The sequence below is a fragment of the Lytechinus pictus genome, chromosome 12, assembly GCF_037042905.1.
Source record: "Lytechinus pictus isolate F3 Inbred chromosome 12, Lp3.0, whole genome shotgun sequence".
Taxonomy (NCBI): domain Eukaryota; kingdom Metazoa; phylum Echinodermata; class Echinoidea; order Temnopleuroida; family Toxopneustidae; genus Lytechinus; species Lytechinus pictus.
In genome coordinates this window covers 18,009,801-18,081,889 of record NC_087256.1, presented here as the reverse complement: position 1 = coordinate 18,081,889, position 72,089 = coordinate 18,009,801, and the positions used below count along the sequence as shown (strand labels likewise).

Here is a 72,089-nt window from a genome sequence, read left to right as displayed (position 1 = left end):
AGACCTTTTACAGGGACAAATATACAGTAGTGAGTACACGTACATGTAGAGTACAGGATGAACAGTTTACAAAGATCAACAAATGTTGAATTTGATGAGTTTTTCATAATATTTAGAGTAGTTGATTTTAGTTGTTTCTTTCAGAAATTTTAATAGATACATCAAACATGATGTATATATGAGCACCAAAATGTACCCCCTACCAAAAATATGCAATACCTAGGAGTTCTATCTAAAGGCACATATATACGTAGTTGAGTATTCGGGTTTTAAAAAGTTACACTGTACATCAAACAAAAGAATCTGTGAAAAAATACACATACAGAAGTATCTAATGTATTAAAGCTTATAATTTAAAAAAAATAAACATACAGAAGTGTCTACTGCATTAAAGCTTATAATTTTTACCCTTAAATTCAACTCAATTCCATTTCCCCATAACTTTTCAAAAGCAATATCACATTAAAGATCAGAGTGAGACTTTCAAATGCTTTTCAAACTATTGCCAAATGAACTACATGTACGTTCAATCTGTCTAGACCCTGACAGATCGACACACCCTCTCCCTATGGGGGCATTAAGAGACAAATATTCAGGCAAAACCAGTAAAAATATAGTATGTCAACAAATATATGACATTTTTGTGTGATTGACTGTATGGAAAAAAGGGTCATACTAAACTCTACCATAAAATCACAATTTATCTGGCAGTCCGATGTATAAAATCAGCAAAGATTATATTGTCCAGTTTCTCCATCTACAATAGACCTACAAAACATGTATAGAATTTGATTCTTCCAAGGATATACATGTATATGTATAGAATATTTTTTTTTTCAACTCTCTCAAGATATGGAGGAAATAATTTCATTTTATGCTTGAAGATCAGTCAAGATCGTGTTACTTACGAACAAATATGAGTACAATGCAGGTGCATAAATACATTGTAGAGAGAAATTATTTGCTTGCAGAATTCACATGAGATGAAGAAAGTTGCGGGGTGTCGTGTCACTCGTGTGGCCTTTCTTTCTTTCTTTCATTTTTTTTTTGGGGGGGAGGGGGTACAGTTCTAGTTTTTCCCACCTTACTGGCATAAGGTATGTATTAAAGTATGATAAATTGTACAGTCAAACCTGTGTATGGTGGCCATCAAAAGGAAACGGCAAATGTGGCCACTATAGACAGGTTGGCGGCCATCTTGAATTACCATGACAGTAATGTATTGTATATACTGTGCAATGTACTGGACATACAGTATGTGTTTATAATAACTTCCACTTTTTTATATAATATTGCAATCATGAATCTATTTCAATCGACCAATAACGGTATTGTATAATCTCAGTAAGATTGGTGTTTAGATGCAGCTGCAAGCGCAAAGACAAGCCATTCAATTACTGTTAAGACTAGTCAAAAGTTTCGGGGAGCTCATTTGTCATGGCCACTAACGAGGGTCTGCTATTGATAGAGGGACGCAAAATGAGTGGCCACTGGCCACGTTAGACAGGTGGCCACAACACATGATTTTCCTGTGGGGGAATATAAAGTGGCCACTATAAAGCAGGTAGCCACTATAGACAGGTGGCCACTAATACAGGTTCGACTGTATTTGTATCAAGATTTACAATGTATTGTTTTAAATATGTACTTCAGTACTTGTAGCAGGCATCGGTGGGGGGGGGGGCATGTGCCCCTTCTTTTTTGAGGACCCCCTTTATCTTCTTGTCATTTTTTTTGTTTAAAAAGCACCCCCCCCCCCCCCCCCGGATAACCTCTGGATCCGCCCTTGTGCACCAGCTCCATTAAAGGACTTTATACATGTACCAGATGTATAATCCAACAAGTCTTGTTTTATCCGACAGTTACAGTTACCTGCTTCTCAATGTACATGTAGAAAGTATTTCTTCCATGCCTGAAGTCACTGTATTTGTTTGTTTCAGATTTTCAGTTCAGTTTCATTTATTTCACATCTCTCATTAAAAAAACCAATTTAAATAACTGATACATGTACATGTACATGTGTATCTGAAATAAATTTTCCCAAGTACATGTACATGTAAACCCATTAAAGGCACAATGCTTTCCTACAAGGATATTATGTTTAAGGCATGACTGAGAGAAATCAACACTGCACATCTAAAACATGTAAATAACAGAGCATTAATTAATTTACAACACGATCACAAAATCTACAGGTACAGATGAAGCCATCATGATTGCAAAACCCATTTGTGTCATATGTTCAATGATGTCTTCACCGAGCCTCATCTACATGATCCCTGGAGCCCGGAGTGTGAATAAATTTCTGGGTAGCGGAAAACAGTGAGTTACCTTCCAGCCAGGACAGGATGACCGATTGCCTCAGATTGTAAGAGGCGGTATAGTGTGCAATCTGCCATTACAGAATGGTGTCTTGACCCGATGATTGGAAACTGGAAAGCATGTTACATACATGTACATCATGTATGCACACACTGAATCTGAATACATGTACATGTATGGCATTGGCAAGCATTACATACTATGTACCTGTCATAAATGATTTTTTTCATTTTTAATTTCCTTCCATAATTCAGGGCTTAAATTATTCCAAGGCTATGATCTAGAATCCCTATTGAATGGGCTAAATGCCCCTCTCATTTGGCGATTTGTAATACCTTTTTCCATACCATAGATTTGTGCTGTATGCACCAAGATAGATAGTGGATTTTCCCTCAAATTAAAAATTCAAGGCATGAAGCTACGGATGTATTTTCAATTATACTCTCTAAATTTGGAATGTAATGAAATGTCAAATTCATAACATAAACGATTGCATAATAGGCAGAGCTCTAGAAATCCTGCATTTTTTCATTGTAAGTTACTTACTTTTTATCCATACTTTATTTTTTTCAAAATGTTGTGTATGACACTGTGTAAAAATTTCATTTGCTGCCAATTTGAGGAGTGAAAGTGGATAAATTTACAGTAGTTTAGTATTTGTACATACATGTATCTCTATGGCAAGTATTCACAGAAGATTACATGTAGTTAAACCATCATTGGTGAATTGCACCAAGATTTAGACCATTGTCTAAAATTTACCCAGTCTAATTCAAAAATATATTTGCATGTACCTCAGGCTATAAACTAAACCTCCTTTGTGAATACCGGCCTATGGGTTTACTACATGTAACTATTACTGGGCAAAATGTCACAGAACAATATGGCACTAACTGCCTGCCATAGAGTCCTTGCTTTGACCAATGCTACGACTGCAAGGCAGACAGAATACAGTACGTTGAATGTATTTTACATGTAACCCTGCTTCTCTAGGTTGGAACTTGTCAAATTACAAACAACATTAAACATGGCATTGACTGCCTGCCATAGTCATTTCTAGTGAGCAGACTATTTGTGAGGTTGTAAGCTAGTCAGGATAACCCTCCCAGATGAACACGTCATCCGTCTTGTACTCTGTGATGGAATTCATTATTGATTTGAAACCACAGTGCCCGTCTGGAGTGGAGTGAATTGAGCACTTAACTTGCCACATTTTATTTAGTATTTCCAACAGATGTGCAAGTAAAAATGTATGCTTTGGTGTGCCTTCTGTCTGGTGTGAACAAAAATAACAAGTAAATATGTTTGTTTTGGAGGAATATTCATACTCTATGAAAAGTCAAATGGGTCAAAAGGACCAACTGAAAGAATTTACATTTATTCAAAAATTGTGTACACCTTCATACAGGGGGTGAAAATATAATACAGTACACATCAACTGTTCTTTACCAAATAATGCACATATACATGTAACTCCTTGGCACTACCATTTGGTTTTGTCATATATTGTAAATGTATATAAGTGTACTATATTTTTTTGTTCAATTTCATTTCTTTCACATATTTAAATACAAGAGTTGCCAAAGCTGTTGTTTAAAATACTTTTTCTCACATTTGTAAATTTCTCCCATACAGTACATGTAGGCCTACTATATCTAAGCAATAGCTTTGATCCAGCTGAGGCATGGCGGCTTGTCATTGTTCAAAACCCACCTACACCCGACAAAGGAAATTACAATTGGTAATTTTTGGTATAGTGTTGAAAATCTGTTTATCTGACGGTCATCGGATCGGGGGTCGCCTAACCACTCACCCGTCTCTGTGGTCTAGTGGTTAAGGCACCGGCGTTCAAAGCTGGAGGCATGGGTTCACTTCCTGTATACTAGCATTTTATATATTGATGATCATCAAAATCATCATCATCATCATAACCACGATGATCATGATGATTATCATTGTCATGAATCACTAGTCACGATGACCATAATCACGATATGACATGATAATGTAGATGATTGCCATAACCATACAAGTGGAATGCCTCTGGCCGTCTCACCTGCATCACGCGATTCAATATAGCAGCAGTGCTGATTTTGAAAACTACTATAACTCGCACAAGATGTTCAGTGATACTTGGTTACTCTTATTTCCACGTTTTATGAACTAGACCAATACACTTATAGAGATATGATGGCAATTCAACAAATACCCCCAACGTGGCCAAAGTTCTTTGACCTTACATGACCTTTGACCTTGATCATGTGACCTGAAACTCGCACAGGATGTTCAGTGATACTTGATTACTATTATGTCCAAGTTTTATGAACTAGACCAACACACTTTCAAATTTATGGCTGTAATTCAACAAATACCCCAATTTGGCCAAAGTTCATTGACCCTAAATGACCTTTGACCTTGATCATGTGACCTGAAACTTGCACAGGATGTTCAGTAATACTTGATTACTATTATGTCCAAGTTTCATGAATCAGATCCATAAACTTTCAAAGTTATGATGGTAATTCAACAGATACCCCCAATTCGGCCAAAGTTCATTGACCCTAAATGACCTTTGACCTTGGTCATGTGACGTGAAACTCATGCAGGATGTTCAGTGATACTTGATTAACCTTATGTATAAGTTTCATGAACTAGGTCCATATATTTTCTAAGTTATGATGACATTTCAAAAACTTAACCTTAGGTTAAGATTTTGATGTTGATTCCCCCAACATGGTCTAAGTTCATTGACCCTAAATGACCTTTGACCTTGGTCATGTGACATGAAACTCAGGCAGGATGTTCAGTAATACTTGATTAACCTTATGGCCAAGTTTCATGAACTAGGTCCATATACTTTCTAAGTTATGCTGTCATTTCAAAAACTTAACCTCAGGTTAAGATTTGGTGTTGACGCCGCCGCCGCCGTCGCCGTCGGAAAAGCGGCGCCTATAGTCTCACTCTGCTATGCAGGTGAGACAATAAATGAAGATCATCTTCATCAATCATTATGCTGGTAATGTAGGAGATGGGATGGTACCGGGAATTAGAGAGGCAGGATGGGAGGAGAGAGTACAGAGTGTCTTATTCCGTAGGTATCACACACGTGATAAAGATATTGATGGACTTATGATATAGAGAGAGATAGAGAGAGGAAGACCGATAACTTGATATATAGCTTAATAGGGGGACAGATACATGTAAACAGATAGATGGATACATGTAGATCCCATCATCCAAACATACAAATGGATAGATGGACAGATAGATAGAAATAGATAGGTGAATTGATATACACTGATAGATAGATACATGTAGATAGATACATACATACATACATACATACATACATGTACATGTAGATAGATACATATAGATAGATAGATACATAGAAAGATAGGCTTGAACCCGTGCACCCATAAAGTACAGAATAAAAGTAAATTCAATGAATTGTCACACAGAAAGAATAAAACACAGATTTTCAATTTTTTTGTTTTGATACCTAAAAAGAAAATCTCTGTCCCTAGAGAAGCAGCTACATGTACAGTGTGAAAGTTTTTTTTAATTATTTTTCATCAGGATTTCCTATTCTCTATTGCTTAGATTTCACAAATTAATATTTACATGTTGATCACTGCCTTGAAGAGCTTGACTCAGCTTGTGGGATCACATTTGTTTTCCATTTTGATTTATCTGTAAACAGACAATCTCTGTCCCTAGAGAGGCAGCTTTGCACTTTTTTATTCATCTGGATTTCCCTTTATTTGATTACAAATTACTAGTTACATATTTTGAACATTGCCTGGAAGTGTTCTTGGGAACAAATACAATATTTCATTCAAATAGATTTGGACATAAAACATCCGAAACATTCTCAATCTTTTTCATTTTCTTTCAAACTTTGACCATCCAAGTTCTACCAGTTTTCTGCTTTAAATAATGAATAAGAGTTTATTATGAGGTGGGTTGACTTCGTTTAAAATAAATTTCTGAAACTCTATAGACCCCATTCTTTTTTTTGGGATCTCCCATCCATATTTGATTAATGTTGAAAAAATATAAGTACATGGATTCACATGGCTTCAATATATTATTCTTTTCATTCGTTCATTCATTCACATTTTAATCATTCCTGTTCTTTCTACTTCTCTTCTGCTTCTCTCCCCTCTCCTCTCTCCATCCTCCTCTGCATATTGCTCCGTCATGCTTTCTCTGCTTCTTTTTCTTTCCTTCACCTTTTATTATAATTCTTCTCTTTTTTAAAGGTCAAGTCCACCCCAGTAAAATGTTGATTTGAATAAATAGGGAAAAATCAAACAAACATAATGCTGAAAATTTCATCAAAATCGGATGTAAAATAAAAAAGTTATGACATTTTGAAGTTTCGCTTATTTTTCACAAAACAGTGATATCCAAAACTCAGCGACATGCAAATGGGTCAGCTGATGATGTCGATCACTCACTATTTCTTTTGTTTTTTATTATTTGAATCATACAATATTTCATTTTTTTAAATATTTGACGATAAGGACCACCTTGACTGAACCATATAGCATTAAACAATGCTAATTCCACATGTTCAGGGAGGAATTAATCGTTGTTTCCCTTGACAATATAGAGAAAATTAGAATATTTCATATTTCACATAATAAAATACAAAAGAAATAGTGAGTGGATGACGTCATCAGTCTCCTCATTTGCATACCAGGATGTGCATATAACTGTTTTGTGAAATTAAGCGAAACTTTAAAATATCATAACTTTCTTATTTTACATCCGATTTTGATGAAATTTTCAGTGTTATGTTTGTTGGATTTTTCTCTTATTATTCAAATCACCTTTTTGTTGGGGTGGACTTGTCCTTTAATGTAAAAACTGTTGTTTTCTCCATGTTACCTTTCTTTGTTGCTTTCCGTAATCCATAGGCCTACCCTCTCTGTGATCAGAGTCAGACTGTGTCAGACATGTTATCTTTTTTGGTGCACAAATGATTTAATTGGATAATAATCTTTCTAAATCCTCTGTAACCCCTTTAGCACTGAGCTAGAAACTCAACATGCATATGGCAAGAGATACAATACCCTGACACAACAATGACAACATACAAGTTTGTATATGAGTCTTTTTTAAACCATCCAATAAATTATGAGACTATATACATGTAATATATATTTCGAAGTGCCTGCACCTGAATTTTCTTTTAAATTTGATTTCCACCGAAAATAAATTATTCATACATGTAAGTAAAAAGTAAACATAAAAACAAAATGGAAAACTGCATAATTTATAAAGCCAAGAGGCCTTGTACTAGTGCAATTCCCATATTAGAACAAATGCATCTTACTGTATAAAGTGAAGAAAAATAACTATAAAAAAAAATACAACATTAATTTACAATCTAGAGAAAAATTAAGAACTCGAAAATTCAAGAATAATTTGTTAATTACTTTAATATCTGGTTATAAATATTCACTCATTCAATGAACAAGGTTATGATCACAACACCAGATGTGAGATGTTCAGATTAAAAAAAAAGAGCTTCTCCTCCTTACCTAGTGAGAAATCCTCCAAGGCCTCTTTTCTTTGGTTTGGCTCCTGAGCCTATAACTGATGCTCCAGTAGGATGTCCCATCTCTCCATGCTCCAAGTTCACTTCCTCAAAACCTACATCCTCTTCCCCTAAAACAAGACCGTCTGCAATGGCCTCATTCAGATCATCTGTTGCTATGGAGATATTGGATGAGAAATCAGTGCTAAGACTTGTTGCAGTACTAGTCCTACTCCTTGTAGGTGTATCGTTTTTATCATCAGGCACTACAGACGCCATCACTGGCCCTTTAACAGACACAACATTTCCTGTTTCAGATATACCTTCACGCGACCCTGAGATGGCACTGGATCCGGCCTCGACCGGAGTCGATGAGACAGAGAGCGTCCTTTGACTCGACCACGATGATGAGGATTGCGAGGCTTGCTGTGAGCTTGGACTTGGAGTCAAATCAGTAAGGTTCTCAATGAAGAAATGTGGCCTTGGAGTCAGCTCAGAACTTGCATCCTCCCATTCTTCAGAGCTGGTGACGTCAAGGGTTGCAGGAGATGTACTTTCCTCTAATTCCATTGTAGGGAAACGTTGTTTGGGACTGCTTCTTTCACTCTCCACACAAGCAGTACTATCGTGTTTATCATCCTCCACTGTCGCATTTGAGTTGTGCAAACCAGATGAAGACCTAGATATGTGAACTTGTAAGTCACTTTTTGATTCCGATACATTTCCTGCACACTCTTCATCTTGGGGCGGATTACTATTTGTTAGAGTCATTTCTCCAACATGGCTTATTTGCATATTTGTAACTTCCTGATTTCTTTCACCTCCAGGGCACGATTGTTTTAAATCTCTATCTCCATTGCTCTGTTGGTTAACTATCACTTCTGTTTCTATTCCTCTACTGTGGTTAAACATGGAGATTGTGGTTCCATGATCTGGGTCTGTTGAAGCAACGCTTTGATTTCCACTACTACTAGTAGTACTACATGTAGTTCTTGTGTCGATACTTTCATTCTGTAATGTCCTTGATCTTGAGGATGAAATATTCTGATCGTCAGAGTTTGAAGGTATCATACTTGAGCTCGACTCAACGACAACCGAATCTGTATTCATAATTGATCCACTTCCAATATGATTATTTATTGCATTGCCATTTTTCCTTTTTGTGGACAATAATTCTTTGGATAAAATATCGCACGCTCTACCACCACTGGCACTGACAACATTTGAGGACACTTCTTGTTCATAATTCACTGCTAAATTATCTAATTCAACCCTTCCCTCCCCAATATCCCCTGGTATATGGTGCTCTGCGTTGACAACACCCATTTCCTCGCTTGCCGACAGCGGCCAGTTCCCGGCGGTTATCACACCGCCGTCCCGCTCGAGTGCCGCTGCAGCGAACGTTTTCTCATCGCTCCCCTTCTCACTTCGAAGATTTAGATGTTCTAGATTTTGATTTTTTCCTCGGTGTCCTGGTTGCTGATCCTCTCCATTATTCAACAACGAATCATCTGGATTTGGTTGAGTCACAAATGCACTGTTCATGATTTTAAAGATGATTCTTTAGCGACTTCCGTGTTCCATTGTGGCTTCTTCGCTTCGAATTGGTGCCGGTGATAATCGTGTTCATTATTTCATTCATTCATTCATCCGTATTGTGTGCGGAGTCCATTGAGAGAATCAAGAGAGCGACCCGCAAATATCAACACTGACTTTTGCAATGGTAATTTCATGCCTTAACAGGCATTAGGTCATCTTGAAAATAATAATCCACGATAGCCATGTTCCTGATTAATCCATCACATATTTACACATTCACTAAACAGTCTGATAATGAGAGGAAATTGCTGTCATTTTGCACAGCTTTTCTTCGGTACCGGGGGCGTATCCGAGTGAATCCAACTTTATAAATACTCAGTTCAAAGGTCAGCTGCCAATCATTTTGTTCATATAGACTTGCTTTCTGTCAAATTTTCAAATTGTTTTATTTCAATTACCGCTTGCTCTGAATTTGAGATAATTTTGACATAATTATACTTTTTCATTTATTAAATTGTATTCTATTTATATATTTTTTTCATTTATAATAATTTTTTCCTTTATTTCTATCCACTTTGCAAACACCAAGTATAAAAATGAACTGAAATTAGACTAAATCTTTCCATCGAAGCTCTATCAAAGTTCATCTAACTCGGCCTGACAATATTCGGCCACAATTATTTTCGCAATCTTTCATGGCATTAAACAGTACCCTCACAAAATAAACATGCAATTATAATGAGAGCAGCAGACCGCAGCCCGGGCAGACAGAAAGCTAAGTTGGTTATACCTACAAAATGATAATTCATATTTGGAAAAATAAATTTATTTACAGATGGTAGGCGCTACAACATTAGTGTAATTTTGAGGAGCCGCCAACATGATGCAATGGGCAAAATTTCTAAAAATCTACGAGAAGGCAAAGCAAAATTTTGAACTTTTTCAAGATTAAGTCCACCCCAGGAAAATGCTGACTCGAATAAATAGAAAAAATCAAACTAGTTTAGTGCTGAAAATTTCATCAAAATCGGATATAAAATAAGAAAGTTATGACAATTTAAAGTTTCGCTTATTTTTCACAAAACAGTGATATGCACAACTAGGTGAGTCGGTCGATGATGTCCATCACTCACTATTTCTTTTGTTTTTTATTGTTTGAATTATACAATATTGCATTTTTTATAGATTTGACAATAAGAACCAACTTGACTGAACCATATAGACTATAGTATTAAGCAATGCTAATTCCACATGTTCCGGAAAGAATTAATTGTTGTATCACTTGACAGTGAGGAGAAAATTAGAATATTTCATATTTCATATAATAAAATACAAAAGAAATAGTGAGTGGGTGACGTCATAGTCTCCTCATTTACATACCAGCCAGGATGTGCATATAACTGTTTCAGAGTGAAATTAAGCGAAACTTTAAAATGTCATAATAATATTTTCTTATTTTACATCCGATTTTGATGAAATTTTCAATGTTATGCTTGTTGTATTTTTGTCCTTTAAGCATGTTAAGAGTATACATATCTCACTATAGTCATCTAATGCGACGGTGCCAAATGCCTGCTTATTTTGTTAGAATTACATCTAAACACACGAAGCACTTTTTGTAATCATGATTATCACATGCATCTCTCTAATCAAATATTGCGAGCGCGAAGCGCGAGCTGAATATTTAGGAAATTTTTAGACCTGAAGAGGGGCATTCTAAGGCTTGTTTGTAGGAATTCACTAAGACCATACGTAATTCACTAACCGAATGAAGCGAGCACGAAGCGTGAGCTGAAAATTTTGGATATTCAGATTATAAAAGGGGAACGTAGGAATGATTTTAGGAATTCATAAAGAGCAGGCATATATTACTAATCGAATAATGCGAACGTAAGCACGGACAGGAAATGTTTTCTATTAAGACCTTAAAATGGGGCAATCACTTTAAGTAGTCATGAAAAAGAAGCATATGTCACATGATAACTCGAAGTGCGAGGAAATATATCGTGGTGTATATTGACTTGAAAACGGGAGGTTTTAGTACAACACGATTACATATATCGTTTAACAGACAATGTGAGCACAAAGAACTAGACTCTGAGCAAATTCTGTTTCATAAAGTTATGAAAAAAATGTTTCTTATGGCATAATTATTATTATTATAATTATAATGAACAATAATTTTTTCTTTCCCGCTACGTTTCTCTCCCTTTCTTCATTTTTTTCTCCTTTTCCCTGTTTTTTTTTGCCAGCCGATGAGGGGGGGGGGGGTACACGTGCCCCATGTCCCCCCGTAGTTACGCCACTGCGATTTACCTGCATAATTGGCAGCATGTACCCCCTAGGAAATCTAAATAGCCGAAATTTAATCGCCTTAATTCTTAGCGAAACCTTTATAATTATTATTATTATTAATTTCTTATTTCATTCTTGTATTTATTTCAGAAGCGGATCTAGAGGGGGGGATCTAAACCGGGGACCATTTTTTTAAATCTTATCTTTTTTTTTAAACTTGTAATTTTATTTTATTCTATTTCTATGTATTTTCACACACAGATTTTCAAAAATGTTCCCTACTGTGGGAGGGGGGACACCCCCCTCCCACACCCTCCCCCCTCGCTCGCTCCGCTCGCTTGGACTCGGTCGCTATATACGCTCCCTCGCATACCACCCCAACCCCCCCCTTTATAAAAAGCTGGATCCGCCCCTGTATTTATGTTTTATTTTTGGCTTGTCACATTTAATTCAGCACCCCCTGTAATAAAAAATCAATCCCAAGTCCATCTATACAACTTGAAAGAAGACATACAAGGTAAATAATATTCAAGAAACATGTCATACCTAAATAGGACATATATCATATTAATACCCATCAAGCATGAGAATAGAATCGGCTTTCGCTATTTGTGACTACAGCCAGGCACTGGCATGAAGACGGTGCCAGGTAAAAATGGCAGAGGTAAAAATGGCAGAGGCAAAAATGGCAGAGGTAAAAATGGCAGAGGTAAAAATGGCAGAGGTAAAAATGGCAGAGGCAAAAATGGCAGAGGTAAAAATGGCAGAGGTAAAAATGGTAGAGGCAAAAATGGCAGAGGTAAACATGGCAGTGGTAAAAATGGCAGAGGGAAAAATGGCAGAGGTAAAAATGGCAGAGGTAAAAATGGCAGAGGTAAAAATGGCAGAGGCAAAAATGGCAGAGGTAAAAAATGGCAGAGGTAAAAATAGCAGAGGCAAAAATGGCAGAGGTTAATATAGGCTTATAATGATAATAAATTGCATGTAATTCGCCTGACAAAAGTTACAAGGCTCTATCTTCACGTTAATATCGACAAGAAATTCACTTGTTTTCAACCATGGCCCCCTAACACGAGTGTTAGCGATTTTTCAAAACAACAATTCTAATTGGTTCCCAGTTCCCAGTCAGTTTACTGAACAAAATGTGCATAGAAAGATGATCGTGAGAGGCTGTTTCATTTAGCGATTAATTGCTAACCTTTGTGTTACAGGGCCCATGGAGGAAATATTTGGGCTCCCGTAGTAAATTGAACCCCAAAAGGGAAAACATGCATGCATGCACTGCGCATTCGAGAATATTCCGCGCTTTGCATCGCAGGGCAGTTCGAAAATTCATTCAGTCTTTCACATTCAGTCACACACATTTTCTGACCCCATGGATAGATATTTATCAGGAAACAGGTAAATCGCAAAAACAGGATTGCAATCCCAACATTGGCAAATCGCAACGAACTCATGAAAAAGATGGCCGATGGCGGGCCCGGGAAGGCGTGGTCGAGAGAATTACTTGAATGCATGGACGAAAATCCCTCCCCAAAAGTAGCGGGGATCAGAGGCTGATTCAGGATTTTTTAAAATAAGGGGGGGGGGGCACATTTGCAAGGTCATTTCGTCCCAAAAATAATTTGACAAAAAAAGTTATACCCAAAATTTAAAGTAATTTGTCCAAAATAAATTTGACAAGCCCCCCCCCCGAGGGTTATCACTTTCAAAGGGGAGGAGTGAGGTGCACTTTCAAAGGGGGGGGGGGTGCTCGCAAAGCGATCTCCTAAACTGGTTTCCTGAATCTATACTAAACTAGTTTTAGAAAGTAAAAATGGTGTGTGTGTCAGCGGCGTAACAGGTGGGGGGCAAGCTGCCCCCTGGTGGATTTATTCACCGGGAAAATAAAAGAAAAACGCGAAAAGAAGGGAAAAAGAAAGGGAAAGGGGAAAAGAAAAGGAGGAAAAGGAAAGGGAAAAGAAAACAAGAAAAAAAAACTTTTTTAATGAAAAAGGAAGGAAAGCGCGAAAATGTGCGAAAAAAGAACATTTGATAAAGAACGAATCATTCTGAAATAGACCTACATAATGCAATAGCACGGTGGGAACTAAATCAAAAAGATAACGAAATGGCAAACAATAGCGGGAAACGAAGATAAAGTAGTCAAAATTAAGCTAAGGAAAAAAAAGAAAAGGGACAAGAAAAAAATTAACACGACCGGGCTGCCAATGATTGAATAAAAGTGCGGGAAGAAAGATGGACTGCATACAACATAAGCTTGATAAATTTTATGCAAATAAGCTACCGGGGCTTTGCCCCCTACCCCACACAGTACGGGCTCTTCATTTATAACTTTCAAATGGCTCTATAACGTCCCCCGTTCAATCACTGGCGCGGGGGGGGGGGGGGTCTTGGTGCCACACCCAGGTGGAAATAAAGTAAATTACCCAATGTATAATGAAATAAAATTTATTACATTATACATTGGGTAATTTAATGGAAACAATGAAATGTGTTATTTGCTGAATATGATGGAAAATATATCACATAAATATAGTTTGATTTCAATAGGCATTTTTTTTCCAGCTCGCTTTGCTTGCTGGTGACTGTTAACAAATTTTTCCCAAATGATTGCTTTGTTTTACCCCCTCAAAATATTTGGTTCATTACGCAACTGGGTTGAATAAATAAGTTGTGTAAAAGCTATAGCTGTTTATGCCCGCGATTTGATTAATTAAAATAGCGGCAATCTGCAGGGTTAAAATAGCTTTTATATCAAGAAGTTCCAGGGGCTCCGCCCCGGACCCCAACCGCACAGCACTGCGTGTGGAAGGGTTAGGCCATGGGGGGGGGGGGGGGGGGGCAAGTCCCCAAAAAGTTCTATGAACAAGAAGTAAAAAAGGAGGAAATAACAGCAAAGGAAATGTGTGGGATATGATTTTTTTAATGAATATAATGTAAAAAATAGCTCAAAGTAAGATTCTCATGAAAAGATGATTGTTTTTCTTGCTCGCTTTGCTTTTAGCACATGTGTTATACTGCGCCCCTCGATTTTTTTTTTACTCTTCACACTACTGCCGCAAAGAATCCTGTTCACAGTGACGTACAGACCACAACAAAAAATATAGAGAGAAGAGTGAAATATGATATTCTCTGGATATCATGTCAAAATATCACAATTTTGTATAAAAAAAATCTGCCCAAAACGCAATATCTGGCCTTCTCAAATTAGTCCCCTCATTACACCATCGTTCATACCACAATATGAATTTACGGAGGAGGAGGCGAAGAAGTAGAACAAACAAAAGGAGCACCTCTGGCAGTCTCACCTGCATTACGCGATTCAACAGAGCAGCAGTACAACTTTGAGTGGGAATTAGACGAACTGGATATTACACGAACTGGTTGAGACAAAATGGGTTTTCCCACCAAATTTTTGTAATGTAGTAGGGTTTTCTTTTCATCATGCTCTTCCAAAATATAAAGTGCTGAAATGAAAAAAAGGAGGTTTTTTTTGTGACCTCATCACTTGGGAACTCTATAGCAATTTCATTGAATGGGAGTGTAGGACCTGCCATTTGTTCTCTGCCATTTTTTACCTTTGCCATTTTTACCTCTGCCATTTTTTTCCTCTTCCATTTTTACCTCTGCCATTTTTACCTTTGCCATTTTTACCTCTGCCATTTTTACCTCCGCCATTTTTACCTTTGCCATTTTTACCTTTGCCATTTTTACCTCTGCCATTTTTACCTCTGCCATTTTTACCATTGCCATTTTTACCTCTGCCATTTTTACCTCTGCCATTTTTACCTTTGCCATTTTTACCTCTGCCATTTTTACCTCTGCCATTTTTATCTCTGCCATTTTTACCTCTGCCATTTTTATCTCTGCCATTTTTACCTCTGCCATTTTTACACCGAGCCCATGAAGACACCCCCCCCCCAAAAAAAAGGGAGAAGAACAGAAAAGGAAAAGTACACGAAAAAGAAAAGATAATATTTTCTGAATTTCATGTTCAAATCTGACTTTTGTATTAAAGGACAAGTCCACCCCAACAAAAAGTTGATTTGAATAAAAAGAGAAAAATCCAACAAGCATATAACACTGAAAATTTCATCAAAATCGGATGTAACTATAAGAAAGTTATGACATTTTAAAGTTTTTAAATTCATTAGACGGCTTTAGTGGCTGCCCTGGGTAAATGAGAATTATTCTTCATTATTTTCTATACGTCTCTTTGATAGTATTCTCCTCTGTCAATTATACCCAGTTGTTGTGTGTCCGGACAGGTTGTGTGTCCGGACGATCAAATTTAGAAAGTCATTTGGAAAAATTTACAAGCCAAGTTTCATCAATTTTTAGTACAAAATGTTAGGAAATATTATAAAGAACAAAATAAAAAAAATGATTACAACTATTGAATTCATATTTTTAGTGTAATTCAAAGACAAAAAAGAAGGCTTCAAAAATATAAAGTGTCCGGACACCCGACCCCCCATCCTACAATGTTTTGTACGTTCTGTGAGCGGGACGACCATTCTGGACTCCGAATTTATACAGGGACGATGTGGTTCTTAAACGAATCTTTCAATGTGCATATGCTTAATTGGAAAATCTGACTCGATCATTCATGATCCAAGATCCAAATGCCGTGACGACTGATAGATTTAACTTTTACCATGTTTACGGCATTCACTTGAAATAATAATGGGATTGTCAAACTGCTTTTGATTGAAGATATTCATCGTAGTCCAAAGGTCAGTAAAGTCGGTCCAAGTTTTTGTAAGTTATTGTTACTTTTGTTAGGTCAAACACAAAAAATCTCCATTTTTTATTTCGATTTTTTTTCCATTTTTTTTCCAGATTTTTATTTTTGATTTTGTTATGTTTAACGTTAATTTTGGCAGAGACACATGCATGTATTTTAATGATAATAATATTAATAATACACTTCGTTTATAGTGCCTTTTCATCAGATACAAACAAAGCGCATTAAAGAAAGAAAGAAACAAATCTAAAACTGTGTAGCCGTAGGATGGGGGGTCGGGTGTCCGGACACTTTATATTTTTGAAGCCTTCTTTTTTGTCTTTGGATTACACTAAAAATATGAATTCAATAGTTGTAATCATCTTCTATTTTGTTCTCTATAATATTTCCTAACATTTTTTACTAAACATTTATGAAACTTCGCTTGTAAATTTTTCCAAATGACTTTCTAAAGCTGATCGTCCGGACACACAACAACTGGGTATAAGTATAACAGTTAATGTGACCTAGCCAGGAGGCTTCTACTAATCTAGAGAGTAAAAATCATTTACTAATGCACTCACACGTATTGCGAGGTTAGTAATTTAGTATACTAACCTCGCACCATGAACCGCGTTTGGCAGTGGATTCCTAACTAGTGGGTCGCACGTGCTAGGTTCCCACTTCTGCCAGAAAATGGCAGAAGTTCTGGTGTCCACAATACACGACTTCTATGGCTTGATTTTTCTGTGCGCGGTGGCATGTAATGAACCCTTGAGAGTTGAGTGCATGAAATCTATGAAACATAAGAATAATAACTAATGTTAGAGTCTACAAAGTTATGAACATTATATGGAAACCGTACAGAAAAATTAGAATAATAGGTAAGTTTTTAGACATTTCTTAAATGAGGAAAGTGTTGGGGAAGTCTGACTTTAGTGAAGGTGGCAAGGAGTTCCATGTTTTATAGGGGCAACGGTAGACAGCTGGCAGCCGTCTGTTTCGACGAGTTTTTTAACATTAAAAAAAAAAAAAAATTCTCCTCGTACACAGACGGCTCGCTATCATGCAAGCAACCATTAGGGGGTTAACAATGCAAAATCCCACCGATGGGGCTCATCGATTTTTGTCTCTATTTCATAAAAATATATAAAAAGAACTGGACCAAAATAAAGATAATTATTCCGTTTTGGCCTGAAACACACCAAACGGGGAAAAATAAACTTAAAAGGAGAAAAACACTGTGACTTACTTCGGCTGTCGCGCAACTTCACTTCTGTTTTATCCGAACTTAATACATAAACATATGGCCACTGAGTCCCTGTACAGATCAAGGTAGAACTTCAGTCTCTGTATTTGGTGAGTGGAGCCAACAGAGTTCAGCGGAACAACCAACATAACAGAGACCGAAGCTTTTGGTCTGCAACGGTAGACATGGTAGAAAAGGCCTAGGCCCAGTATCACCTATTTGTTTAGCAATACGAGATACAACAAGGGTATTACTTAGTGGCCGAATGTTGTATTTGAATGAGTGTGCAAAGAGAAGGTCAGCTATTATAGGTTGGGGCTTGATTGTTAACACATTTATAAGTTAGAGTTACATGTAAGGTCTTATGTTTGATACGATCATTAACATGGAGCCAGTGGAGATTATTTATAAGAGGAGAGACATGGTAAAACTTTGATTTACAGTGTATAGGCTTTGCTGCTTTATTTTGAAGGAGTTGAAGAGAGCTAAGGTCTTTAAGTGATATGCCATTGAGAAGTGAGTTACAATAATCTGAACGTGATAGGACTAGTGATCTTACAGCTGCATGACAGGAATCTTTATTAACAAACTTTCTAATTCTACTAATATTAAGTAAATGGAAATTAACTGATTTAGACAGATTAGACACATGTTCCAACATATTCATACATTTATCAAAAGTAGCACCCAGAATGTGAACAGACGGTGAAAATTTAATAGTAGTATGTTCATCAATCTTATAAAAAGCTGAACATCTTGTAGCTGCTGGTGATGCTTAGTAGATGCTGCAATCATGAATGCAGTCTTTTCTTTGTTCAGTTTCAGTTTTTTCCTTTGAAGTTTTGTAGTAGGCCTACTAGTAATAGTAATAAAAAAATAGAATAAAATTAACAAAATACAAAGTCCATTCCATGGCATGCATGATTCTGATTGATCGCACTAGGGTAGCCTGGAGGCTCCTAGAGAGTAAAAATCATTCTACTAACGTAGGCTTACTCTCCACAGAGCCAGGGACGGGATGCCATTGTTTGCTCTACACGTACCAACGAATTGGGCAACAATAATGTTGCTCCAAAATACTTGTTTTCTTTAGGGTTTTGAGCCCAAACTTATGTACATGGGCTACATTATTGTTTTGCAACTTTTGGCCAAAAATTGTTTGCTTTTGTATTACAATTACGCATAAATACATGAAAATATTAAAACTAGAGGAGCAAATACTCACAGTCTGTTATTGTCGCCATCTTTCTGTCTTTATTATCGTAGCCTAGCTACAAGATGCGTATAGAGGGCGACATTATCATGAGCAGTGCCAATTTAGATTTAAAAAAAAAAAAAACTTTGATCGGCCGTTAAATATCATGAATCGTACGATGCCTTTTTCAAGTCATACAATGCCGTATGGAGAAAGAAAACAAAAGAAACCTTGTTAAATAATGTTGAATTTAAACTCCTCCAACCAAACTCCCAAAGACCAATGAAATTCAGCTTTCTTTGAAAAATCTAAGGAAACAGTCCCATTGTACCCCCTGCTATCATTGAAAAAAAAAAGTACATGGCCATGGGGATGGTTTAAAATTATATCCAGGCAATCCAGCCCTAATTATGATGGAAAAGTGGAATACACAAAAATTTGGCTTTATTCTGTAGAATATCATTCAGAATGAAGCGATTATCCATAGACTTTGGTTTATTTAATCAGAACTCAGAAAAATAATAAAATTCTATGGCACTCTGAATGCCAGACTAGTCAAAGCTATTGGTTCGTTTACCACTAATGGGGCGTTGCAAGACACTTGCGATCAATTGCAAGTCTATTTTCGTTCCCGAAATGAAGCATATGCCGTGCAATTAATTGTAAACTTGCGATTGATTGCTAATCTGCTCCATGAAACAAGGAGTGTAATCTGATTTGCTATAGTTAAAAGTGATCAATCAGTTGTAAAATTGCAACAGAATATTTGCGATTGATATCAAATAATTTCTTGCAACACCCCCGAAGTATGCAGGGGTAAATATTCACCGCTGAATGATGCGCCGTGCAAAATAAAACAACAACAATGACATCATAATTGGTAAAAACCATTTGTGCGATCAGTGTTCTCTCACTCGCGTAGTCAAATGACTCAAGAGTCTCAACTCTTTTTTAAAAATAAACTTTGTTCTTTCATCTTTCTTCATCTTTCTCTCCCCTTTCCCCATTCTTTCGCTTTTCTCTATTTTTTTCACTTCTCAAATCACAGGACAAGGCAGTCACCCCACCTTTGTGTCCCAACATTTGAATATTCTGAGTCTGAGGAAAGCTCTGAAAAGGCTTGATTTCTTAGTTATGACAAGTGGCAAGGGTTCTCTACGGGAAATGTGAAACCGTGTACGGACACTTTGAGTTTCTTTTGCCATATTTCTAAATTAGATCTTATTCTAGCCCTCCAAGTATATGAATTTTGAGATGCAAGGTTTAAACAGCTTAGCATTAATATGTTGTCTAAATTTCATTTTTTGGGTCTTATTTTGTATTTTTTCAGCATCTATCATGGGAAAGAAGCGGATCCATCGTAAGCCTGTCGCTCTGACGTTTGCCGATACGAGTAACCAGCCTACGGAGCAGGATAGGGAAGGATGCTCTTCCTGGGATCCCACAGAGAGGGAAAGGAATCGAAGAGACGGCAGCAAAGAGACCTCTCACCGGAGGCAAGAGAATGGAGATGAAGATGAGGCAAGTAGATAAGGTTCTGTTTGATGCACTCAGGACATGAGCTAATGTCCATCAATGTGGCATGTTGCCTTTAAGCCATAGAAGTACAGTTCCATGAGATTAAAATCATTTTTTTTTGGCTCAAACTGGTAACCGTCATTGATTCTCTGTCCACTGTCATATTTTGAAGAAAAAAAAGAATGGATATAATGGATATAACAAGTCAAAATCAATGAAAAAATAATACCTGTAATTCTACAAAATAGTTGCAAATTTGCCTTTGTAGGTGATGATCTTCACTGTGTTGCCAACTTACGGTATGGGTTTTATTCAGGAACAGCACCAGATACTGTACTGGGATTGGTATCCAAATTTTCAGCACATTTTTTTTCCTTTCTCATCACATTCTATGTTTGATTGCTAGCTTTTAGGAAATAGAGAAACTGTCATGGGTCTCCTATAAAAGAGAGACATCGTTCCTCTATGGTTAGACATATAATTCCAATTTGTGATTTGTTTTTAGGTGGAGTGTATGGGCATGGTGAGTAGCAGTACCACCAGCACAGATAACCACCGGGTCAGCCGTCCAAGCAACAGAGAGCTGCTTCGAAGACAACAAGAAGAGGAAGAACAAAAAAGTGAGCTCATTGTTTTCATTCTTTACAAAGTTACCGAAAGTACGATGATGAAAGTTCATCTGTGTTGGTAGAAAATGAATTGAAAAATTCACTTTTGTTCTCAACACACTTGAAGATTTACAATGAAATTTTTGGCTATCCACTGCAGCATTATCAACAATGTGACCCGGGTCCTTAACACAGAGATTAGCAATAAATGGTATGCTTGATTTTGACAATTTATTGTTCATTGTAGTCAATGCAATCAATCGTACAAAAAATGTTCTACGATGATCGCTAAGCTTTGTGTTATGGGTCAAAGGATGGTGTTTCATAAAGCTGTTCGTAAGGGTACGCACAGCTTTGCGCACAACTGGATTGTGTTTGTGGGTGCTAAGTCTAGGGACGGCAGTGATTTTCGTTCACTGGGAAATGAAAGTGGAAAATCAGATTTGGTTCTTTATTTTTCATGTGAAAATTCATCAAATTTGCCTGTGTGAAACAAAATTCACGGTTTTTCTTTGTACATTTTCTATGTCAAAACAGAATTCCATTTTAGATCAAGTTTGAAATGCAATTACTGGTTTTAAGAAACAGAAAAGACAAAAAAAAATTAAAACAAAAAATCAGCTACAAAGCTGCATTAAACTTCTGCCATAAAAAAAAAATTCTGGCAAATCAACAAAAATTCTGGCGAACAAATTATGCCATTGACACTAACACAGAAAAAAAAACTATGGCAAAAACTTTGCCAGAGTTTTCTTTTATGCAACTGGCCCAGGGATATACATATATAATTTAGTCCAAGAAAGGGTCACGAGTCATGCGTTAAGTCATGCAGAATTTACGTTAACATTTTTTAAATGGCCCCCTGATCTAATGTGATATTATGATGAATAATTGGGGTCATAGACATTCAAAAGCTTGTAGAGTACCTCATCTTTATAGAAATTAGAGATCTGGCAGGAAATCATTCTTTGGTATCTGTGATGGTGTAAGAAAACTGGGTCAGGAATCAGAGTCATATCTTGGGCCCATTGCACAAAACTTTTTACCTGAAAAAACTCAGGTTGTTTTTACCGGAGTTTTTGCCCTGTGTTAAAGTCAATAGCAGAAATCAGACTAACCTTAGTTTTCAGTTTTTACCAGAGTTTTCTCAGGTAAAAAGTTTTATGCAACAGGCCCCTTGTGTTGTACACACTTGTTAGTAAATATTGATATGATATTTATAGGAATGTAAATATTTAGAGATGAGCTTAATATTAATACTGAAATTGTCCTTATGGGAATCAGTTGGAAACTATCAATCAAACAGTGTACCTGATGTACTGTGTATTTGTCAGATTTATTTACAGTATATGGCTATATACTTTCATCACATATATGTCTGACACTTTAATATTCTTTTTATTTCATATTGCAGTAAGAAAACAAGAGGAGGAAGAATTTCAGGTAAGCATTACAATACTGTCAATTAAAACACATTGGCCCTTATTCTGAACTTAATTTAAACTCTAGTCTGCAGTTTGGAATTAATAATGGGTAGCAAATTGTGACACTAATTTCTACCAGTACAGGTTTTATTTAATTTGTCAGGAATGATAACTGTCAAATATTTCTTCACCATTAAAGCAGTGAGGAAGAACTAGTGTAAGAAAGAACACAGTAAACATCATAAGAATCTTACAATTGTAAACAAATGTTGACATTTTCGGCTACCCATAATGTTAGCTCAGAGTTAGAACATGACCAGTTAATTAAACTAGATTTCAAAATGCAGGCCCTTAAATTATACCTTGAGATTCTAATGAGAAATAAGTTTAGACTGACCCGAGTTGCTGTCTTGGTCATATTTGAAAGTTTAATAAAGAAATTGTATTTTCAAGCCTTAATTTTTTAAGAGCTTTGTGTTTTCTCCTTAATTTTGCTATTCAATAACATTTGATGCTCAAATGTTCCTTATGTTTGGAGTAGAAGAAGATAAAAGTAATTGTAACAGACAAATATTAATATAAATATTTTATATAATGTAAATAAGAATAAAAGTAAAAATCTTGTTTTTGACTGAACATACTTGGCTGAAATAGAAACTCATTTGTAGGAATTTGTAATAATTTAAACATCTAATTGTGTAATTATCAAAACTTGACAGAATTTGTAGTTTCATGGGCTATACAATGACTGTATGTGAGAATTTGTGGAAAAACTTTTAGGATATATATTTAACATGTTATCATTTATCTCCCCTACTTCAACAGAGAGCCATTGAGCTTAGTCGCCAGGAGATGCAAGTCACATCGGTAACCAACTCAACCAGTGATGATATCCTCAGCAGTGGTGAAAGTGAGGGAGAGGACAGGGTACAGACCAACAACGGCATTGGAGGAGATAGTGACCAGAGCTCTTCAGGGCCCGAGGAAGTGGGGTTGGCCCTCCACGGCGAGGCGCAAGCCCAGACGAGCGGGAGACGCGACGCATCAAACGAAAACAATGATAGTGAAAGCAGCGATTCAGGGGAAAGCGACATCACTGATATCAGTAACAGGGAGAATGATGAGAGGGGCATGGCAGGGGAGGTTAGCGGCCGGGAGGTGGAAGATGTCGATGAGGTTGGAAATGGAGATGATGATAATGATGATTCATCTGTAGGCTCTTCCATCTTGTTGCAGTCGGACGATGAGGTGAGATGTTATCAATTTTGTTTTCTTGAACTGGGTATTGATTGTTTAGTTTTGTTAGACCTGGGGACCATTTCATAAAGATTTTTTAATAATAAATGCACAACATCTATAACAAATCTACTATCAGCCAATCAGATTGAAGGATTTCAGTGGCTTTAAACTGTTCATGCAAATTTGTTATTATTACAAGTTCTATAAAACTGGCCCAATACAAGGTGCCAATTTCTCAACTGTCCTTGTTAGATTCAGTTCAGTTAGAACCCCACCGCATAAAAGTTCCTTTAATGGTATCTTGACCGAGCAAAGTTAACTATCAATCATGGTGATAACAATACTCAGCAGCCTAGCAGAATCAAGAATTCAAAGGAAGTTGTATTTAGAAGGCATTTATACCTTAATAGTAACTTTTATGCCATTTGTCAGTTTTTTGCTTATTTCCAACAAAAGGATTACAGCCTCTAATGAATACCATGAATTTTGTCATGGTTCTGCTTCTAGCAGAAATATAAGTGTTAGTATTCCTATAAGTTAAAAGCTTAGTGAATTCTGTGATAACTTAAATGATAGTCATCAACTCATTTATGAATTACATTTTGATAAATCCTTGAGTTGAATTTCCCATCATCAAGTGCTAAAAATCTCAGATTGTTGATGTCGTTGATCCATGTGACCATTAATTTTGTATAACTGAATTTTCTGACAGGAGATAACGGCTGGGCAGCCACCCCACTCATCTAGCAGTCGCCCCACCCAATCCAGTGAGAAGGCCATTGCTAAGGTCTGCCCTCTGGAGGATCCAAACACAGTATCGCAGGATGGAAGCATCGATATCTTTGACGTGATGGAAGACCAGGACCCGCTCTCTCAAGAACTGTTTGTGGATAGTCAGAGATCCTACAAGGGGTATGAGGTAAGAAACTGGTCACTCCCTCTTGTTCTAATTCCATTTGATCTATTCCCATTTGGTCATGTTTCCATTTGGTATGCTCATTTAACCATCTATAAGAAGTAAAGATATCCTACCAAAGATATGATGTAAGGTATCTGCAACTGCTACATAGTCTAATTTCAATTTGGTATAATTTCCATTGGTATATGTCTGTTAAAGCTAATTATGCCCACAAACTCACACACCATTGTCCACTTTTTCCTGTTGTTAGTTGATTTCATGACCTTTCATCATTTCTCCATCATATATTTTTCTTTTCCCAACAGCATCAGCCTGAATCTACACACAGTCAAGAGGAAGATAGAGGGTAAGTCATGATGGCAGACATGATTTTGGTGAGGGCGGGTTAGACAGGGGAAGTTGGGTGATTTTTGTCTCACCTGCATAGCAGAGTGAGACTATAGGCGCCGCTTTTCCGACAGCGGCGTCAACATCAAATCTCAGTTTTTGAAATGACAGCATAAATTAGAAAGTGTATGGACCTAGTTCATGAAACTTGGATATTAGGTCAATCGAGCATTCAGCTTAGAACGGGGAGGGGTACAAGCATGTTGTTATCTGTTTAAAAACCACCCATGTTGGAGTTTGTAAAATTAATTCACTCCTTTTTTGGAGTTATGTAAACATCAGTCAAAAAGACATTGATTGCAAACACTAATATAAATTTCATGAATAGACACCACGTAGAGGATATTTCATGTGATTTTATGTAGTGGCAGTTCCAACATGGAGTCAAGGCGGACCAGGCTGAGTTTGCGGAAGAGGAAACGAAACGGCGAAGATGGATCTGAACCCAGGACCAACAGCAACAAGACCAAAGCCCCAAGGCTTGCCCAGGAATCAGACTCAGACCTGTCAGAGGTCGATTTGGAAGTCAGGGTTGACGACGATGAGTCCAGCAGCGCACCACCCTCGCAAGATGCAGGTTTCATTGATTTCCCTGATAGGTTCCAAGGCAATGCTGGGGTACCGCTTGTCGATAAGAGGTAAGACAGAAACATTCACAACTCTGGTCTAAAGTTGTGGGTTATATATGGATACCAAAATGTGATACAAATCTCTCACAGTTCAGGTTCAGTTAATCAGCTCATTTGTCAAATTGTCTGGGAATAATATCTGATTTAGTTTGCACCATCAAAGCATGAGGAAATATACAGTAGACATAAGAAACGTGTCCTGTAAACAAAGTTTTGACACTTTCCGATTCCCATAATTTTAGCTCAGAGTCAGTCCCTGGCCTCATTTAAATTTAACTTCAGAATATGGGCCATTACATTTACTTTGAAAACTGTTCAACGTTTTTTGGAAACGGGTAATTTTGGTTAACCATCAGAGAAAAAAAAAGGCTCCATGGTAGGATAATTTATCATTATATATCATGTTACAAGTCGTAACACACTGGTATCATTATTCACAAGTTTACTTGCACAACTGGATATCTTTTTCTGAAGCAAATCCATTTTTATTAGCATTTAAAGTAGTACAGCATGTCTCACAGGCACTCCGAACACTTACAAGCTTTTCTGAGCTTTATTTTATCATATCTGAACTAGGTGTTAAATGCAATCTCCCTTTCACTAACCTATATAACCTTTTTTCTCCCTTTTCCCTTTTCTCCATTTGTGGTGGTTCTTCCTTCTGCTGTATAGAAAGGTAAGTTATTTGCCAAAAAAATTATTTACAAAAAAAGTGATGTTTATATAATATTGGATAGCTCAGAATGGAATACCAGAAATATTCCAATATTTTATATTATATTGGCCCTAACGAGTGGACTATTTCTGGTATTTCATGAAATAAAGCCATCCAATATAATTATTATCATCTATCCCACCCCCCCCCCCCCAAAAAAAAAGAGGGAACGATGTGACTTAACAAATCAAAATAAAACCACAACACCATCTCAAAGGGATGACTGTCCCTTTGGACACAGTATTATGGTGGTCATTTTTTCGTCACACCTTTGAATATTCTATTTTATTATTTTAGATACTAGGTTTTTTCATGCACCTGCTGTGTGATATTTGTTTTCTTTTATTTGATAACATTTTATGCTGCATTACAACAGCAACATCAATAAATTAAAATTGATACATTGTATGTTACTTATCAGAAGCAGAAAGGCGGTTCTATGAAACATGTGTGTCTATCCCCCGAAATGTGGGATCTTCCTTAAATTGATTTAAGAACATCTCACCTTTCATATGAGGTAGAAAGCAAAGATGAATCATGACATTATTTTAGGAAGGTCACACATAAAGGAAGTCGGATTTACACGTCTCATGGCATAGACTCATTTTATAAGTACACATGCATTGTAAACAAACTTCTTGGTTTTTTTTCCACAGCCTAATTACAAGAGTCCATTCCTGAGACCAGCTGGAGTCCGACCAAACGCTTATACCGCTGTGATCCTGCGACTGTTCTACCAGTATAAGGTCCGTCTCCTGAAGGCACAAGCTAAACAGAAACACAGGGTGGAAATGGGAAAGCCTGTTGTAGTCGGACCAAACGTCAAGGACACAATCGTCCATAAGAAGCGTGGCCAGAAAGTCTTCCAGTGGCACTTGTCATCCGAGGAGGAGGATGCAGGCAACAGCCAGGAAAATAATCCTGAAGCGGCCAACCAGGCAAATCTGGTAAAGCCTTTGAGAAATGAGCTTGGGCACCTAAACAAAGTCTTTCAGAATAACACTAGTGTGAATACAGTGAGAGTAGTGCCTGGAAATCAACAGGCAGAAGCTAGGCCTGCAGGATTTAAGCCAAAGGTGGAGTGGACAAGGTCAAACAGTGGGTCTTCGGGTGTCCAGAACAATGTCAGGACTGCAGGATCAGTTAGTTTGAAAACCACTGATGAAGTATCAAGTTCAAGAACTCTTGTCATTAAGGTTTCTCCTGTACAGAAGAAATCAACTGCAGAGTGGCTAAGTAAATCTGATATGACTGGAAAGAGAGAGGCAAGGAGAAGATTATCAGGTTCAGATGATAGTGATGCCGATGTAGAGGTGGTTCCAGGAAACACGACACCCAGGACTCCTTTGACTGCAACAGTGTCACCAAGAAGGTGCACCCCAACAGAATCTCAGTCCAGCAGTTCCTTAAGGTCTCCGGTATTTGGTGGGAAGTCCAGTAGGGGGCTTGTGAGACCGTCCAGTGGTGCCCCAAGGCAGGTTGGGCATTGCTCACCTCGAACTGTGCAGACTAATAGGGACAAAATGGAAAGCCCTCAGCCATCGTCCCCACGGCTCAGGGTAGACAATGATGCAAGGACGCATGCAGCCATTGTTGCAGAGAGTGCTTCAGGGGTATCTTCGACAGTGCCTGATAATAGTGCAAGACATTCAATGTCCAGAGTTGACAATCATCGCGAAGCAACTGCCTCTGTAATGCCTACCTTAAGGACAGGTGCGGATTCTGTAGCTGATCAATCAAGATCTTGTCCAACGTCCACAAACCAAGCTGAGAGGGGTGGCAACAGTGATGCAGTTTCTGCATCCTCAAAACTTGCTTCCAGCTCACTTTATGGACCAGCTCATAGCTTTGAGGAAGAAAGACTAGAGCATTACAAAGCAAAGCGATTAAGGGATTCACATCCAGAGGAAAACGGCATTGGTGATGTGGGCAGTAGCAATGTGAATAGGCTTGATGAATCAAACAATGCTGAAAGTGATGGTGAAGAAACTGATGCACAAGAAAACAATTCTAGTCTTGAACAGAATCAAATGAATGGTGCTGTGGAAAATAGCGAAAGGGAACGTTTAACTCCAAGAATAGATGACACCGGAGGTGGAAACGACTCAAGGGAGGAGGAGGATGAGCATCATGAGGAACAACCTGAGCACGTTTCAGAAGTACAGGCAAGTACTTTCTGTTAACATGTGATATATTTTTTGTAGCGTTTTGCTGATGAAGACATTGAGAGCAATGAATTCTTTCTCTTCATAATTTCTACATCATTCTTTATCTTATTTATCTTATCAATTTATTCTTATTCCAGGAATATGGGATTGAAGTAAGTTTTGTATTCTTCACCCATGTAAGGAAATAGCCAATCACTTCATTTTCTTGCCATGTAATTTTATGTTGTATCATCTTAAATTCATCTCACCTTATACTACGGCCTCATGATGATGTATCTAAAGGGGATGTTGCACCTGAATGGTTTAGCCAGTTTTGCCAATGTATATAAGTTATGGCAAGCCATTTTCTTAATTCCAGAATTGCCGTTTGTTATGAACTCGAATGATTCTGTTTATGAAGTATTTGAATTCTTGATATTTTGTGTTGATAACAAATTCCAATTCTCCATATGAAGAAATTAGATAAAGGAGAAAATGGCTGGCCACAGAAACAGTTACACGTTGGCATACTCTATTACATGTGGCTAATTTTGTTAGATGCCATTGTCTATTGCCAGAACTCCAATGAAGCAGCTGTTAGCCTTGGTTCAAATTCCCCCATACCCGACATGGATGCCAACATCCTTGATGAAGGAGGTGGCCAGAGCGACGAAGACCTCGGTGAGGGCGTTGGACCAGCTGGACAAGATGAAGAAAACAGACAGGATGACGATGTCGTCCAGGATGGTGATGAGGTTGAAGCAGAAGGTGTGCAGTGTCCTCTCTGTGGGGTCACCTTTGCCATGACGGTTATAGAGGTCCACGCAGCAGAATGCAATGGACCGGTGGAGAATGCAGGTATGTAATGCATGCAAACCGATGCGTCCGAAGACTGTGGATGGAGGCATTGTGTGTTTGGGTTGTCGGATCTTAAGTCTGTCCAACTTCCATTCTTGCGATAACAAAAGAACCAGATGATGGATGAAGTTAAGTCTTGGTCCAAGTGTGGATATCAGAGTGCATTGATCTGATGGGATTTGGGGTCATGAGGTCAATGTCACCAAGGAAATTTTATTGAACTTTTAGAAACTAGTTGTGTGATATCTTCTAGATCTGGCAATGGCAGAGACATAAATTTTGACTGCATGCTGTTAAGAATCCTTTGTCAAAATCCATGTTGATTTATCAATCATTGTGCAAATACAGATGAGCTTTCATTGACCTGAGGATTATTTCATGTTGGTGATTTCACTGAATGCTGTTATATGCTACTGAAATTCTTACATTTGAGTAGCTCAGAACATATAATTCAGTGAAAACCGACTATTTGAATTATGACATACTTCTTGATTTATCATATCAATACCTGATGGATTTAGTTTGTTTGCTCTATCCATCAGATTGGATGATTTCCACCAGCACTGGTGCAAAAGAGTCTCTCTCTCTTCTGTAGCACGTTATTAGCAGTTGCTCATACAAATTTGGCAGTTTTGGGGAGAGGTTATTGTCATTATATGACATTTTGAGGAGGGGAAACTATTGATAAAAACATTCCACTTTTATAATGCATTAATCGTGACAAGGTACGAGTTCTCAGTGATTACAGGTCTATTATCAACCCTGACATCAGATTCTGGTAAGACCAGTACATGGTGAAGCCCAATCTCCACTCCCTGGGGAGCATTCCATTGGTGGGAAACACTATTTAATGCTGTAATATGAAATCTCTGATATTAGAACCAGCAAGGCCAGAGCCAGTCAGAAGACCTAGACCATTACCTGCTCCCAGGCCTTCCAGTCCACGCGACCGAATAGTGGCCAAGATGGAGATGCTGGATAGGACATCATCGGAGGACGAGGGGGACAACGAGGGAGACAACGAAGGTGACAACGATGACGTGATTGTCTCTGGAGAAGCTCAGGAGGCTCCCAGACCAGTGAGGAAACAAAATGTCAGGTAAGTGGATGGATGGTGGAAATGTTTGAAATATATATGATCATCTGAAATTGCCATGCTGTTTTCAGGAGAAAGCTAAGGGCTGGTTTCATGAAAGTATATAAGTCTAGGTTCATGTGCAGGGTTATCATTACTGGGTTGTTAAAATTTTGTATGTGGCTAACTGCTTATATCTGTTTACAGTTCCATAAGAGGATCAATTCATCATTTCAAAAGAAACCTTTTTAAATTCACTTTCGTTTGGGAGCATAGTGGTGTAGTGGCTCTGACTCTCGCCTTGTGATCAAAGGATTGTGTTTGAGTCCCCCTGCAAGCCTAGTTTTCTTTAGCAAGGTGTCCATCCACATGACTCCATACCACTTTCCACCCTGATGTTAAATGGCTATCCGGTAGGATACAAAAGCCTATGAAGTATGCCTGTTAGTACTAGCGTTTTAAAATTATCTTTGGAGTGCTCAGTAGGGAATGGAAAAAGTGCACACATTGGCATTAAAGTCGGGTTTAACTTAAACTCAGGTTTAAAGTTGTGGTTAAAGTATGGATAGCCAATTGTTACAGAAATCACTAACAGTAGAGATATCATATTTCAGCTCATTTGGCTCTCATATCATTCATAATTGTCTAGGAAGTTTAAATAGATAATTGTCTTCACCATCAATGAATCAGGAAAGAGCACAGTAAACATAAGAAACATACAACTTAATATAAATTTTGACACTTTTGGCTTCCCATAATTTTAGCTCAGAGTTAGACAATGGTCTTAGTTAAACCTGACTTAAGAATACGGGCCATTGTGTGCAGGGTTGTGTGCAGGCAAGTCAGGATCTGATGACTAGAGTAATGTTATATCAGTAAAGCACTTAGAAATGTCTTTCCAATGTATTAGATACCGATTAATAGTAAAATATTACTATCATTATTTTCCCTTTACAGAAAACGCACATTCCCAAGCTCTGAAAATACAAGCGATAGCCCTACTTCCAGTGTGGGAAGTATGAGCCATTTTGATAATGTAGTCATGGATATGGTACGCCGAAACGAGATTACAGTCACCGGTCCTGGCCCCTCCTCGTCATCTTCAAGGCAACCAAATCGCAACCATCCATCATCCAAAAGGGCCAAGTTGCAATCTAAAACGTGAGGATTAATTGTGTAAATTTGTGTCAAAAGTTTATGTAAAAATTTAGAGTACCAGCATTGGTAAATTTTTTTTATTCATTTGTTTTCAGTCTTGCCTTTAATCAATATCATCATGCATAACAATCATCATCTTCTTACCTAGCTCTGTTTTCCAAACCATCATGCCATCATCATCATGATCATCATCCTCATCACTACTACCACCACCACCACCACCATCATCATCATCACCATTATTTTCATCATCATCCTCATCGTCATCACTACCATCATCATCAGCATCATCATTATTTTGCGCATTACAAATCCCATCTATTATTATCATCAATGCCACCACCACCACCCCCGCTACCACCACCATTATCTTAATCTTTATATTCAAGTGGTAAGCATGGTTTGATGACTATATCTTTTTGACATTCATTCCCTCTATTCATCACAGTACCTCCAGCCATACCACAGAGAGTGATGACGACGACTCGGACCCTGGAGAAGTTGAGAAGTGCTTCATCTGCAGCAAGTTTGTCCTAAAGGCCCACTACCGAACACACGTTCAGAATGAACTGGACTCCATGGAAGCATCCAACAACTCCCTGGTCGAATCCTCCAGTACCCCGTCCAGAAACACCAGACAGTCTGCTGCCCTCGACGAAAACGCTAGTGATGCAGTCCCCAGTGCGGTAAGCACCTCAACGTCATCAACCAGAAGGCAGACGTCATCTACCACCACGGAATCATCAACGGCAGGGTTGTCCCTTTCCAGGAGGGGAAACGCTGCTGTACAAGGAACCAGAGGTGCGTTAGAAGGAGAAGATGCAGAGAGGCGGACTTAAAGAGATCCTTAGTCAGGGGGGATAACCGACACCTAATGGTTAGATTAATTCTGGTGTTCAAGTTGTCTTGTGTTTGCATGTTGACTGTTGTCTGTTCCATGCATGTCTATCACAAAAGAACACCTTGTCCCCAAGTCACAATTGTCCTGAAATGGTAATTGAAACAAAGGCCTATGAAGATTTTATGGGCACTGTTTCATTGAGTTTGGTCAGGTAATGCAATCTTGCCTGACTAGATGGCTGAATTCACACTTGTTGTCTTTAGATTGAGATCATGTTTTATTTTAAATACCCCCCAGTTTCAAATCATTTGAACAAATTTTTATTATAAACCATACCATCAAGCAAAAATATGGAATGCAGTGACAAAAGCTTGTGTTGACTACTGGGCTTTTCTCAATTTAAAGGGGAATCCAACCCAAGTGGAAAGATGTTTTAATCCGCTTGAGACTGAACCTGCTTATACAGTGCGTCCCAGAAAAAAGGAAACTGGGATTCCCACATCTTATTTCTTCATAGGCAAATTAATTATGATATTTCATTTACATCATCATACAATTCAATTATTTGTCTACATTTTGATACCTAATATGTCCCAAACACTCCCCGCATTAATGAGCAAGACGAGTTGGAAATTTTAATGTCAAAATCAGTTTGCGCAGAAAAATTGGACAAGATTATTGCGTTATACAACAACCGTGCTAAAACAACGATTGGTTCATTAGCATTTCTTTTGTATTTTTTGTTAAGTTTTCTCACTGATCCCTGAAATGAGAGTGGGTTCAGAATAACACGTGAGTTTCTGTGCAAATCGTTTCCGATAGGCCTCAATATTTATTGTTTGTATTCTGTTCTGCGTGAATGACCTAAGCTGTTGGTCTCAAATTAAAGATGAGATTCCACTCTTACCATAAGTATCAAATTCATAGTAAAAACATGTTTAATAACTGTGAAATTTATATCTGAAAACGGGTTTCCTTTTTTGTGGGACGCACTGTATATGTAGTCTTAATGATGAAATCATCAGTCTCCAATGAGTTAATAAAAGGAAGAAGAAGAAGAAAATTCAGAGAAGTGAATAGGTGTACTAATGAACATGATTGGAGAAATAGGAAGGATGTTTTGAACCTATTGGGATTTCAAATTGGCCATATTAGTAATGCCATTGTGATGCAGGGTAGGAGCAACCATTCCACTTGTTTCAATTGAAAAATGAATGAAATGTATTTTTTTCCAAATGTGATACTCAGAATTAGGCCGCCTCATAATTACACTTTCATGAGGACATGTAACAATAACATTATGCCATACATGTTATATCACAATTTTGGCTCAGAGAGAAAAGGGGTTTAGGAGAAAACCAAAAAATCCTGGTTATGTACGCGACAAATGGGAGAATTTTCCTTTTCCACTTGTCACAATCTACTTGTCAAGTTGCCAATGTGAGGCTTAAATTGTCTGGGCGATCTCATTTCGTGATACATAAAAAGTTTTTTATTCATTGTCACATTTTGCTTCAAATCTTCTCCTTTCTGTTTCTCCTAATTTTCTCCTTCCTGCTTTTTTGTTTTACTGAGGTTTGATTCCCCTTTAAGCATGCAACATGAAATCTTCATTATCTGTGATTTCAAACCCAACATTTAAAAGCCACTGCATTTGATTTGGACTGTTCATTCCCTTGTTCTTTGTATGTGATTATAGTGTTCTCGTCTTGATTTCCGTCTATTTCGATTTCCTGCTATTTGGCATGGTTTATGCATGACATTTGGGCATGTTTATGGGCCTTTTTGTAGGTTTATTTCCAATTCGTCTAATGCCAAATCATCCAATTGCCAACTCCACTATCATTCAGTCTACCATCAGTTTGTCCACTATCCACATGGTCTAATTGCCAATTCGTCCTCTCACCATTTAGTCTAATAACCAGTTGGTCCAATAGCCATTTAGTCCATATACCATTTTGTCTAAGTGTTAATTGTGCAAAATGAATGAAAAAGGAATGGATATTAGACCAACTGGTTATGAGATGAAATGGTTATAGACAAAATGATGATTATTTTGACCAAATGGTTATTGGACCAAATGGTTGTTAGACGAAATCTTGATGGCGGAATGGCATTAGACTAAATGAAAGTAGACCATGTGGCGAGTAGACGAGCTGGCAGTGGACGAAATTGGCAATTTACCCTTTTTTATGGTGTACATTTGTGTCTGGCTTTGTGTCACCATGTTTTTATTGTTTGGTGATCTCCATTTTTGTGTGCAAATGCCATTAACTGGGCATGACTCCATGTCTTTTTCCTTTTTTTGTTAATTATGCCAATTTGGCCATAGTTTAAAATACCTTGATTTTTAAACTTCATTTGTTATATTTAGGAAAGAAATTATTGATTTAATTTCATTTGTATTTTAAAAGAATCACGACAGATTTAAAGATGTCTTAAAACCTGGGGGAAATATTATACTTGATAAAAGGCCTGGGTGCCAGCGAAGTATTGTTAAAGGTTTTGATGATTAGTAGTTAATGGATAATTGGTATGAGTGATCAGAAATACCTCGCATTCTGTCAATTCAAATTCAATGAAAATAGAATAAGTGTTGCTATTCCACACCTGTTATCCGGTGAGTTACAAGCAAAAGAATGCAAATGATGTCATACATGTATCAACTGTCACAGTCTCGGGTCATTTCAGCCATTAGATATCATGTTTTTTATTATTTTGAGTAATATAGCAGATAGACCCCTTCTCAGATACACCATTCCCAGCATTATTTATTTCAGTCAGCATTTGACCTCTTATTTACTAAAGATTACTGATCAGGGAAACAATTGCAAGGGGGGTAGGGCCGTAGGGGCGATTTCACCCCCCAACTTCTCAAAAGAACACAGGAAAAAAAAAAAAAAAAAAAAGTCCCCATTCAATGCAATGTTAAAGTTTATTACATGTTGGAGATTTAGGGATTAGAATGTGAGAAGGAGCTGATTCTCTTGCCTATGATGACGGTCTCTACTTCGTTCATCGTTCTCAGATTCATGTTTGAATATGATTCAATTTTATTTATTTGTTCCATTCTAGCTAAAAATGCATTGAATATTAATGGTAGAGAGGCAACGTCAACGTCACACCTGAGAGCGGAGAGAACTACAGTCCTTTCTTCTGATGAGGAAAGCGGTCCCAACTCACCTAGCGCCCTCGATGACTTCCTTGTGGACTCTGACGATGACGACGACGATGATGATGATGATGACGAGGACATTGATGGTGACGACAGGGTCCTGCGACCGGGAGTTCCCTTCAGTGATTCCCCCATCAAAGCCTTCAAAAGCTTGAAGCAGAACCCACCTTGCTTGATCGATTTCAAGAATCAGTTCAATACCTCAGGAGGGGAAAAGACTCCAAGGAAGTTCACCGGTGGGGGGAAGGGGGGTAAAGGATCGGGGCGGGGTAGGGGGAGGGGTAAGGGCAAGTGGAAGTCCGGTAAGCGGTGGGGAAAGGGTGGGAAGTCAAGAAAATGAAAGGGAAATGAAGTTCTAGGGGCTGTGTTACAAAGAGAACTTTAATGAGACTTGAAGTCATGTCTAAGTGCTAGTTAAGGGAGCCAGTCATAGAGCAAGTTTTGTGAGACTTAAGAAAAGTTGTTTTTTAAGTGCTAGTTAAGTGGGACTAAAGGGCATGCTTAAGTTCCAATGTGATACACCATATGAGGAATATGATCACCTCACTTTGTGTTTAAACAGAAGAATTCAACCAATTATTCAGGATACCAAAATCCTTGGGTCAAACGGAGCTTTCACTTAAACAAAACCTGCCATAAAATTCAGTATTGGTATATGGTTGCATTTACAAGACATATTTGACCTGTGAAAAGGGCTTAATTTTCTTGTAATTCCGTTACCATGGGTACATACCACAGTAGAATGGAAAAAATTAAAAAGATTGTTGGAGTGGAACAGTTCAGAGGCCTGTGTCATAAAGACTTACAATTATGGTAACTTTGGCATTATTGTAATTACCATGGAAACATTAATTGTGAGTGAGCCCTTTTACCATAGTAGTTGCAATCATAGCAAAGTTACCATAGTAATTCTCTGATACAGGACCCCAGGTGTTATCGAAAAGAATATTTTTCTGGCATTAAAGTGATAAGAATTAAAGCTAGACACAGAACAGTGAAAAGTAGGAAGTTCAAAATAAAGCCAAACTTTGAACTTGGGTAATGAGTAGTGGAAGTGGTTATGGACACAGTTATAATGAATGGATAAAAATGTGCACAAAAAAATGTGTTTCCGTACGTTGTTGCTATGAAGCAAATTATATGTTTTTTCATGTTTATTTTTCACACACATTCCACCGTTATTTTGATATCACTTGCTTCTGAAAAATGAACTTACATTACAGTTGCATGCAAATATAATTTCAACTCCTTGCATTTTGAACATAATTCCATAGCCTGCTCTTTTGTGCGAAGATAGCAATTTTTGATGGATAAATTATAATGAATTATAGGTACAAAAAATATATATACTTTTGCTCTGGTATTGAATGATCACATTACAGTACACATTGCACTTTGTAACAGCTGGAATACCTGAATTTACTAGTATTTGTTGCCTGGTTAAACACCAGATTTTCTTTTGGGCATTTCTTAGGTGAAAAGCCTTGTAAAGTATGAATGATAAGTTTGAGGTCATTTTGGAAAGTAATGAATATTCAAGAGCTTACCTTACCTTGTGTCTTATGAGATGAGAAAGAATTTGATATGGTAATTGCTATTATGAATTACTTATTTCATTTTTACTTTTAGCTCTGTCTTTCTTTGTTCTGTCTGTCTTACTTTCTTTCACTTTATAGACTCCTTTCTCTCTCTCTCTCACTGAGTCTTCCCTTTTCTTTCCCCCCACCCTCCCTCTTTCATTCTTTTTTCTTCCCCTCTTATATTGTTTTTGCTTTTCCTTTTGTTTCATTATTTTTTCTTCCCCTTTCTCTCTGTTCCCTTTTCTGACATTCTTTTCTTCCCCTCTCTCTTTTTCTCTCTCTCTATCTTCCCTTTTTTTTCTTTCCCTATCTCACTATCCTCTATTTCTATCTTGTATTATTTTATTGGTCCCCCTTTCCATTTTTCAATCTACCCCACCCCTTTCTCTCTCCCTTTGCCCTTCTCTAACTCTTGAATGTTCTTATTCTATCCCACATAATATATGCCAAACTGAATGTGTATCTCATATGTACTTTAATGAATCAACTCATTGCCAGAAACCGTAACAATGGACATGTTTGTTGTGAGTTTTACAGTTAAGTACCAACAGGTGGATTTACACACACACAAAAAAGCAAGTATTGCAAATTGTAATTACTAATGACCAAACAGGAAAACCGACATCATTTTAAAGATATCCTCATCTACCAGGAGATAACATGATTTGTGCATACTACTAATTTTGTTTGCTGACAATCAAATCATCTTGTTAAAATAATATTACAAAAATGTCAGTTGGAGTAACTTCTACTCTTTGCTTAAAAATAAGGATGGGGGGAGGGTAATATACACGAAGTGGTTCATTGCGCAGGAGTTAAAGAATGAAAAAGAATTGATGTGTAAAACAGCCATTCCCTACTCCCCCCTTGTTCTTTTTCAGATCGGGATGAATATATTATGGTGCATGCACTCTTCAACTTACTGGTATACTGTATACAGACATGAAACTATTTTGATATTTACAATGTACCTTAACACAGACTGTATATACAGATTTGAGCCTGAAGAAAAGATAAATTTATACGGACTTATAAGAGAAATTGACATTAAATTGCTTTCTTTCCTTGCTTTGTGCAAGTGACATTTGTAAGTTGCTTCTGCAGTTAGAATGTACACCCAATCCATGGTGTAAGTGTAAACAACTCTGGATTGGTGTATACCATTTCATTCTGCTCTATATACTGCAAAATTGCTGGTGTTAACTTTACACCAATGTGGTATCTAGGAAAACACCAGAGAAGTAACACAACCAGTTTAGAATCAAACCAATGTTTATAACACTGACTGGTGTTTAAGTATCTGGTGTTAGTCCAAAGCCAAACTGGCAGGGGTTGTAATGAGTCACTAAATTTTGAGTCGAGTCCAGTCATTTAACGGTTCAGGTTGAGTCGAGTCACTGTACAAATGCCAACTGAAGGAGTCGTGGAATACTGCTCGAGCCTCCTACCAGTGATTGAGTCATTTGATTACAACCTTGCAAACTGGTGTCTTTCATCACTTCTTTGGCGTTTCCTAGATATTTAAAGGTCAAGTCCACCCCAGGAAAATGCTGACTTGAATAAATAGAGAAAAATCAAACTAGCATAGTGCTGAAAATTTCATCAAAATTGGATGTAAAATATGAAAGCTATGACATTTTAAAGTTTCGCTTAGTTTTCACAAAACAGTGATATGCACAACTAGGTGAGTCAGTCGATGATGTCCATCACTCAATATTTCTTTTGTTTTTTATTGTTTGAATTATACAATATTTCATTTTTTATAGATTTGACAATAAGGACCAACTTGACTGAACCATATGGGTTTAAACAATGCTAATTCCACATGTTCATGGATGAATTAATTGTTGTATCACTTGACAATGAGGAGAAAATAAGAATATTTCATATAATAAAATACAAAAGAAATAGTGAGTGGATGACGTCATAGTCTCCTCATTTGCATACCAGCCAGGACGTGCATATAACTGTTTTGTGAAATTAAGCGAAACTTTAAAACGTCATAACTTTCTTATTTTACATCCGATTTTGATGTAATTTTCAGTGTTAAGCTTGTTGGATTTTTCTCTTTTTCTTCAAATCAACTTTTTGTTGGGGTTGACTTGTCCTTTAAATAACACGAGTTTTGCAGTGTGGAAATTCATGAAGAAGAAGAGATTATATGATGTGCCTGTACTTGTTTATCTCTGTAAAAGATTTTGTTTTGTTTTGTTTTTTTTGTCGGAGAGAAGAGATTTTCATATGCTGAAAGATATTCAGATATGTCATGACAAATTTGTGTCAGATGTTCACTAAATTTGAATTATTCAAGATACCTCTTTAACTGTTAGTAATGTAATGTGTTTCGTGCTATGGGTATTTGCCTTGCTAGTAAAGGAGTTGACCTTCAAAGTTCCTTGTACATGAAAGGAGAAAAGAGAGAGGACAATAATGGACAGAGAGAGAGGGGAAGAGAAGGGGGGGGGGGGTATGCAGACAGAAAGCGAAAGTAGAACACAGAAGGAAAAAATGGAAAGGACAAGAAGAAGAAGGAGAACATGATGAGTAGAAATAAAAGAAAGATAGGCAAAGAGGAAGCATACAAAGGAGACTTCATCTCGTGGAGATACAATTTCTTGCAACGTTAATGTTGGACAAAGATTGAAAACGATCAGTTTGTTATATTTGTATTTTGCTGAAGAGAACAAAATTACGGTCCTGAAATGATATTTTACCATAGTCATTTGACTGGAAGCTTTGAATTTTTCATTACTTCTTTTTCCTAAAAGTTTGATCAGGTCATTTTTAACCAGACTCCTTTTGTGACAGCTTTCGGCTGTGTAAGATTGCAAATATTTTCACGCTCAATTATTCGTTGGACACGAGAAAATGACCCTTCAACATTTCTAAAAGTACTTAATTATTTCCACCCAAGTAGTTTTATACTTTCTAGGCTTGCATGTAATATTTTACATTTGCTAATCGTTCAGTGAGTTTTGGTTTATTCTTTTGATAAAATCTTATTTTATGTATCGCCGGTCGTCTGCCTTTTCTTCACGATGTTATTTCAGGCGATATGAAGCGATATTGTGAAGTAATGATCGGCTAGTGTGCAGACGACATTGAATACCCGTCGAACCCGTCTGCAATCACATTCGATTGATCGGTTCTATCTATAGCCGATCAAAATCGATATATCGGTCACATCATTTCGAAAGTGACAAAATCACTTGATACGGGAGAGTATGGTGGGTGAGGGTGGATGTGTGTGTGTCGGGGGGGGGGCACTTACATTAACGAGTGGATACCATGCGCGACCAAAAAAAAACACGTAAAAAGGATGTATTTTTCAAGATAGGGCACGTTACGTACGTAACGTAATAAGGGTGTCAAAAATACTAAAATAATGAAAAAAATGTATCTATTTCGCTAGGAAAGTTACGTGTTTAGGGTCAAATTTGCATTTGCGAGGGTATAAAGTAAAATGTTTTATAAAGGATGGACTTTTCGCCCCAACAGTAAAAACAAATCAAACTGTCTAACCTCTTCCCCCCCCCCTCTCTCTCTCTCTCTACCTTCACCCCTCGACCCTCCCATGTATCTCCCCCCTCTTTCTCCCCTTCTCTCTTCTCTCTAGATCTATTATACCCACTTACAGTTTCGTTCAACTTCATTCATTTCCCCCTCTCCTCGAAACTGTCATAATAGGAACCGCGCCTCAATGATTACACAATGCGGTTAAATGAAATGAAATAAATTTGTAGCGTGTCATAGAAGACAAAAGTTTTAATACATAATAACTGAAGCGGATCCACGCAAGTATAAACTGATGGTACGTTCGCACCAACGAACCTACTATGCTATTCGCAATGACTTAGTATTGTTGATCGGTCTTGAATCCGTTTCGTTGTGTCTTATTGCAGGAAAGATAGAAGTAAGTGATTTTTTTAAAGTGGAGCTAAATATAAAAAAAAATCTACGAACGAGATAGGCATATTTAAAAGTTTCGGTAAATTAATCATCTAAAAACGTTTCATAGCCTGAAAGTCTTTGCAAACTTCCTATAATTTATCATAGATTTTGTTTTCTTCAAAACTTTAGCTCAAACAAATCACTGACCCCCCGGACAATCAATTCCATCCGGTCATTTCAGCAATCGAGATGATGGACAGCAATCGAATTTGAATTCCAAGCCACTGGTTTGAAATCTTATCGATCGTAAAATATGGTGTCCTGAAATGAGACATTCGTAACGAATAAACAAAATCCTTAACCTGTCTAAAAGCTCAATTTCGCTAATTGATTGGCCATCGACGACAAGAAAGGGCGTATGTGACATTGATCATTTTTGACAGACGATTTCTAATTTGGGACCAGAGTATATATTCATGGGCTTGTAAGTCCTCGCAGTGAACTTGTAGAAAGGGCATTGGCCGTAATGGGGGATCGAGTCGAGGCGAACATTTAGCATTGGATGAGAGGAATGGAATATTGTTTCTTGGAGCGAAAATCGAAAAGTGCTGAAGGACCTCCGCCGGGGAAGATGGATGGATCGTGGTTACCGAGAAATCGGTAGGGGTGGGGATGGGGGTAGGGGTGGAGTGGTGTGGGCAGTGGAAGGAGTAGGAGGGGGTGGATGAGGCGGAGGAGAAATATAGAGAACGGGAGGTCAGAGGGGAGGGGAGTCTGCTTCTGATATGAAGTGAAATTTCTCATGATAATGACGTAATCAGAAAGTGCGCAATTAAAAAGTTATAGTAAACCTTGTCAACCATTTTCTATTCATCTTTTTGCTTAATGAAATGTTTCCCAAATCTAAGGTAGATGTGAACCCATTCAAAACTTTCTTTTGCTTCTTTCTTTTTTTCTCTTTCTCGTTCTCCATGCCTGATCGCCTGTCTCCATCTCTCTCTATATATATCTATATCTCACAGTCTCTACACTCTTAAAATGTTGGGCAACATACTGTCCACACAAATATTTATCCAACTCTGGCTATAGTTTTCAACCAATACTATGTAGTTTTCACCAAAAGCATACATTATTGGTTTAAAACTACCCAGGATTGGAAAAAAAAGTTTAAACCTATTGTTGTGTGAACAGTATTTCGCCCAACATTTTTAAGAGTGTATTTAATCTATCTATCTCCCCTTTTCTCTTCAATGCTAACTCATGGTTTGTTAATCTTTCAGACTAACCACAGGAATTGTAATTCAAAACCAGCAGTTAAACCACAAGATAAATTATCAAGACACAGTCACAGTCACTATTCTATTAAAAATACTACTTTATAATGCTTTGTATTGATAAACCCGAAGAACGATGTGTAAGTTCTTACTTACACAAGTGCCCCTCCCCCTTTGAAGGTCACAGCAAATATTTTTAATGGGAATATGTCGTTCATACACAAGTGAGGACCTTTTTCTCTTTTTTTATTGTCAAATTTTCCTCGGAAAACATGCCCCCCTCCCTGGAAAATCCTTGATCCACCCCTGAAGTGAAACAACAGCTTGACTTGTAAACCTGTGGAACATAAAGAGTCTTTTTAATCGAAAATAATTATGTGCCTACATACTAATCACATCTTGAGGACGGAGACAGGCAAGACTTTAATCTTATATAGGAAAATGTCTTTTAGTCAACTTCTTCTGGTGAAAAAGACTCAAGTCGTATCATTTGTATAAACAACGCCCGGGGGGGGGGGGCGCAACATGCCCAATAGGCCTATCTTACATCGGGGCGAGTGTTTGAAATGCACCCCTTTAGATTTATGACGATAGCTTTGGGCTTCTTTATAGTTGCTAAACAGGGTTAATTAGTATCAAGAGTTCCCTCTTTTTACATTTGTCTTATCGCGACCCTATTGAAAATGTTACCAGGGGCATTCCGCCCGATTGCCACCCTCCATTAAATGCGCCCCTGGAAACTATATACGACACTGGACTGATACTGATGATGCAGTTAGAAAGTTAAATTAAGGCGATCAGAGGCTACAAGGTTCTGCTCGCCCGCGTAATCGAGCGAGTTGGTAAGATTATTTTCGCGGTCATTGGTCCGACTGGGAGTCGCTCGGTTTCCGCCCCCTTGGGCTACGGCGTACGAACATTACCCGATGGGTCGTATCGAGTAACGCCTCGGCGGGCAAGACTAACTCCTTCTTAAGCTTCACGTCTGTAGAAGGTCCTGTCACACCTTATTAGGGTATTTTAGCATCCACTCCGCAGACGCTTTCGGCAACGTTCAGAATCTATGGAAAATGCCCGTCAAATTACAATGGACAGATTAGAGGTCATTATCGAAATTCGGTGGACAGGAACAGCACATCGTCTTAAGATTTGGACCAGACAAGAAATTGCAAACATGTAATTTGTCCACAGTCCGGGACGACACCGCTGTTTTGATTCACCGATTTTCGACAAAGGCTGCTTTGTTAGGTAGGGCTTTTGACAAGGGATTATCTGCGTAATAGAAAGCGTCTCCGAAGTGACTGCTAAAATACCCTTTTGATAATTGCGATGCATCCATGTCTCGTGAATCTGTATAATTTACAAATTACGGAATACCCACTCCCTTCTCAGAGCTGCCCCAGCCTGTATCTTTTGCTAGAAAATCGCAGCTATTTTGGAACCGGGGTCAGAGACCAAGGGTCACATGAACCAGAATTTTTTTTAATTATCAACCTGATTTTTTTTCCAGGCAAATCGTAGAAAAGTCCGGTTGAATGTTCATGCTATAAAAAAAATGGTTTGGAACTTCCAACCGGAATTTCATGATTCGAACCGGAAAACCCCAACTTCGTTTATAGGGTTTTATGCAAGAGGCCCGTGCCCCGTGGACATTTAGCCGGCGTACACTCTTAGAATGTTAAGCAACATACTGTCCACTGTGTTGGGTAATGTATGTTGGTAAAAACAAGATATATTCTAGGAAAATTATTATCCAATTGAGCAAATTTATTACCCAATTATTAGCTTTTATTACCCAATTTGGACAGATTTAACGAAGTTATTTGGACAGTATGTTGCCCAGTGATGGTTAAAAATTGGGCCTTATTTGCCCACACTTTTTAAGAGTGTATACTGTAAGTATAACTAGCCGTCTTCTCCATTAATGAAGTATCTACTTATCAAGCAGTCCATTTACGATTTCAATCATTGCATTTCGATAACACAAGAAATATAATTTGTTAAAGTTCTTTCTATGAAGAATCATTTGTGCAAGTTTTATAGGATTACCATAGCTTGCGTCTACGTACGTCGATATAATTATGTTGGCTTAACTTTCGAATGTGACCTCCCCTTATAACTGGCAATGCAGTCATTGGCTTTTAACACCGTGTACACGCGATGTGCGGGAACTCGATGAAGGAAATTAATCAAAAACCTCGTCACCGTGATAACGCCTCTCCGTGAAGGGTTGCAAAATTAATCAGAACATGAATGATGTTTTATAAGGCGTGTCATGTTATCATAAAGTTGTGTAGGAGTTAATGGCAAAGTAGATTACATTCGCACCTTCGTCTTGGTTAATGTTTTCCTATCTGTAGTGATGGGGGTGGGGCTGGTGGTTATTATCAGGGGAGCGTCTCAATGTCCTGCTTTAGTCCTGCTTTATCCGACCGATACCATAGAAACAGTGCCTCTCAACCAATCAGAATCAAGGAGTGTTGTCAGATCTGACAACATGGGGGGGGGGGGAGGGGTAGTTTTACAATTTCTCTGAAAATTTTCAAATTCTTTACTGAAAATTTTCAGAAAAAAGGTCCGCATGAAGTCATTCTCCTTCAATTGGTAAAATGGAAAAAGCCCCAATATTAAACCTCGCTTGCTTCGCTCCTTCGGTTTCCAGTTTATTCGAGAAAAAAATTACGCGCCTTGCCCCCCCCCCCAGATAATTCTGCGTACTGCGAAACCGACTTGAGACCAATAAAAACTTAACGTTACGTTTGGAGTCGGGTTCGTTGGTATGCGCGTATGCATCAGCAATATATCAGCAAGAGGGAATTGAGTCAGAAATATTTTCATTTTGTCCCACCCGAAAAAACATAATATCTCTGAAAATATTGGATTTGACCTGTTGGACCTACCTGCAATGACCTATAATGCTCAAAATATATCCTGTCACAATCTATCTTTTGGTAATGCATCAAAATGGAAAGTTCAAACGAGATTGTCGGTTTATGTCTTTCCTGCTTTTAGATCTTGGACCCTCTCCCCTCCCCACCCACCCCCCCCCCAAAAAAAAGACATAGGTCTACCCCAGCCGAGTATACCAAAGAACTGAAAAAAGAGACCTTCTGTATTCTTGTTAGGAGCACGACATTTGAGAACGGAGAAGGTAACTGTTATGCAGGGCTCGCTTGAAAATCAGCTCATAGTTATGGAAGTTGAAGTGGCTACTCAGGGTATTTGAGATTTTTTTTTTATCAGTCATCATGAAGGTGTAGTAATAAAAAAAATCTTTGATAAGTTCATAAATGTGGCATGTTTCGTCGTTATTTTAGTACCGTGGAATTAAGGTATAGTATTTCAAAAGGTGGCGAAAATCTTAAGAAAGGACTCATGTACCTCACTGTAAAAGATGGAGTGTTAAACCTGACACAAGTTTGTGTTCCTAGAAGCCCACACCCTGAGGTGTTTCAGTTTGAACTTAGCACCAAGAGTGTTAAATGATATGATACTCTGCACCTGTCAACACCCCAGTGATTGCGGTGCAGAGAAATATGCAGTGTCAAAAATCGGAGATGAGTGCTGGGGGATTTAAAGAACGAGATGATGATGATGTAAGAATATATTTCATTATCCATCGAAATTCACTTACGATCCCAAAGGAGTCTAATTCTCACACTCAGTACCAACAAATTGAAAAGTGATTGCTATTAACCCATGCATCTTGTTCATTTTCTTCTTACGAAATGCCTCTTGATCTAATAAGTCTCCTCGCAATTCGGCTTCCGTACGGATAACAAATGGATTGCATGGGGTATTCATCCATTTTGAGTGCTCCCCAAGTATATTACGAGAGAAATATTATAAAAGACGGGGGTCGGTTACAGTTAGAGCTGAAATCAAACGTAACCCTAAAAATCATACGTAACTAGATTTTCAACCAATCAAAAGAAAGCACGCATTTTTTTTAAATTTTCGTTTAAACGCAACCCTTTCTTGCAGCCGGCCCCTCGATTGCTTCACTGATAAGTTGGAGTTATGAACTCAAGCTTTCACGGTAATTGACCAAAAAGATGCGTCTTGTTTCCTTTGCAAAGGGATTCTAATCGGATATAGGACTATAAATTTTGACGCAAATGAGTTACCATGGAAACGCCTGGGTTTTTATCGCTGTATATCATTGTTTTAAAAAATTTCTCCCATCGGCAATGGGAAATGATAAAGCTTTAGAGATTTCTTTTCAGTCAAAAAAGAGATATGTGTAACTAAAAGATTTGCCCAAGAAAGTTCACAAAATCTATGGCATTTGTTTCCTTTTAAAGGATTAGTACGATATTATTGTCAATTTATGCTACTGAGTCGTAAGCTTCGTAATCCGGCTATACTAGAGGTGTATTAAGAGTAAAAAGTTGTGAAATGTCATACACAATCAGAACATCTAAGGATACGTAAACTCCGTATAGTATACTAAACTTATAAACCCCCATTGATAATTATTTCATCTTATTTTTCTTCAACTTCTTCGTATCTTTATGAATTATATTTTTATTCTTTTTTTCCTTCTTGGTCTTGTAGAAATTTGTTTTAATTATGCAAAGCCTTACATAATTATGAATTCAACTAAATTCAAACAATGCTTATACTGATGAATCTATACTTTTTAACTTACTGTACATTATCACTCTCCACTTGTAGTTTACAATATTACAAATAACTTTTTATTTATGTATGTTTAAGTAAAGCGTTTGATATCACTGAAAGGCGCATTTGGAAAGCAGATTTACAAAATCAAACAGGTACTATAAAATTTATAAAACAAAATCAATCAATAGTGCTACTTCTTGTTCTTGTTTTTCTTGTTATTGTTCTTTGCCCTGATGTTTTTATTATTCTCTACTCTTTTCTCCGCATTCCTTAGTCTAGTTCACCATCCTCCATCTCTTCTAATTTCTTTCTTCTGCATGCTCCTCTTCCTTCGTTTCTTCTCATCCATTTCTTTCTACCTCATCCAACCCTCCTCAGAGACAATGTTAATGTTTTTTCTCCTAATTCTGTCCGTCTTTCTCCATGCATATTCTCTCTCCCCTTCCTCCCTCTCCACCTACTCCCTTCTACCTGCAACCATCTTTGGTCTCTTCCACTTTCTTCTCCTCCCCTCCTCATTTTCCCATTCCTCCCTTTCCTCCACCTTCCCCATCCCTTTCCTTCCCCTCCGAGTTCTTCTCTCCCACCTCTTCCTCCTCCATGAGCTCCTCTCCTCCACACGATCCAGTCTTACTCCTCACCTTATCCTTCTCTTCATTCCTGCTCCTTATCTACTTCCTCTTCCTTATCCGTCCCTTCCCTTCATCAACTTTTACCCCCCCCCCCTTACCCTCCCCTCCATGCATTCATCCTCTTGTCCATCACCTCTTTATTCTCCCTCCTACACCCCAGCCATCCATTTTTCTTTCTCTTATTCTTATCCCCATTCCCCCTTTTGTCCACATCGTCCAATCCTCATCAGATTATGATTAAATTTTGTTCTTCTCCCCCTCCCCTTACCCCTCCCCTCACCCTCTCTCTCTCTCCCTCTCTCACTTCTCCCTCTCTCTCTCTCAATTTCAAGTCCCCACATACCACTTTCCCATCTCGTCTAATCAGTGCAATTGCTTTCACAACATTATGAGTGAAAGCAAACAGAATCACCAAACACACCTCAAAATGTGCAAGATTCCCGCCCTATATATTCCGACATCGTCTTCTTAAATGATATTATCCAGTCTGATGACACACTTCCGTGCCAGATTACATCGGAGAAACTCATTCCACACCGACCACATCAATTACGTTATTAGAAATGATATACCATTGGTCGGTTTGGAGTTTGTTTCGGTGGTGTGGCTGCAGCATTGTCATATTATGATTGTCTGTAGAATGGCCTGACGACATAGGTCTGACTGTCAACGCAGTACCTTTCCAACTTGTAGAGCAGATATAACATCAGGTTGAAAATGGTTTTGCAAGACTATATGTTAAATAGTCTTGAAGTTGTATATGCTCTCTGAACCAAGGCTCATTAGCGTAATGCGATAAACATTATGAGAAGCTGAACATTGACAATTGGGGAATACTAATTGTGAGCATTATCATACACTTTATTTTTTGGCTGTCTTTCGTGAATTAAGCAATATTGTGGATATATTAAAAAACGAATGACCCATCATTAATACGCGAGTATGTAATGAAATCCCCGAAAAAATGGAAACTACACTGCTTAAAATAAATCGTAGAAATAATAAGTGGAAACAAACTTGGAACTTAAATAAACAGCAGACGTCCTGCTTTTTCTCATTATTATGTTCACGCGGTTTTTGTTTGAATGTATTCGAATAATACATGCATTACCGTTCAGCTTTAGCAACTATAGGATGAAAAAAAAATCTTGAGATGTCTTTGGTAAGCATTTTGAACAGACAATCACATGCATAATATTCTGAAATGTAAGTTATTTTGGCTTAAAAAAAAAACCAATTGGCATACCGCAACCTTGTCTTGAATACGAGACTGTGGTTTATCTATCGTTGTTTTTTTTTTCTTAGTTTTTATTTGTCAACCCCCTTTGTCAATCAACAGTTTCAAAATTTCGCTTTCTGACATTGTATATATTAATATCAATATCTGTCTCCCCCTCTATCTCTCTCTCTCTCTCTCTCTCATCCTCACCATTTTCCGTCGATCCTTTATCTCACCCCTTCTCTCTCCCCCATCTCTTCAACCTTTTCCATTCTTTCTCATTTCCTCTCCCTCTCAGACCTCTCATTATTTCTTTTGCGCTTTCTCTCATTGTCTTTTATTTATCTCTATCTCCATTCTCTCTCTTTCTCTTTCCAAAACTCCCCCTCTCTTTTCTTTCCTTGAGTTTGATTTTTATTTTCACCAACTGCGGATAAATAAATTTTGAATAATTCATCGCCTGGCTAGACAATAACGATATGAAAAAAAATGGTCTTCCAAAGGAAGCACGTCTGCTTTTCATCTTATTTTCTATTTCCATGATGTTTTTAGTTTTAATGCATTCATATCTACTGTAGAAAGCTAGCAGTTAGCAAAGTTGAGAATGATAACAAGTGGAGCGCCTCTCGCAGTCTCGCCTGCATTATGCAATTCAATATAGCAGCAGTGCTGACTTTGAAAACGAATATGAAATGATAATCATTTACAAAAACATCAGCCATATGATAATAAAAATACTACGTCCATGGACCCTAAATGACATATGAGTCTTGTGAAAGATGATCAGTGATTCTTGCTTACTCTTATGTCCACGTTTTATGAACTAGATCCAACAATCATTACCCCAACATGGATAAAGTTTATTGACCGTAAATGACCTTCTACCTATGCTATGTGACCTGAAACTTGCATGGGATGTTTAATGATTCTTGATTACTCTTGTATCCAAGTTTTATGGGCTAGATTCATTAAATTTCCAAGTTATGATGGCAATTAAACATAAACCCCCAACGTCGACAAAGTTTACTGACCCTAAATGACACTTGAACTTAGTCATATGACCCGAAACTCGGGCAGGATGTTCAGTAATATCTGATTACTCTTATGTCTACGTTTCATGAGCTAGGTTCTTATACTTTCTAAGTTATGATGTCATTTCAAAAACTTAACCTTAGGTTAAGATTTCAATGATGACGCCGCCGCCGTCGGAAAAGCGGCACCTGATGTCTCGCTCCACTATGCAGGCCAGACAAAACTGTTGACAAGGGTCCTGTAATGTAACGCTTAGTGATTGATCATGGGCTGATTTTAATGATTGATCATAATAATCAATGCAATCAGAATCATCCCAACAATCAATTGCTAAGCGTTATATTACGGGGCCCAGGTGAACGTTTCATCAACATTGGTTTCTGCCAAGTTGTCAGTTCTGGCAACTTTCCTTGATTTCAATTTATTTCCTCTCTTCTAAGAATTCATGATAATAAGGGATTCTGCAAACGAACAAGAGAAACCTCTTTTGACGTCGTATTAAAAACGATTTTTTTTTCCTTCTTACTTTTAATGCATTGTTCAGAGAGCCCAAATGGTAGTTGTGAATTCTCTGATATAAACGGAGGACACCATTCTCTTTACGAGATAAACACGCGCCGAAAACAATGTATCACTTTTATTGAATTTCGAGGGATCGATCTCATTCTCTTTGCTGATATCGATACTTTGATATCCTCAGGGCGAATTACAATACACCCACAAGCGCGGAGCGACTTGCAGACGACAGCGATTGAAAGCGGATGCGATACGATATAAAGGATTGATTTCATCTGGTTGCCAATCGTTTGGGAAATTTTGAGGGTTTTTAGGACTGCTTAACTTCTATTTACATTCTTTATAATCGGATCAAAACTGCGTTTCCCATATCAAGATGTCAAATATATATTTTATTATTAAGAGCATCTGGCATAAAAAAATATATAGACATATTTCAAATCACCTTTCACCTAAGGGCCGTTATAAACTGTTATCCAATCTCTATGATTACTCACAGAATGCGAAATTTAACTTAGACCCGGTGATAATTTCAAAACGCTTTGGCAGAAAGCTTCGCAAGCAAAATGAGGAATGTGAGTGATACCACTGTACAGTTATTAATTTCTATTTGCAAAATAACTTTGCATTTTTGTTTTGTTTTATTTATTCACAGTTTCATTTGACGCTATTCAACGCTTCAATTCAACGCTAAGTCTAAAAGATTATCCCATCTAATTTTTTTTCTGATTTACATCTCCGTTTCCTTTGTAATGGCTTTTCAACTCAAGTAACAGTTGGCGACAAACGACAAACGGGTGGGGGTAGCATTCTCCAAATAGTGTAACGTTACACAACAATGTTGATAGCTTTATTTCCTTTTTAATTCATAATAGTTATTATGTCGTCAAATTTATCCGTACATAATAAACAAATATTTCAAATTTTCCGAACATTTTGGTTCATTTACTCCCCTAAATTTTGCCACCATTTGGGAACAATCACGCTATTCTTGTTCAGCTTTTATTGCTTTTTTTTTTTGGGGGGGGGCATTCTTTACACATTTAAACTTCATAATGTCTCACTTCGATTATGCTCAACATCTTATGACACATCCTTAAAATCCCACAGCTGCTCATCACCAATATCTTTAATTGTTTAAGTGGTGTACCCCAGGGAACGTCGAGTATGCCTTTGCTCTTCACCAGTCCACAAAATATCTCCACCAAACTGAAACCATTTTTATTCAAGCATTATTCTCCAAAGAGGACAACAGAAAGGATGCAAGTAAGGGTGTAAGACAGGGAGAATAAAAACCAGTTAACTTCCTGGCTTTCTTCATCTCACTAGAGACCCGGCATCTTGGGAGCGGGGAGACAAATCTAAACACGAACGGACCTTCGGGCAAAGCTATACAGCAACAGTGGCAGTCGCAATGTTTTCCTACGTTGGATTAGGTTTTGAAACTTCATTTTTCAAAAGTGTCGCATTTTTTCGTGCAAGGCAAAAGGGGAAAAAGAGGAAGAATCGTTGATGTTGACAAGGAAATCGTTCAAACTGATCTGTTTTCATCCAGCCTTTCGCCAAGCTCCTGTAATATTTGCTATATAACCCCCCATTAAACATAGGAGGAAAAATACAATCATAACCCTGAAGGAAGAGAAAGGATTTATCTTTCTTGACGATGTGTCGTACGGTATCCGAAAAGGGTCGGGCGTAATTACATTCGTCGGATTTTGTTTTTGTAAGCTGTCAGGGGGTGCGAACGTCTTGTTTTTCTTGACTTGGATAGCCAGCTTGTGAAAAATATGGCACTTTGAGGGAATTAAATTTAGGAGAGCTCTATTAAGCTAATGTACCTCGAACTATGGATGTATTAACAATTCCCTGCTGGAACATCGAATGTCGTGTCTGGGATTAAGGTATGACAGGAGGAAAAATGAAGGCATCATCATGGCATAAATGTGTAAAAGAAACGAGAATGAAAAATTATTACTATCTTATCATTAGGAAAGGAGATCGAGTTACATACATAATTCGGCATTCTTTACAAGAAAGGCAATGACTTAGTATTCAAGATGATATCCTCCGAAACGAGATATGGATTAAGCAGGAAAGGATCCAGCATTGTCCATTACAAAAGAGGGAATTTCCTCCCACATTTCTCCGATCGACTTTTTGGAGAGTTAAAACCGGGTTGGGGGGGGGGGGGGGTGAGGGTCTAGTCCTTATAGCTTTATTTTGTTTAAAAAAAAAATAGATATTTTCATTGGACCGATTAAATATTGCGGAAGTGAAGCTCGTGCTGATTCTTTTTAAATATACTGACCGGAAAATTAAGCATTTTTATTTCAAGAATGAATGCAATACGTACCTCACAGTACTAGCGCTAGCTACAATTTTCTGGAATGCATCCATGGAAACGGGTCTTAAAAATTGTCTGGACATATTTATGAACAGGCCCTAATTCACTTACCAAAATGAAAAAGCAAGCGCGAAGCGCGAGCTAACTTTCGTTGATAGACTTTATACCCTCTATTAAAAATACATTAGACAGAGTTAACACCCTGTTCGACATACATTTATTTAAAGGTCAATATATGGGGGCGAAAAAAGAAAAAGAATTCTCTTAAAAAGTACAATATTTTAAACTGTCTGGTTTTTTTTCAAAGGGGGAAGGGGGTTCCCTCTTAAAAAGGCACAAACTGACTCATTTTTACCCTGGACCCACGTCTGCACGGCTGAAAAATTTATACTGATTTCTTTCTGTAAAATCTGTTTTTAATTGTTCTTCTGTAAAATCTACTGGTGTTTTCTAACAGTGCATATATACTGTACTTGTCAGGGGCCTTGAAATGATTTTATCATTGTTATTATTATTATTTTTTTTTTTTTGGGGGGGTAAACATGCATTGAATCTCAATTTAATGTAATTTTCACGTTTTTGTACACGTTTATCCTAATTTTCTAAGGGGGGGGGGGGTTGTGTTTCAGGCCCCAATCGGGTTTCCCATCCACCGATTGTTGTGACGTCAGTCCTTTGAAGTGCCCGCATGAGATCCGTCAAGTCCTGCATCTATCAAAGAGGAGGCCTATATTGCCGCTCATGTATCATCAAAAACAACTATCGTTCACAATCAGATAAAAATCATGAATTTAAAATCGGCCAACGAAACTGATCTATCTACCGTGGCAGATGCTCAGATTAGGAAAATTTTCATTTAGATTGCCGGTCACTATTATGCGATATGACTGTGATAACAAGTCATGATATCATTGTGATAGCCTCATGTCGTGTCATTAATTTTAAGTAGGTCGGTCAGACCCCATTATTTTGAGACAAAAAAAACCCCAAAAACAAACTTACCCACCGCGCAATATAAGAGGCACTGCCAAACTCCAACACATCAGCCAGCGCCAACACTAATCGTCACCACCAATACCACCACTCCCAACAGCCAACGTGCCTCCATCATCATTTTCAATGTCACAATCATCACACCGTCTGCATCCCTTCGCCATGATCACTGCCTCCACCAACATCACCACCACAACCACCACCAACAACATCCTTACCACCACCAGAGGCGTCGATCCTGGGGGGGGGGGGGGGAGGGTAGGGGGGCGATCGCCCCACCAATGAAAAACGATATGTTTGCCCCCCCCCCAATAATTCCGCATGTGCAAAAATGAAATAAGATTGTAATGTTACACAGAAATCAGCAAGAGAGATTAAGATACCAACTCGTTCTTTATTTAAAATCGTGCTCAAAATATCCGCTTTTCAGATTGGAATATAAAAATTTTCAGCTCGCGCTTCGCGCTTGCATCATTTTTGTAGCAAAAACCCATACTTTTCATGATTAAATAGGTGAATAGAATGTCCCGTTTTCAGTTCTAAACCTCAAAAGAACTCCAGCTTCGATTTGAAATAATCTTTTGTTGGATATATATCTTCTGTCATTTTTTCAGATCGAAATATGAAAATTTTCAGCTCGCGCTTCGCGCTCGCATCTATTTTTTCTTTTTTATAGATACCCATCTTAATCATTAATATAAAAAATGCTTAGAATATCAAGCTTTCAGGTCAGAATATAAGAAATTTCAGCTCGCTCTCGGCACTCGCATTACTTGTGTAGTGAGATACATGTATCTATCCTACTCATGAGTTACTACAAACAGTCCTAAACAGGTACTTTTTTTCTGTTTTAATGTCAGTATACACAAAAAATTCAGCTCGCGCTTCGCGCTCGCATTGATTTGTTGATGAGATATGTGTCTCTTTCTCATGAGTCATACATGTATATATATAATATAGGCATATGTGTGTGTGTGTGGGTGAGTTTGTTTGTTTTGTGTAATCGAGCGCCTTTGGAACGTTGATTCATGATTTTGCCCCCCCCCCCCAATGTGAAAAATGGATCGACGCCCCTGACCACCACTATCAAACACCACCGTGACTCCTATCACCACTTTCACTTATTTATCGTAATATTACCGTAACCGTCCCATGAGCATTTTACTGCCACCGCTTGCACCACGTCTACCAGGTACCCCGTTCACACCTGACACCTGGGTGGACAGTGGCAAAGTAGAGACTCACATTTTGCCAAAGGAGACCAGGGCCCACTAATTAATCGCTAAATGAAAATGGCATATCAAGGTCATCCTTGCACGCTCATTTTGCTCAATAGACTGACTATGACCAATCATATTTTTTTTAAAATAAGTTCACACCTAGTTACCAATAATGCATATAACATTCCATTTATTTGAAAACATGATAAAAGAGCATTGTAGATTAAATGCCTTGCTCACGGGCATCGAACGGGGATCGAACCCCGGACTTTTTCATGAATAGCCAGGCGCTCGGCCACGGCACCTCCACCTCCACTGAAGAATTGCTCTTCAGTTACCGATTAATCGCTAACCTTTGCGTTACGAAAACAACACTTCATGTGCGCTTGAAAGCCGTTAATCAGTTACGAATGACTTCATGCACGACCGGTGACACTTTCCTGTGGTATGTGATATACCCCATTATGATTATTACCACCGGTGTTGGGTTTTTAATGGGTCCCCTGCGACCACCTTAACACTGCCACACAATTTATTAAACTGTACAATGTATATGTATATACCTTCTATGATGAACAGGTGTGGACTTCAAGGTAACCCAAGGTAACCATAGGCCTACTCACCAGAAAGGATCACCGGTCTTCCGTAAAGTCGTTCGTAACTTACGTTTACGACAGCTTTATGAAGCACCGCTCAGTGCGACGATTAGATTCGGATACACAACATTGTGATTAACCAGAGAACCACTACACTACAACTTCTACAAGTATCTTCTTAAAATGGTTTAATTACCGGGGTTACTTAAGATGTTGTTATCGTCGTTAGCGATGCAACAGTTATGGATATAGCGTTTGCATCAGATGAAATTTCCTGTGACAATTGATTACATTGGGCATACCAATTTCTCACTTGGAAAGCCATCACGGCCGCATACACAGACCCAAGTTAACTACGTTGCTCGCAGAGGATAAAGACATCAAACTGGTAAGCCTCTCAAACAATTCATTGCGTTTGATAAATACCTTTTAGAACTTTCAATAGACAGGCAAACATAATCTTGATGGGTGTTTCATAAAGCTATTCGTAAAGTTATGCACGAGTTTATACGCAAAATTAGCTACATTGGGATGAAACACTTTGCACAAAAAAGTCGCTCGTAATTTACGAACATTTTTATGAAACACCCACCTGCTTTGAATTCATCATTTCAACTACGGCTCGCCGTTGTGACTGTAAAGCATTATAATGAATAGGTAGTAATTATCACGCCCAATCAAGTGACTTTGAGCTTAATGCCATTGTTATCCCAACTCTCAACCCACCCCCTCCCCCAAAAAAAAAATTGGGGGAAAAAAATGAGGAAATAATACCACATTCAGCTCAGCGTATTTTTTCCAGACCTTTATGGCATTTCTGGTTATGTTTGAAGTCACACCAGAGTTTCAAAATGGTCCATGTATGGGAAGCTAATGATAGGGGTAAGAAGTGAGAGAGGAGGGGTGAACTACAATGAGAGAGAGAGAGGGGCGAGAGAGAGAGAGCAGGGAAAGAAGGGAGAGGAAGAGAGGGGGAGACAGACAGAGGGGGAGAGGGGGGGTGCAGGGGCGTAAAAGAGGTCGGTGGCAGGGGGGCAAGAGCCGAAATTTGAAGAAAAAAACATTGGTCTTTTGAAATGAAATTCAAATTATGTGACAGATTTTTCCATTATATTCAGCAAATAACATACTTCATTGTGTTCCAATGGTTTCATTTACCCACCAGCCTGTACGCCAGTGATCGAACGTAAAGCTTAATGTAGGAAGGGTCCATACAGGGGGGGGGGGCAGTATAGAGCCCTTTGAAGGTTACAGATGAAGCCCCTACTGAGTGGGGTCTGTGGCAAAGCCCCCGGTAGCTTTAAAGATTTAGCCAAAGTAATGATTGCGACCGTTATTGCCTAAAATTTAACAAGCTTATAACACAATTTTGTATGCAGTGTATCTTTCCTTCCGTTTTATTCATTTTCAATCCTCGGCAGCCCGGTCATGTTATTAAGTTCTTCTTTTTTTTCTCAACCCTTTTCTTTGTTTTCCAATTCAGCTTTTGGCTTATTAAATTCTACCTTCATTTCTCGCTTTTGTTTGCCATTTTGTCATCTTTTAATTCATTTCCCTTTCTATTTATGCTAATGTATTAGTAGGGCTATTTCGAAATAGTTTGTTTTTCTTACATTTTTGTTCTCTTTCCCGCTTTCCATTTTTTTTATGTTTTTTTTTTAGTTTTCTTTTCACTTTTTCTTTTCCTTTCCTTTTTCCTCCTTTCCCCTTTTCCCTTTCCCTTCATGTTCTTTCTCCCTCCCTTTTCTCTTTCCCCCGTTTTTTAAATATTTTCCGGCGAAATCCGCCAGGGGGGGGGGGTGGTCAGCCTGCCCCCCTTGCCTGTTACGCCAATGAGGGAGTGGGGTGGACGTGGGAATCATGATCAACAAGCTTGAAGAAATGGACATAATAGATGAAGGAAACGATAATACGATGAATCAACAAAAGAAATAACTTTTTTTTGTTTTAAATAACCCTCTTCATGAGCATTGAAGTGAGCCCTCTCTTGGGAAAAGAAAGACATTAGTGTGCCTTCATCTAAACCTCACGCCTTCCGTTCCTGACTCTGCATTAATTCAGACAGAAGCAAAGAAGGGGGGGGGGGATCTAGTATTCTCTAGGCGGCCCCGTACTGTTTACATTTAATAACTCTTTCGAGTCAGATTCTAAAATTGAAGGAAGGAAATTAAACAATTGCTCGCTTCACGATCGCCTGTTATAATGAGAAATATAAACATAAACGTTATTTTCGGAAATCTCATTCGTGCTTCCCCTGCTAGCTGCATCTAAGGGTGAAATATTAATTTGATATTGTGTATGTTGTTTGAAAAGTGAACTTCATACCCCAAAAGAATTATAACCTTCTCTGTTGGGTAATCTATACGACATGAGTAACGGGAAAATTGTAGCGGTGTTGCTAGTAAGGATAATCATTATGGTAGTCATTTTTAATAACTTTAATGTCATAAAATAATATCGAGCAATGTTCTTACTAATAATTACAGGATAATATAACAAGTCGGTCTTTAGAAAACTTTCCCTCTTTATTATTATTTTTTTTTGGGGGGGGGGGGGTAGGTCCATGAGCGAAAACAATTTTTGATTGTCGTGTGTCTTTGGTTTATTCTAAAACCCACGTATTGTTGATAGAAATAGACAAAGATTAATAAATGTAAGAATTATCATCTTACGTGACACAGGGATATCATGATCTGTGAACTGTTTTATTTTAATTTGATTTACCCAAATATCCAAATAATCTCGGAATCACTAATAACATGTCAGTGGCAATGTGTAGGCCTATATTAATTCTAAAAAATTAGCGTTTATTTTTTTTTAATTGTTAACCAGTCTTTGAAACTATTGCAGAGGTTCGACTGACATACCACCAAAATGGGCTAAGGTTTGTTGTATCCGTTTGTAACCGTATCCCTAGTGTTGTGCAGGGGAGGCGCAATAGGGAGGGGCAGGGTCCGACTACCCCCTATGATTTGTCAAGTAGTGAAAAAAGGAGAAAAACTAAAAAAAGAGGATACAGAAAGAAAGAGGAGCATCAAACGGAAATGTCTACAACGTGCATCCCTGTGTGGAGCGTTGTGGCTCAGTGGATTAGTCTTCGGACTTTGAAACAGAGGGTCGTGGGTTCGAATCCCAGCCATGGCGTAATTTGCACTCGACCCAGGTGAGGTAAATGGGTACATGGCAGGAATTTATTCCTTGAAATGCCACCGCGCTTTAAAATGCTGCGGGGCTAAAGCCGGGGTAATAATATCCAATCAAGCGCATAGGGAGGCATTTGGCAGTGATATGCGCTATTAAGCATGTTGGTATTATCATTATTATTATCTCGTTGTTAACCCTGCTATTCAATATGACTTCAACTTTCGGTCGTCTCCCCCCCCCCCGCACCATCAGAATATCCTGCCGCCGCCCTTGTTGGCCTATTCAGCTCCATAAGAAAGACACAACCGTGAATTTAGACAGCTTATTAAACAGGTCTATTACGTATACGAGCCCTTTGCATTTCCTTCTCTTGATGACCATTGTTTTTCGTCACCAACCCTTGATGATACTTGGACCCACTCTGCCCCTCTTGACCCTGAAAAACACTATTCTGTTATGACATCATCAGCGCGGGTGCTCTTTGATTTGCAGACGATAACTCGACTCTGAAAGTATCACAGAGCGCGTACGTCACGAAAAGAGCGGGAGTTTCACTTTAGAATACAAACATTGGCTGCGCATGATGAAAACATGCATCCCAACGGTATACCTTCATACGACTTGCGAGGTGAGTTTCTGGGGTAGACAGGCAGCTAAGAGTTTCTTTTCCTCCCCTTGTAAATGGTTAGTGGCCTCGCGATACTTGCGCATTACTTGAAGATATTCCCTTTGGTCCCACGCAGAGCAATCGACGTCGGGGCCCCCCAACAAGCTCTCCTCGACGAGTTCACATTTTTTTTCTTCTTCCACCAATTACGTAGCAGCGGTGACGGCTGGACTTTAATGTGACGTGACGGCCTGGCGTCCACTCGAAATGCAGAATCGTTAATGCGAGCAACACTCTTCGGTGGACTTTTTTGATATTCGATTTGTGATTTACAAAACATAAACACAAAGAAATGATGACCGCAATTTGATTACTTTCATCACCGCTGTCTATTTTCATTAGACCATAAAGCTGAAATTGACATCTTTCGTGTTATATTCGTTATTTAAACAAAGTGAAATTGTATTTCCTGCCTCTCCAAGGATGAGATTTTACCAAATGGATATTCACTAGGATCTGACGAGATGGTAGCCGATTTTTTCCGGGAATCCTGGTGAGTTGATTCAACAACATTAATTTTTCTTATTTTTCTTCTGTCGTCATTATTGATTTGTATTATCATTTCGTTCTTCACCGTGTATACCTATTTATCTTTTGAAAAAATAAATAAGGAGTTTACGCTGGAGCTAGTAACTCACTATACGTGCTAATGGGGCAGTGTAGCAGTATAGAACCGTATGATGTTCCCGAACCGGGGGGGGGGGGGGGCGTATTCAAAACCCATTGGTTTCGTAGCATCCTATTAAAAAGTTGCAATCGATCTGAATAGAGCCTGAGATTGATCCCAACTTAAATGAATTTGGGTCATGTTAATTCTTAAAAGATTTGCAATCACTCTGTTAACAGCGTTATGCACACGGAGAGAATGTTTGCACCCTAAACGAGACACACTATAGAAGCACCCTTAGTAAAATTAGGTGCAAAGATGCATATTTTATCTTGATTTTATGGGGGAAATACCCCGTTTGCACCGTAGAAAAGGTGACAGATGCAAATTTATAGCTCTCAAGGACACAACTCTGCAATCTCAAGGGTGCAAGATGTCAGTAACGCATAAAAGTGCGATCCAACTGTTAAAAAGCGAAATCATACCCTTAAATTGCACTCTTCAAAAATAATTTTAAATTTGAAGGGCGCAAAATGGTATCCTTAATGTGCACGGCATAAACAAGCCTCTTGGATTTGCATGAAATTTGACAACACTCTTAAAATGTTGGGCAACATACAGTCCACGCAACAATTGGTTTTAAAAATGTATCCAACTCTGGGTAGTTTTCAACCAATACTGTGTAGTTTTCACCCAAAGCACACATTATTGGGTTAAAACTACCCAGAATTGAATAAAGTTTTAACCAACTGCGTGGACAGTATGTTGCCCAACATTTTTAAGAGTGCATTTACATGCACAATGCTGTTGTCTCTTTGTAAATATTTTACACCATATAAAATAATGCTCGATTACTTTCATAATTCTAATGTATTGATTGTTATCGGAAGATAATAAAGAAACGGGATATTTTTCTTGCTTATCGTTTACCTAATTATATACGATTGAGTTTTGGGGCCAGAAATGAGACACCATGCACTCATAGTCCATCGCGGCATCATGCATGCGTGTACAAACGTGCCATGCGGATGATTAAATATTGAATTTCATCATCAATTAGGGAGTCATTTTACGAGGAACATGAGCTCTCCATTATGCCACTCTATGCATTATTCATTACGTCAAATGAGATACATGTTCCATCACATCATTCGAGGTTATACTTTGTAATAACCCATAAATTATTACGCAATGAGGACAGGGACCTATTTTCTTAAAGCTATAAAGTATAATTTTCACATAAAAATGAAATGTATATCATGTAAATTGCCCTTCAGCTTTTAAATGGTTAACGGTCGTAGCACTGGAATGTGTTTTAGTTTTATAAATGTGTTGCGAGAAATTCGGTGTAAATTCATTTGTTTTTTCTTTTTGATGTACTTTAATGTATTTTCGTAGACATTTTACAAAAACGTGTGTAATCCTGCATAACCCTCCAGTTTAAACAGAGATTTACAAATATTTGAAATCAGTGATGGTAATTTGATAATTACTGTAGCAATACCGGTAATAACTATGATGATGATTATGTGGATAACAATTACGATAATGTTAATGAATATGATGATGACCTGTCTGACCATGATGACAATAAACGATGACATAAACAATATCAACAACAGTACCTACTACTTATGTACGTACAATAACAATAACGTTTTTATTCTGGCACAGCGCCGATGATAATGTATGTCACGATAGAACACTCGTTTCGCACCAACTTTAACAAGGCTCTTTTAATATTGCTGCATTATTGCGCTTGAGCATCAGAAGTAATTAATTCGTGTCCGGTATACCTGCTTAACTCGCCTTGGTCTAGCGATGTGGTCATTAACCCCAAATGAAATAAAACTCAAAAGACGCAACTTTTAGCTCAAGTCGCCCGGAGATAACACGACACCGAATGGTCCTAGGTCAGTCCGTAGTCAAAATAAATAGAGTCTATTTTTAGAGATGCCGCATTTTACCGTGTCAGCTTACCACAGCGGCTTATTTACCATTTACGTTTAATGTATATGGGTCTTGGTGAATTTCATTGTCTATATTTTAATTTTGATAGTACCATGTCTGTAAGAAAATTGAAAAAACTTTTATTTGAGAAAATAAAATGATATCGCAAAATCATGGTTGTTAAACATACCTCCCCTTCATTTTAATAACATCGCAAAATCATGGTTGTTGAATATACCTCCCCTTCATTTTAATAACAATATCAATTTCAAATTCGATGGATCTTCAAATACACTTCAAATTCCCGTCGTAATCTTTGTTTGCAAATGAGTTCATCCGAACTACTAACAGGATAATATTCACGTCGCGTGCGTGATGTATTTGTAATGTAGTTAAACAAAAACCAAGTACTGTCAGATATATATATTTTTGATCGAAGATGACATATCTAGAGCAAGAGAATGATTCGCATAAAGCATGTTCATTTATCCAGTTAGCTCTAGACAACAACGCAACAGATACCAAACTTCCTTGAATATAAATATTCCAACGCTGCAATAGCACACGAAATAGACAGTACTTCCCAACCAAATGACACACACACACGCACCCTCACCCACACAAAACACAAGCAAATGTTAATGAAATGTAGTGAAATGAAATTTTATATTCACCACCGAGTGTATGACAACAACAAAAATGAAATACACCTGCTGATGTTTGAGGGGGTAGGGGGTTAAGGGGGGTCTGCTATCAAAATCATCCTTGGCGTGACTTCAATCTGGCACGCTTGCCTACGCCACAAATTGGACCTATATTATTGATTTTGAATGTATATACGTTTTGGTAGATAATCTACCAACGTGTTTAGGCTAAATTCCAAGCAGTTAATTAAAGACAATCAGAAAAGTTGCCAAGAAGTCATTGATTTATAGCAGCTAATCCAATTATGTCATATATTGCAGTCAATTGGGTTAGACAGAAATGGCCATTATAAGTTAAGAAGTCTGTTACACGTTATATATCGCGATATCGTGATAAGGGTATTAATGATGTATCAGAAGGAGGGAGATGTATTATTTCATGCAGAGTGTGACAGGGACCGATCGATAAGTGATCCTCTCATGATCAGATGAAACAGGAAGGAACTGGCTGTTTTCTTAAACATCTTCAAATAGATATAAACTGAGTTGATTTCCCTTTTGTCGTCTTGACACCGGATTCATTTCCCTCTTCAAATCAATTTCAATTCAACATTTATTTTCAAAGATAAGAGCATTAATACATTTTCAAAAAATTAACAACACAATGGCCCGTATTCTGAAGTCAGGTTTAACTTAGACCATGGTCTAACCCTGTGCTAAAATTATGGTAAGCCATAAGTGTCAAAATTTTTATTAAGTTGTATGTTTCTTATGTTTACTGTGCTCTTTCCTGATTCATCGATGGTGAAGACAATCATCTATTTATACTACCTAGACAATTATTATTGATTTGAGAGCCAAATGAGCTGAAATATGATATCTCTACCGTTAGTGATTTATGTAACAATTGGCTATCCATACCTAAACTACAACTTTAAACCTGAGTTTACGTTAAACCCGACTTCAAGACACCCAACATCCAGTGCAGGAACCGTAGCTGTCTCCTGGTAACGTCATCTTCAAAATGAAGGTATTTACATCCATGTAACAGTATTGAAGGTACCGTGGCCGAGTGGTCTGAGGCGCCTGACTATTTATCGAAAGGCCGGGGTTCGATCCCTGGCCGCGACACCTATGCCCGAGATCGAGGCATTAATCACAATTCTCTTTTATCCTGCATTTAAACAAATGGAAATGCTATGTGCGTTCTTGGTAACTAGGTGTGCATTTGTTTAAAAAAAAAATCAAAACCTTTTTAAAGTAATAGAACATTAAGAGAACATTCCTGCAAGAAATTGATTCTATTGGGCGTAGAGTATTTGGTATAGGACGTCTGTATAATGTTACAATCTCACCAACAAATGCCAACCGACCGATGGGGGCGTCATGGTCTAGTGGTTATGACTCTCATCTTTCAATCTGAGGGACGTGGGTTCGATTCCCAGCCATGGCGTGTTTTCCTTCAACAAGAAATTACCCATATTGTGCTGCACTCAACCCAGCTGAGGTAAATGGGTACCGGCAGGAAGTAATTCCTCAACAAGCTGTGCGCACCGGAATCGGTAGACTGGCTTAGCCGGGGTAATAGGAGCGCCTTGAGCACATGGCAAGGTGGATACGTGCGCTATACAAATCCTATATTATTTATGTATTTATTTATTCATTCATTCTCTCCATATGGGCTGGATATGCCCTATTCAGCTTTAGTGTCTGGTCTTATTAGGGGGTCTAGACATGAAAAACTCATATAAAGCAAATGAGACTATACATTACATTAATGAAAACGTCACATACATAAAATGCACATTATATAAATGTCAACAAGCAGACTATATAATGATATCGAATCGTAAAAGGTCAATTTATAAAGACTATCAATTAGGTCAATGGAACTATGACATCATAAATTGTGACAGAGCTCTATGTTTTCCTTTTTACTTCAAACGAAGCGACAAGAGACATGGATGGAATTTTCATGACATTAAATGCTTCTCGAACCTTTTATAAGACACTAGTCATGCGTAACAACATTTTTTTCATTCAATATTCAATATATTATAACATTGAATTTATTACCAAACATCATTGACAAGTACATTAACAAGAAGCAGTACACCACATTATTTAAACAAATGCTCGGAGCTAACATAGTTGAAATTCTTTTTAGTCGATGTCAGCCAAAAATACGTAATGACATTATCATAGTTCAAATCTAGTTTCAAATAACTCACAATATTTGCCAATCAACTTCATTATTATTCCTATTTGTTTCTGATTCAGAGAATTGCAGTCATCCACATGTATAACAAACAAATTTACTATTTAAAGAAATTAATCACAAAAAAACTTTTACAAAAGTGATTTGTTACAGGTACAAACATCTAATTTATTAAAATAATACATTATATTAAATCAAGCAGCAATCATGTTTAAATGATGAAAAATGGTCAATCGGGAATTGAACCCCGGACTTGCAGGTGGTGTGTCGTTAGGAACCTTGGACCACTCGACTACGATACCCTATTTCTTTCTTCTTCTTTTTTTTAAAGGACAAGTCCACCCCAACAAAAAGTTGATTTGAATAAAAAAAGAAAAATCCAACAAGCATAACACTGACAATTTCATTAAAATCGGATGTAAAATAAGAAAGTTATGGCATTTTAAAGTTTTGCTTAAATTCACAAAACAGTTATATGCACATCCTGGTCGGTATGAAACTGATGAAGTCATCCACTCACTATTTCTTTTGTATTTTGTTGTGAGAAATATGAAATATTCTAATTTTCTCTTCATTGTCAAGTGAAATAACGATTAATTCCTCCATACATGTGGAATTAGCATTGTTTAATACTATATGGTCAGGTTCAGTCATGTTGGTCCTTATTGCTGTAATATCTGTAAAACATGAAATATTGTATAATTCAAACAATAAAAAACAAAGAAAAAGTGAGTGACGGACATCATTGACTGTCTCATTTACATGTCACCGAGTTGTGCATATCACTGTTTTGTGAAAAATAAGCGAAACTTTAAAATATAACTTTCTTATTTTACATCCAATTTTGATGAAATTTCAAACGTTATGTTAGTTTGACTTTTCTCTATTTATTCAAATCAACATTTTCTGGGGTGGACTTGACCTTTAAGCAAGTGCATACCGAGTTACCAATAACGCATTTTCATTTATTTAAATGCCTTGCTCACGGCATAGGTGCCGAGCCGGGGGATCGAACCCCGGACTTTCCATGTATATCAGGCGCCTTAGACCACTCGGCCACGATACCCTATACCAACCTTGATCGATACCGCGCTTAAATGTTATCGATCTGGAAAATCTCTTAAACTTACTGTTTACCTTTCAATTAAATTTCATAGTAAAATTATTTCATGAAAAGAATGAAAGAAAGATAAATAAATCCCGATGGCTGAAGTGCAGCAAACCAAACAGAAAATATTTCATGTGAGGCTTTTGACCTTTTCCAAATGGAGTTCTTGTCTCGCTTAATGATAATGATATGGAATGATTATGGGATAGCTCATGCGGGCTACATTACGTCGAAATGTTTTGATATTTCACCCTCTACTCAGCTTGAGTCTACCTTAGATTTCGAGGGCTCCCAGCTGGTTACTAAGTATTTATAACCTTTAGGTCTTGAGCAACATTCGATATCTTTCATTTCCTCAACACCTCTTTTCCCCCTTTCTTTTTTTTTGTTCACCCTTCTATCTATCTTTCCCCCTCCCTACCTCCTCCTCCCCATCCCTCCTCTGTTTTCTTTATTGTTTCAACTCCTTATCTCTCATTCTCCTATCCGATCCCTTACTCGAACAGCATTTCCTCTCGGAGCTTTTTATTTCCTTTCCTTTCTCATAGCATTTTACTTTACTTCTCAAATCTTTCCTGTATTTATCCCTTTCATTCTTCTCTTATGTTTCAGAATATTTGCCTGTTTAAATGTTTTTCTTTTACTTTTATACCAATCCTGAATCTTTGCCTTGTTATATTTTCTCCTACATGCAGTGTCTTGATTATTGTACCTCTACATTTATAAGTTTCTCAATATCTTCTCTTTGCATCGAATTATCTCTCATTCAGCATCCCGATGATGATGCCAATGCTTTGTCTGTTTTTCATTTTTAGTTTCTTTGCTCTTCGCTCGAAACAAAAGTACGCAATTATTTGGCAAAGAGAAACCTTTATTGTTGGTAAAATGTCACCATCTTCTCTCCATTTAATAATGTATATTATAGAATATTGCGTGAGCTTTTTACCTATAAATCACATCTTTATCTAATAGTTTTATCAACAAGCATTAGCCAATATTAGATATTTGTTTCGGTCTTCTTTTAAAAGAAGACTATGCAAGTATCATGAAATCCTTATTGTTTTCCTTAATAATACCTGCATGGATATTTTCCTGCCTTCTCGAACCCACTATACTCCAGACCAGGGAGTTCCTGTTCTGACTATACTTGCGTTACTATCAACACATCACGAAATACCCCGTCAAAATGATATCAAAATCTGAAGTATGCATTGTCTGTGCATGTTTCTTGCTGACAAACCGGGTCGGGTTGCACGGGCTTAAATCAGTAACCTAAGGTGACTAGCCTGATTCTAACACGCAGAGCAAAATAATGAGCATATTCATTTTCTTTTCAATCCATCATCAACACTCAGGCCATTTTTTTTTAAAGTATGGATGTTGAGTTTCGCTTTCTATTCATTTGGCATCGTACCATCTTGTTGATAGTATCATGCTTGAAAATATATTGCTTTATTATTTCCGCGTATGCATAATAATGCATATGATTTGACAGGTGAAGAGAGAGAGAGAGAGAGGGGGAGATAGGGGTGGGGAATGCGAGATTTAAGAATGAGTTAAATCATTATATTTTTATTTGAATTTTCTAAATGTGGTAGGCATTTCTGCCAAAAATATAATGTAGATAAAAAGAAAATATCTGACTGTCTGAGGCAAATAAGTTTTAATTTTTCAGTCTATGCATCTTCTTTAGATCATTATATATTTTAATTGATGGCTAATTTATAAGTATATTGTATTCGTGTTAAGTACTGCGATCATTTAATTAACGCTATATATAGTCGGAGCCTTAAAGGTATCGAAATGTAATCAAATTTGATGACAAATTAGAACCACTACAGTGAAACAAAAATGACGAATCTCAACCGAAGTGTGAAGATAAATCCGGGCGCTGCGTGTGTTCCGTCGGCGTGGTGTGTTGAAGCTGTGAATAGTCACATCTGTATGTCTGCTGAAAGTTTCAACTTTGACACTCTTTGATCTGTTTCTTATTTTTAGCATGAGTATGATCTTAAACTGCACTTTCCAGATAGTAATAATAGTAATAATAGTTGGATTTATACAGCGCTTTTTTGCCAGAGGATACAAAATGCAACGATCATTAACCATAGTAGACTTGTTAAGAGGTTGAACGCTGCATTTTTGAGTACAAATGTCCCACTTGGCACAAATGTTCCTTGAGTCAAAAGAAAAAGATTCATCCAAAGAGACACGCTGTATCTATGCAAATAAGCAAGTAATTTGCATAAATTTGCATATTATGTCGATATAGTAAAAACAAGTATTTCAGAATATATATTTAACCAGAACTGCCCTAAAATTGGAAATAAAGACTTAGGGTAAGAAATGGAAGAACATTGTCATAAAATAATTGGGATATCCTTGTTTATTATTACCTAATTTACATAAATTATGCAAATTATAATTTAAAACAGAGTATTTTTTCATGAATCCTGAACTGCTTTTAAAAAACAGCAACTAATACACAATGTCAACATTCTACATGAAAGAGAATATATTAGCAAAAACATCGATATGCTTCATGACAGTATTAGTGTCTTAATTTGCTTAGAAAGAGGGCAAATATGTCAAAATGTATGACGTGATATTGCGCTAAAACGAGACCAAAACAATCTCTATGTCACAGTCACACTCACGAATCGGACAATAAAGCGATCAATGGAATGTCATTCGAGATAACACAATCTCAACACAATAGCTTTCATCGGCTTCTCGTATCACTTTTGTTGGTGTGTCTGCCACACCGTAATCTATGATACATACGGACAAAATGCATTTCGGTATCGGTAAAACACTATTAATTTTGTTTTATTTGTTTCTAATTTGTTTCTCTTGGAAAATTTACAGGAGACATTGCTTTGCAGGTTACTGCTTTAATGAAACTCTGGCACATGAATCATGACGAATGTATCCTACCTCAATCCATATTTTAACTTTATTAAAATATATATCTTTTTGGAGACCCCGAGGTGGCAAAACTGCATCCCCCTGCATTCCCGCCACTTTACAAAACCAGTTTGACTTGTATAATCGACTTGGAAAAGACACATGTATGAGACATCAGTCAACATGTTTCCTGAAGAAAGTTTTTTTTGTTTATTTAAGCCTACGCCCACGGGAGCCCTCCAAATTTACCCCATCCCCTCTCCGTATTTCGACTTTAAATTAAAAAAATATCGTGTTTTAAAACCATCGGCAAGGCAAATTGGGTTTTTGGGTATAATAAATCAACTTTTATATCTATATTTTTATATTTACATTCATCATTATTGATATTATTATAATTATTATTAATATTATTATTATTATTATTATTATCTCCCTTTTTGGTTTTATGTATTAAAAAATAGTTTATTGTCTTTAGAACTCTTAAAAGATTACTTTTGTTTGTATTGATATCTTGGAATAGATTGAGGAGAAAATACTCTACAACTGACATGTAGAGGTCTGGAGCTGTGGTACATTGAAGAACAGCCACATAGCCCTTTATTGATTCCACTCTATGTTAAATTTAAATATTTTTAGAGCCCAATCGGAAGAAAGATGCATTTCTACTACACAAAGTAAAGCCTCTTTGCATTCTCCTCTTCAAAAAAAAAAACCATAGAAGGCATTGTTTTATATCTCATAAAATAAGTTCGTGTCGAAGTTGCCCAACCGTTTATTTTGTTTCGACAATATATATTTAGAATATCGTCTAAATGAAACCCTCATCTGGAAAAGGGCACTTATCAAAGGCAGCATCTACATTATACAGAGGAGGCCCTAGGAAGAGGGGGCTGAAGCTTGTTACATTTCTTCGGACCAAAATTTTACATTGAAACTTTTTTGCTTTTCAAATTTACATCAAGAAATTTAACAAGCAAATAAACAAAATGGATTGCACTACAAAATGAAGGTGTTTTTTTTTTGGTAACGTTTCTTTTTTTTCGTTTTGTCACATCTGCCGGAATTCCAGGGGGTGCTGTCTATGGAGAATAACACACGCAGCACAGCCCCCCCCCCCCCTTCAGAAAAATCTTGCGGGTGCTTCAGCCCCCGCTTCCAAGTACCAGGGCCTCCTCTATATAATGTAGATGCTGCCTTTAATAAGTGCCCTTTTCCAGATGAGGGCTTCATTTAGACGATATTCTAAATATATATTGTCAAAACAAAATAAAGGGTTGGGCTACTTCGACAGGCCACCGTCATGTACACGAACTTATTTTATGCGATATAAAACAATGACTTCTATGGGTTTTTTTTCAAGAGGAGAAAGTAAAGAGGCTTTACTGTGTGTAGTAGAAATTTATTTTTCTTCCGAATGGACTCTAAAAATATTTAAATTTAACATAGAGTGGAATCAATAAAGGGGTATTTTAGAGCTTACGTGTGGCTTTTCTTCAATGTACCACAGCTCTTCTACATGTCAATTGTAGAGTATTTTCACCTCAATCTATTCCAAGATATGAGTTCTAAAGACAATAAACTATTTTTGAATACATAAAACTAAAAGGGGAAAGGGTATCCTAGGCATGCTCCTGTTGGGTTATAGCCTTTACTGTGCTAGAGCATTATTACAAACTGCAAAACAACAACAATAATAATAATAATAACAATAATAATAATAATAATGATAATATTAATGATAATAATAATAATAATATAGATAAATATGAAATATAGATATAAAAGTTGCTTTATTCTACCAAAAACGCAATTTGCCTTGCCGGTGGCTTTAAAACACGATATTTTTTTTTATTTAGTGTCGAAATACAGAGAGGGGATGGGGTAAATTCGAAGGGCTCCCATGGACGTAGGCTTAAATAAAAAAAACTATCTTCTGGAAACATGTTAACTGATGTCTCATACATCTGTCTTTTCCAAGTCGATAATACAAGTCAAACTGGTTTTGTAAAGTAGCGGGAATGCCGCGGGGAATGCAGTTTTGCCACTTCGGGGTCTCCAAAAGATATATATTTTAACAAAGTTAAAATATGGATTGAGGTGGGGTACATTCGTCATGATTCATGTGCCAGAGCTTCATTAAAGCAGTAACCTGCAAAGCAATGTCTCCTGTAAATTTTCCAAGAGAAACAAATTAGAAACAAATAAAACAAAATTAATAGTGTTTTACCGATACCGAAATGCATTTTGCCCGTATATACCATAGATTACGGTGTGGCAGACACACCAACAAAAGCGATACGAGAAGCCGATGGAAGCTATTGTGTTGAGATTGTGTTATCTCGAATGACATACCATTGATCGCTTTATTGTCCGATTCGTGAGTGTGACTGGACATAGAGGTTGTTTTGGTCTCGTTTTAACGCAATATCACGTCATACATTTTGACATATTTGCCCTCTTTCTAAGCAAATTAAGACACTAATACTGTCATGAAGCATATCGATGTTTTCGCTAATATATTCTCTTTCATGTAGAATGTTGACATTGTGTATTAATTGCTGTTATTTATAAAACAGTTCAGGATACATGAAAAAATACTTTGTTTTGAATTATAATTTGCATAATTTATGTAAATTAGGTAATAATAAACAAGGATATCCCAATTATTTTATGACAATTTTCTTCCCTTTCTTAACCTAAGTCTTTATTTCCAATTTTAGGGCAGTTCTGGTTAAAAATATATTCTGAAATACTTGTTTTTACTATATCGACATAATATGCAAATTTATGCAAATTACTTGCTTATTTGCATAGATACAGCGTGTCTCTTTGGATGAATCCTTTTCTTTTGACTCAAGGAACATTTGTGCCAAGTGGGACATTTGTACTCAAAAATGCAGCGTTCACCCCTTTTTTTGCAGTTAACAAGTCTACTACCAGGGCTCAGTGCATTCAAGGAATTAATTCTGCCGGGTATTCATTTACCTCACCTGGGGCCCGTAACACAAAGATTAGCGATTAATCGCTAAACGAAATGGTCTATCAGGGTCATCGTTGCATGCGCATTTTGCTCAGTAGACTTACGAGGAACCAATCAGAATCGCTCTTTCAAATTAGCGATTAATCGTTGTGTTACGGGGCCCTGGGTCGAGTGTAACACCACTTGGATCAATAACCGTCATGGGGACTGTTTCATAAAACTTGCTATATTACCAAATTTTCAATAATAGTTAAAGGCTACTGAAATCATTCAATTTCATTGGCTGATAATAAATCTGTCATATAGAAATTGTGCATTTGTTATATTAAAAATTCTTTATGAAACGAGGCCAGGTGTGACAGCAACTT

At 37.6% G+C, this 72,089-nt stretch overlaps 3 protein-coding genes across 4 annotated transcripts in view; 2 read left to right on the top strand and 1 right to left on the bottom strand.

Annotated features, from left to right (window-relative positions):
- LOC129273629 (serine-rich adhesin for platelets-like) overlaps window positions 1-9,802 on the bottom strand; it is a 13,706-nt gene extending 3,904 nt beyond the window's left edge. Inside the window, exons 1-2 of one of the 2 annotated variants that reach the window (XR_010295314.1) lie at window positions 7,179-9,773; window positions 6,255-6,576 (exon numbers count right to left, since the gene is read on the bottom strand). Coding sequence is in view for 1 of the 2 variants with exons in the window: in XM_054910693.2 (XP_054766668.2) it covers window positions 7,875-9,415 (1,541 nt within the window). In the remaining variant the exon portion in view is untranslated. Of the gene's footprint in view, window positions 1-6,254; window positions 6,577-7,178 lie in introns of those variants that run through there. The other variant, XM_054910693.2, reaches the window with a different exon arrangement.
- A 6,473-nt stretch (window positions 9,803-16,275) lies between these two features.
- Window positions 16,276-26,740, top strand: LOC129272492 (dentin sialophosphoprotein-like). The gene is made up of 9 exons (XM_064107483.1): window positions 16,276-16,443; window positions 20,208-20,398; window positions 20,901-21,015; window positions 22,418-22,446; window positions 23,253-23,675; window positions 24,379-24,585; window positions 24,891-24,931; window positions 25,338-25,610; window positions 26,274-26,740. Exons 2-9 carry the CDS (start codon window positions 20,216-20,218, stop codon window positions 26,326-26,328), a joined length of 1,326 nt encoding a protein of 441 aa, XP_063963553.1. The 5' UTR covers window positions 16,276-16,443; window positions 20,208-20,215; the 3' UTR covers window positions 26,329-26,740.
- LOC135156206 (serine-rich adhesin for platelets-like) lies at window positions 26,536-39,464 on the top strand. The gene is made up of 7 exons (XM_064107891.1): window positions 26,536-26,556; window positions 26,973-28,481; window positions 29,042-29,321; window positions 30,201-30,420; window positions 31,354-31,557; window positions 32,003-32,355; window positions 35,471-39,464. The coding sequence occupies exons 1-7, from the start codon at window positions 26,536-26,538 to the stop codon at window positions 35,908-35,910; spliced, it is 3,027 nt and encodes a 1,008-aa protein (XP_063963961.1). The 3' UTR covers window positions 35,911-39,464.
- The last annotated feature ends 32,625 nt before the right edge of the window (window positions 39,465-72,089 follow it).

Coding starts and splice junctions, on each gene's coding strand:
- LOC135156206 (XM_064107891.1), top strand. CDS start 26,536: ATGACTGTCCCTTTGGACACA. Junction 29,322..30,200: donor TGGACCGGTGGAGAATGCAG/GTATGTAATGCA, acceptor CTCTGATATTAG/AACCAGCAAGGCCAGAGCCA. Junction 31,558..32,002: donor GCCAAGTTGCAATCTAAAAC/GTGAGGATTAAT, acceptor TATTCATCACAG/TACCTCCAGCCATACCACAG.
- LOC129272492 (XM_064107483.1), top strand. CDS start 20,216: ATGGGAAAGAAGCGGATCCATCGTAAGCCTGTCGCTCTGACGTTTGCC. Junction 23,676..24,378: donor TGTTGCAGTCGGACGATGAG/GTGAGATGTTAT, acceptor ATTTTCTGACAG/GAGATAACGGCTGGGCAGCC. Junction 24,932..25,337: donor AGTCAAGAGGAAGATAGAGG/GTAAGTCATGAT, acceptor GATTTTATGTAG/TGGCAGTTCCAACATGGAGT.